Here is a 72,089-nt window from a genome sequence, read left to right on the forward strand (position 1 = left end):
CTGTTCCTACTAGAAAATCATCTAGAAATATAGTTCCTCCAAAGCATCTTGAGGATTATGTTGTGGATCCTACTGGTTTGCCTAAACCTAGCTCTACTTCTCAGACACCTGTGTCTGACTTTGCTATTGCAAGCTACTGCTTCTTTTCTTGTTTTTTTTCACTAATTGAGCCCAAAGATGTATATGAAGCATTGGCTGACAATGTTTGGGTTGAGGCTATGACTGAAGAGTTGACAGAATTTGAAAAGAATGATGTATGGGAGTTGGTTCCAAAACCTGATGGTAAAACTGCAATTGGCACTAAATGGGTTTACAGAAATAAGGTTGATAAAGATGGTATTGTGATTAGAAATAAAGCAAGGTTAGTAGCTCAAGGGTATAGACAAGAAGAAAGAATAGATTATGATGAGACTTTTGCTCCTGTTGCTAGAATTGAAGCTATTAGACTGTTTCTGGCATATGTTGCACACAAAGATTTCAAGGTGTTTGAAATGGATGTGAAGAGTGCTTTTCTGAATGGTAAATTGCAAGAAGAGGTGTATGTGAAACAACCTCATGGTTTTGTAAGTAAGAAATTTCCTAAGCATGTTTACAGATTGAAGAAAGCATTGTATGGTCTGAAGCAAGCTCCCAGAGCCTGGTATGATACCTTCTCAACATTTCTTCTAGAAAAGAATTTTTCCAGATGAGCCATTGACAAGACTTTATTTATCAAAAAGGACAAAGGTGATGTGTTACTTGTTCAAATTTATGTTGATGACATTATTTTTGGGTCTACTAATCCACACTTAAGAAGATGGTCTTCTGACATTATGTCTGAAGAGTATAGAATGAGCAATTTATGTACTTTAAACTATTTTCTTGGGTTGCAAATTAAACAGAGTTCTGAAGGCATTTTTATTAACCAAAGTAACTACATTTCTGACATGTTAACTAAATTTGGTTTTAAAAATTGTTCTACTTTGAGAACTCCAATGAGTGTTTCTGAAAAGCTTGATAAAGATGAATCTGGAAAACTCACTTGTCAATCAACCTATAGAGGTATGATTGGATCTTTGCTATACTTAACTACTAGTAGACCTGATATAATGTTTGCTACATGTCTTTGTGCACGTTACCAATCAGATCCTAGGGAGTCTCATTATAATGCTGTGAAAAGAATTTTTAGGTACTTAAAAGGTACCCCTAACCTGGGTCTTTGGTACTCCAAAGACTCAGGGTTTGATCTAATTGATCACACAGATGCAGACTATGCAGGTTGCAAATTAGACAGAAAAAGCACTTCTGGTGGATGTCAATTGCTAGGTGGAAAATTGGTCAGCTGGACTAGCAAAAAGCAGAATTCTGTGGCCACTTCCACAGCAGAAGCTGAATATGTTGCTGCAGGAAGTTGTTGTGCTCAGTTACTCTGGATGCAACATCAACTTTTAGATTTTAGGTTATCATTGACCAAAACTCCAATAATGTGTGATAATGAAAGTGCAATTGCTATTACTGAGAATCCAGTGTTTCACTCCAGAACCAAGCATATTGAAATCAGGCATCATTTTATAAGGGATTGTGTTGAGAAGGGCAAAGTGTTTTTAAAGCATATTGGTACTAAAGATCAATTGACAGATATTTTCACTAAAGCACTTCCTGAAGAAAGGCATTTTTATCTTCTTGGACAACTTGGAATGTTAAATCCATCAACTGAAATGTTGTCCAGTGATGATATTTCTTGAGTCTGAATTATTTTCTTAGAGTCTGGGTGACGTAATATTGTTCAGAGTCTGGGAAAGTTTACTCAAGTGTATTTTTGTGTATAAATTTGTTTCCTTCTTTCGTCAAATAAAGTTTTTTTTTTAAATTTTGTTTTTAGGTTAAATTTTTTTTTTTCTTTTCTTTATTCTATTTCCTAAAATAAAAGGGTCAAATTTGGTATTAATGAAGGGAGTTAATGGTAACTTTTTGAAAATTTTTGTCAGGAGTATTAATTTGATAATGATTGTGTAAATCTTTTTGATAACTTTTTGCTATAATGCATTGGATCAATCTTGGCCGTGCAGACCAACCTGCAGATTCTGAGCAATCGAAGTCTGAGTTGTTACTCCAGAATTGAATTGAATTGATTGTACAAATTGCCATTCTCGAGTATCTTTTCCTCCCTACACCGACACCGGGTTTAGATTGCTCGGTAATTTTACTCGACATGTGGTTGTTTCGAAATAGGGAACAACTTTGAATACACAAGCTTGTAACCCACGGATGAACCGCACACTAGAGCCTTATTGGGGCTAAAACCAATAACGAGAGCCTTTTTGGTATCATTGGAATTAACAGTATACTCCACCCCATGATGTTACACATACAGAGCAGGCTGAGGACATGAATCAGGAAATCCCACCTCATTCTAACCCATCTTCTCCCGCTGCTACTGAACAAAATCTCCATTTGACCAACCTTATGAACTCACCAGTTCATATTGAGAATACCACCATACTTAAAACCCTAGATTCTACAGCACTTGTGAATTCACCTCAAAAATTCAGTAGGAAAAGTGCTGCACGTACTATTCCAACACCTCTGCTAGAGGTTGGTGAGAAGAGTGCTTTAACCCAGCCTGAACCTGATAGGATAGTAAACTTGGATACCCTCATTACAGTCACTGAAGAAACCCACTCAGTTGACTTATTTGAAGAAGTTCCAATCCTGGACTCAAATAAATAAATCCAATAACCTACTGCAATGACCAAGCCAACTGCTACCCCAGACTTAAGTCTGCCACTACTCACTCCAAATATTCCATCCTTACACTTACTTGCACAGGCTGCCAATATCACACTCATGCCACAGGGTGAGATACAGACCTCAAAATCTTCTATATCTAAGGATCAGCTTTCTTTACAACAGGAAGGCTGTGAGGACATACCAACCCTACCCTTATCTTCTGGCACTACTTCTCAGACTGAGGCACCAGTCACCATGGTTGGCCTACATCAGGCTTTGACCAAGTTGACTAAGGAGTTTTGATGACAAGCTCTCTGGTGTGCACTCTAAGATTAATAATTGTAACAACCCCAATCCGTTTAACCAAAAACGGAGCACATTTTTTTTCCTATAAGTTAGGTCCCATTAATACAATACATTTTCAACTCTGCTTTAATCAAAACATAACATCGTAATGATACGTTTAACAATTTATCATGACCCTTGGTACACAAATTACACTTTACAAAATCATTTGTAATAATGACCCGAACACAAGAAATACTGGTTAGTACACAATAACCCAACCCGATACCAAGAGCATAATCCCGGGGACTACCAAATCTCCAATCCGAGTCCAAAACTCCAAAAGCTACCCCCATCGAGCCCAAGCGCTCCTACGTATCTAGTCTAACGACTAGCTAGCATCATAACACGATACCTGTAAAAAGGTAAACAACGAGAGGGGTAAGCATAAAGCTTAGTGAATGCAATAATTATACATATACATATATAATGTACCTACTTGCATACACTTACTCACATACCGCATACATGCTAGCAACATAATTAGCAAACCATCTCAAGTATCAAGCTAAAAACCTCCAATATCGCAAGCAAGCATAACCAATAGCATATACTCAAACAATATAATATGCTACACTACAACACATACACAATACCATATGGTTAACCATAAACGCTATGGTGCTACCGGCTCGTGGTTCACACCATACGTAATGCTATGACGCTACCGGCTCCTTGGTTCACGCCACTACGCATTTGAGTCATACTCTTTTATAGTGCTACCGGCTCGTGGTTCACACTTTGATGCTACCGGCTTGTGGTTCACATCTTAGTTTATAGTGCTACCGGCTCGTGGTTCACACTCGATGCTACCGGCTCGTGGTTCACATCATGACACTCGTCACACACATGTTATGGCACTACCGGCTCGATGGTTCATACCATAACATTCACAAATAAATACGCCATATACACATACGTATAATTACTCCACTCACCTCGAGATGTCCGCACAAGTCATGTATGTAACTCGCCTCAAAACGCAACCGAGCAAACCCTTACCTATAATACACATATAGGTACAATACACATAAATAACAATTCTCTAAAAGAGAACTCAACACTCACATCCCTTAGTCGAGGGATCTCACCTTGCTCGTTTGACCCGCCCATTTATCTCCTAATGAGCTCAATCCGATTACCACTTCGGGTGATAATTCAAACCCACACTAATATGTACAAGTTAACCCAAATTGCACTTTACACTAATTAGACCAACCTAGGTCCCGAAACTAGATTAATACTTAAGTAGTGATCATTTCAAATACCATATACACCAACACCCCAACACGAGCAATACTGACCCATATTGCATTTGACTACCTTTGACTTATGTTAAAATATCACTTCAACCCAAAATTACTTCTCGCGAGTAATTACCTTCAAAAACATCATTTAATACTTAACAAAAGTGTTTAACGTCCATTTAATCCAAAATTAGTGTCATTACCAAATTCGACCTAATCAAAGTCAATCCATTTTGACCAAAGTCTCAAAAATGCCCAAAATCACTAACGACTAGTGATTATACTTCCAAAACACCAATTAATACTTAAATCAAGTATTTACATACTTGATTCACCAAAACTTGACTCAAATCTTAGTTTGACACTAAATCAAAGTCAACAACCATTTTTGACCAACTAACATGTTCTTATGAACATCTATACACTAACACATTTATAAACTAGTGATTTACATCCAAAACCATGACCAAAATCGTCATCAAACCCTAACCCACCAATAACGGGTCAAAACCCAACTACTAACCACAACAAACCCATTTCACAACCATTAAAGGGTTTCTAACAAAATCAAGCTCAAACCCTAATTTGAATATCAAAATTGAATAATGAATTTTGGAGTTAGAACTTACCACTACTACCAAAATGTAGCCGTGAACGAGGTGAACAACATTAACTCTCGCGACTTGACCCGATTCACCATTCTTCTTCCTCAATCAAAGCTTTCTCCCTCTAAAACTCTCCTCTCTTTCTAAGATGTTTGGTGGGAGAGAAATGAGTGATAAATGAGTTGAGGATAAGCTTGATTCAGTTTTGAGGCTAAAAACCCGTCCACAAAGTGAAAAGACCAAAACACCCCAAAAGATACCCTTAAAAAGGGGTCAATTTAGTCAGTTCAGCGACTTTGTAGCGTATCGCGACGACCTGTCTCGTTTCGCGACAACCAGGATGCGACAACACCAACCCAAACGCGATAAAGTGGTCAGGTGGGGGATTTCCAAGCCATCGCGTTTCAACCTATTCTGTCGCGTTTCGCGATGAGCCAAAACGCGATACACGTGCTTCAAACGCGACACTTTCAGCTCTTCAACCGAATTTCAGTTTTCAGCTTCAATTTAAAAGTTCAGGGACTGAGGTTGACAGATTCTGATTCTGATGTAAATTCTGAAAATGCATAAGTGTGAGGTTCACCTTTAGTGGCACTTTCTGATGCACACATTTACTGGCACTTTCAGGGACATTTTCTGATGCACAAAAAATTCAGGATCTTACAACTCTCCCCCACTTAAACTGGATCACGTCCTCGTGATCTCCGTCACTTAACCAATCAGACCCACACTCTATGGTCCTCCGACACACATCCACATTCGACGTTCATAACAATTTTCCATTAACCCGAATATCTCACCACACGCTAATAATCAATGGCGTGCATTACCGCAACAAACGGTATCTTATACGCTCGACGCCCAAAATACACACTTAGAAAATACGAAAAACACCATATATTCCTTCAAATTCTCTCGGCTATAACTCATAAAAAGCTACATCCATAATTATATCATCCAACGTGATCTACTAGGTCCACTACGCCGTGAACCAAGTCTTGCATTAATCCAAATCGAGAAGGATTCATGCCTCATTAAAACTTCGTACTTCATCGGTTCATAAACACATCACTCAACCGGTCAATCACGAATGTTCTCCGAATCAAGAACCAACTTCCTTGTCTCCACCACCGGGTCATTCCTTCAACAAGGAAAATTCAGTATCACTAAATAATCACACTAAGGACACAAATTTTCCGATCAATCAATCTGCACATGACCATCAGTCTCTGGATTAATCCAGGATGGACAATAATAAACCACGAACTAGGCAAAGCATCAACACTCGGCACAGGGTTTCTCCTCCAAACCCTACAATACAATCACACAAGACGGCCCCCTAGTACTATCATGGAAACTATTCGTGTACTAGAATTTCGTCAACAGCGAATTATCATCACAAAAAATTCGCAATTTGTCACACGACCCACAAAATATTCACCAACGCCGGACGAATCCTCCTACCTAGACCGTCCATTAAGGATGGCCTCGACATTTCATGCAACCAAAGGGTCGCATCACTAGGGAACACACTCTCGCAAACAAACAACAACTGCGCGTCTCTATGTGAGGCATTCAGAACCGACACTCACCGCCTCACAATCATTCATAAAGTGGAATAATCCACTGACAATTTCCATGAACACGTTTCCCGATAAGGAAAAATACAACAACCACCACGATAGCGAACTCGTACTCACTCAACAGTACTACCCGAGTTCCACACCAACTTAAATTACATCACGAGAGCACTCGCATTGACAGTTACATATGCTCACTTCCGTGATCTTAGACTTCACACTCGGTCTTATACCGCACTTTGGTGCTACACGACCACCTTACATATGAAGACTTACACTTCCTTCGTTCCCATCATCACAATCTTCCACCATAACATTCTGGAATCGTAACTCATAATCGTAATGAACGATCTCGAGTCGACATCAACAACCCATCACTCTTCCTCGTTAGGGACTCTGAATACCTATTGAGGCTAGCACGGTATACTCCGACATTTCACTATACATAACACCACTGGAGTTTTCCTCGGGCGGCAGTAAAACTCCCCCACTTAGGATTCATCTCCCCATTCTCACCGCCAAGATGATAACATCCCGCGGAACTGCCATTCCATAACACACATGATCATTCTTAACACTGATTATAAACACCGAATCACCGCAAACTCACCATAGGCTCTCAGAGCCGACATGCACAATCACTCGAGGCGTCTACACGCAACGACATCGCACCTTCAAACCACAAGTCATAATCGACTGCCTTAATTGTTCGCAAAGAGAACTCCACCAAAGTCCCACATACGTCTCTATGCCTAAGCATATATCACCTCGATAATTCAGTCGTGCATCTCGGTCGAGATCACCCGACCTTCCACTCAACGAACCTTTACCAACAATCGCTCACTCTCATGGAGAAGAGTGACCAATCTGACACAATAATTGCATCGATCGTAATATCAACACTTCATCATAACCCTCGACCTAATCGACCATTAAGTCCATCACCGGCTCACCGGCCATCCTTACTCGTCTATCACATAAGAGCAACAAGATTCGCTCATCCCTTACTTCATAAGAAGTATTTCTGCAATACTCTTAAACTTTGACTTTCGCAACTGTCGAATTACTATCACACGTCGATCACTATTGAAATCTCCGTTGCTTCCAAGGGCATCTCACGGTCACCCTAAGCATAAAGTGATCACACCACCACCGGAGTTGAACATCACACTTTGCAGGTATAAAGGGGCACCTGACGCAGTGTCATGCAGACTCCCACTACAATCTACCGAAATTTAGAAACTCGATCTTTGGGTTCCATACACCCGATGTCGCCCATCACTCCACAATAATGATCCGCAGTCATACCTACCCGACAAACCTTACGGTTTATTGTCTTCTCGAAAGTTCCTAGCGATCACATTCTACACACACCACAAGGCCAAAACAACATAGCCTAACGAAACCTTTCATCCAATCACTAAGGAGATGCTTGGAAACACCAAGTCTTACATCCTTTCTACACCTCGATAAAACCACTACTACAAGGGGTATTCCATTAGGAATGTTGCCCTATAATCAACAACACACTAACGCAGTCAACATTATACGGGTCTCACTCCCATGAGTTTAACAACCCGAAGACTCCTTGATTTCCCCAATTCCAAGGCGACTCACAATAAGAATCCTAACACGATTCTCTAACCACACACTCTACCGAGTGTAACTCAAAACTATAATCATTAGACTTATTGCATTCCATTACGGAATTCAAGTCTTCGCCGCACACGCGCACACGTAAATCGGTCATCCTAGTTACGATGGGTAACTAAAACCAATAACAATCTCAACAGTGCACCCACTACTTAGGGTGACTAAGCACGCGCCAAACTCGTGAGTTGGCCCGCTCACTGAACTAACCGAATCCATTGTACACTTCCCGACTCACAAGGAACCTGATGTGACAACAAGCACATCACTCGAGACTACTATACCCTAAGAACCAATAAAATATTCCTAATTCGTCCCGTTCTACCCCAACCATGCCACGTTTCCTCCGTTCGGTACTTGTCATGTCATGTTTAGTGTCAAGATACACTTTCGTAATAATGGTGATCGGTCATTATTACAAATGCGTACCTTACCATTTCCACATGGTCACGCAAAGTACTTTACTCGGACTGACGCAACATTCACACAAGATAACACGCGATAACTCCCAGTGCCCGAATGACCAAAGTCCTTACCGCGAACTTGATCACTCAAAACTGCCAAACATCTGAATCTCTCCAATAGATTCGTCTCTAGGACACCACACCAATAGATACCTGTATATATACACCTATATACAATATAATAATAAATACACAAGTACACCGCAACAACAAGTCAACCTACAACCTAGGTGACTATCACTAAAACAACGTCCAGGTTCGCCTACTTACATTAGGCACTAGCAATTTAAGGCACTAATTTACACACGAAACAAGGCCCCACATAATCACGCTTTGGACAATCACAAGTCCTAGTTAGTCACCTACTCTAAGGCACTAACAAATCGCAAACCGACCCGTATTCCTACAAGTCCCGCAAATAACGCACAACCGTCAATAAGTCTAAGACTAGGCACCTATTCCAAGGTCACCTAATTCCCTTAGACTACGCTCTGATACCACTTGTAACAACCCCAATCCGTTTAACCAAAAACGGAGCACATTTTTCTTTTTTATAAGTTAGGTCCCATTAATACAATACATTTTCAACTCTGTTTTAATCAAAACATAACATCGTAATGATACGTTTAACAATTTATCATGACCCTTGGTACACAAATTACACTTTACAAAATCATTTGTAATAATGACCCGAACACAAGAAATACGGGTTAGTACACAATAACCCAACCCGATACCAAGAGCATAATCCCGGAGACTACCAAATCCCCAATCCGCGTCCAAAACTCCAAAAGCTACCCCATCGAGCCCAAGCGCTCCTACGCATCTAGTCTAACGACTAGCTAGCATCATAACACGATACCTGTAAAAAGGTAAATAACGAGAGGGGTAAGCATAAAGCTTAGTGAATGCAATAATTATACATATACATATATAATGTACCTACTTGCATACACTTACTCACATACCGCATACATGCTAGCAACATAATTAGCAAACCATCTCAAGTATCAAGCTAAAAACCTCCAATATCGCAAGCCAGCATAACCAATAGCATATACTCAAACAATATAATATGCTACACTACAACACATACACAATACCATATGGTTAACCATAAACGCTATGGTGCTACCGGCTCGTGGTTCACACCATACATAATGCTATGACGCTACCGGCTCCTTGGTTCACGCCACTACGCATTTGAGTCATACTCTTTTATAGTGCTACCGGCTCGTGGTTCACACTTTGATGCTACCGGCTTGTGGTTCACATCTTAGTTTATAGTGCTACCGGCTCGTGGTTCACACTCGATGCTACCGGCTCGTGGTTCACATCATGACACTCGTCACACACATGTTATGGCACTACCGGCTCGATGGTTCATACCATAACATTCACAAATAAATACGCCATATACACATACGTATAATTACTCCACTCACCTCGAGATGTCCGCACAAGTCATGTATGTAACTCGCCTCCAAACGCAACCGAGCAAACCCTTACCTATAATACACATATAGGTACAATACACATAAATAACAATTCTCTAAAAGAGAACTCAACACTCACATCCCTTAGTCGAGGGATCTCACCTTGCTCGTTTGACCCGCCCATTTATCTCCTAATGAGCTCAATCCGATTACCACTTCGGGTGATAATTCAAACCCACACTAATATGTACAAGTTAACCCAAATTGCACTTTACACTAATTAGACCAACCTAGGTCCCGAAACTAGATTAATACTTAAGTAGTGATCATTTCAAATACCATATACACCAACACCCCAACACGAGCAATATTGACCCATATTGCATTTGACTACCTTTGACTTATGTTAAAATATCACTTCAACCCAAAATTACTTCTCGCGAGTAATTACCTTCAAAAACATCATTTAATACTTAACAAAAGTGTTTAACGTCCATTTAATCCAAAATTAGTGTCATTACCAAATTCGACCTAATCAAAGTCAATCCATTTTGACCAAAGTCTCAAAAATGCCCAAAATCACTAACGACTAGTGATTATACTTCCAAAACACCAATTAATACTTAAATCAAGTATTTACATACTTGATTCACCAAAACTTGACTCAAATCTTAGTTTGACACTAAATCAAAGTCAACAACCATTTTTGACCAACTAACATGTTCTTATGAACATCTATACACTAACACATTTATAAACTAGTGATTTACATCCAAAACCATGACCAAAATCGTCATCAAACCCTAACCCACCAATAACGGGTCAAAACCCAACTACTAACCACAACAAACCCATTTCACAACCATTAAAGGGTTTCTAACAAAATCAAGCTCAAACCCTAATTTGAATATCAAAATTGAATAATGAATTTTGGAGTTAGAACTTACCACTACTACCAAAATGTAGCCGTGAACGAGGTGAACAACATTAACTCTCGCGACTTGACCCGATTCACCATTCTTCTTCCTCAATCAAAGCTTTCTCCCTCTAAAACTCTCCTCTCTTTCTAAGATGTTTGGTGGGAGAGAAATGAGTGATAAATGAGTTGAGGATAAGCTTGATTCAGTTTTGAGGCTAAAAACCCGTCCACAAAGTGAAAAGACCAAAACACCCCAAAAGATACCCTTAAAAAGGGGTCAATTTAGTCAGTTCAGCGACTTTGTAGCGTATCGCGACGATCTGTCTCGTTTCGCGACAACCAGGATGCGACAACACCAACCCAAACGCGATAAAGTGGTCAGGTGGGGGATTTCCAAGCCATCGCGTTTCAACCTATTCTGTCGCGTTTCGCGATGAGCCAAAACGCGATACACGTGCTTCAAACGCGACACTTTCAGCTCTTCAACCGAATTTCAGTTTTCAGCTTCAATTTAAAAGTTCAGGGACTGAGGTTGACAGATTCTGATTCTGATGTAAATTCTGAAAATGCATAAGTGTGAGGTTCACCTTTAGTGGCACTTTCTGATGCACACATTTACTGGCACTTTCAGGGACATTTTCTGATGCACAAAAAATTCAGGATCTTACAACTCTCCCCCACTTAAACTGGATCACGTCCTCGTGATCTCCGTTACTTAACCAATCAGACCCACACTCTATGGTCCTTCGACACACATCCACATTCGACGTTCATAACAATTTTCCATTAACCCGAATATCTCACCACACGCTAATAATCAATGGCGTGCATTACCGCAACAAACGGTATCTTATACGCTCGACGCCCGAAATACACACTTAGAAAATACGAAAAACACCATATATTCCTTCAAATTCTCTCGGCTATAACTCATAAAAAGCTACATCCATAATTATATCACCCAACGTGATATACTAGGTCCACTACGCCGTGAACCAAGTCTTGCATTAATCCAAATCGAGAAGGATTCATGCCTCATTAAAACTTCGTACTTCATCGGTTCATAAACACATCACTCAACCGGTCAATCACGAATGTTCTCCGAATCAAGAACCAACTTCCTCGTCTCCATCACCGGGTCATTCCTTTAACAAGGAAAATTCAGTATCACTAAATAATCACACTAAGGACACAAATTTTCCGATCAATCAATCTGCACATGACCATCAGTCTCTGGATTAATCCAGGATGGACAATAATAAACCACGAACTAGGCAAAGCATCAACACTCGGCACATGGTTTCTCCTCCAAACCCTACAACACAATCACACAAGACGGCCCCCTAGTACTATCATGGAAATTATTCGTGTACTAGAATTTCGTCAACAGCGAATTATCATCACAACAAATTCGCAATTCGTCACACGACCCACAAAATATTCACCAACGCCGGACGAATCCTCCTTCCTAGACCGTCCATTAAGGATGGCCTCGACATTTCATTCAACCAAAGGGTCGCATCACTAGGGAACACACTCTCGCAAACAAACAACAACTGCGCGTCTCTATGTGAGGCATTTAGAACCGACACTCACCGCCTCACAATCATTCATAAAGTGGAATAATCCACTGACAATTTCCATGAACACGTTTCCCGATAAGGAAAAATACAACAACCACCACGATATCGAACTCGTACTCACTCAACAGTACTACCCGAGTTCCACACCAACTTAAATTACATCACGAGAGCACTCGCATTGACAGTTACATTTGCTCACTTCCGTGATCTTAGACTTCACACTCGGTCTTATACCGCACTTTGGTGCTACACGACCACCTTACATATGAAGACTTACACTTCCTTCGTTCCCATCATCACAATCTTCCACCATAACATTCTGGAATCGTAACTCATAATCGTAATGAACGATCTCGAGTCGACATCAACAACCCATCACTCTTCCTCGTTAGGGACTCCGAATACCTATTGAGGCTAGCACGGTATACTCCGACATTTCACTATACATAACACCACTGGAGTTTTCCTCGGGCGGCAGTAAAACTCCCCCACTTAGGATTCATCTCCCCATTCTCACCGCCAAGATGATAACATCCCGCGGAACTGCCATTCCATAACACACATGATCATTCTTAACACTGATTATAAACACCGAATCACTGCAAACTCACCATAGGCTCTCAGAGCCGACATGCACAATCACTCGAGGCGTCTACACGCAACGACATCGCACCTTCAAACCACAAGTCACAATCGACTGCCTTAATTGTTCGCAAAGAGAACTCCACCAAAGTCCCACATACGTCTCTATGCCTAAGCATATGTCACCTCGATAATTCAGTCGTGCATCTCGGTCGAGATCACCCGACCTTCCACTCAACGAACCTTTACCAACAATCGCTCACTCTCATGGTGAAGAGTGACCAATCTGACACAATAATTGCATCGATCGTAATATCAACACTTCATCATAACCCTCGACCTAATCGACCATTAAGTCCATCACCGGCTCACCGGTCATCCTTACTCGTCTATCACATAAGAGCAACAAGATTCGCTCATCCCTTACTTCATAAGAAGTATTTCTGCAATACTCTTAAACTTTGACTTTCGCAACTGTCGAATTACTATCACACGTCGATCACTATTGAAATCTCCGTTGCTTCCAAGGGCATCTCACGGTCACCCTAAGCATAAAGTGATCACACCACCACCGGAGTTGAACATCACACTTTGCATGTATAAAGGGGCACCTGACGCAGTGTCATGCAGACTCCCACTACAATCTACCGAAATTTAGAAACTCGATCTTTGGGTTCCATACACCCGATGTCGCCCATCACTCCACAATAATGATCCGCAGTCATACCTACCCGACAAAACTTACGGTTTATTGTCTTCTCGAAAGTTCCTAGCGATCACATTCTACACACACCACAAGGCCAAAACAACATAGCCTAACGAAACCTTTCATCCAATCACTAAGGAGATGCTTGTAAACACCAAGTCTTACATCCTTTCTACACCTCGATAAAACCACTACTACAAGGGGTATTCCATTAGGAATGTTGCCCTATAATCAACAACACACTAACGCAGTCAACATTATACGGGTCTCACTCCCATGAGTTTAACAACCCGAAGACTCCTCGATTTCCCCAATTCCAAGGCGACTCACAACAAGAATCCTAACACGATTCTCTAACCACACACTCTACCGAGTGTAACTCAAAACTATAATCATTAGACTTATTGCATTCCATTACGGAATTCAAGTCTTCGCCGCACACGCGCACACGTAAATCGGTCATCCTAGTTACGATGGGTAACTAAAACCAATAACAATCTCAACAGTGCACCCACTACTTAGGGTGACTAAGCACGCGCCAAACTCGTGAGTTGGCCCGCTCACTGAACTAACCGAATCCATCGTACACTTCCCGACTCACAAGGAACCTGATGTGACAACAAGCACATCACTCGAGACTACTATACCCTAAGAACCAATAAAATATTCCTAATTCGTCCCGTTCTACCCCAACCATGCTACGTTTCCTCCGTTCGGTACTTGTCATGTCATGTTTAGTGTCAAGATACACTTTCGTAATAATGGTGATCGGTCATTATTACAAATGCGTACCTTACCATTTCCACATGGTCACGCAAAGTACTTTACTCGGACTGACGCAACATTCACACAAGATAACACGCGATAACTCCCAGTGCCCGAATGACCAAAGTCCTTACCGCGAACTTGATCACTCAAAACTGCCAAACATCTGAATCTCTCCAATAGATTCGTCTCTAGGACACCACACCAATAGATACCTGTATATATACACCTATATACAATATAATAATAAATACACAAGTACACCGCAACAACAAGTCAACCTACAACCTAGGTGACTATCACTAAAACAACGTCCAGGTTCGCCTACTTACATTAGGCACTAGCAATTTAAGGCACTAATTTAAACACGAAACAAGGCCCCACATAATCACGCTTTGGACAATCACAAGTCCTAGTTAGTCACCTACTCTAAGGCACTAACAAATCGCAAACCGACCCGTATTCCTACAAGTCCCGCAAATAACGCACAACCGTCAATAAGTCTAAGACTAGGCACCTATTCCAAGGTCACCTAATTCCCTTAGACTACGCTCTGATACCACTTGTAACAACCCCAATCCGTTTAACCAAAAACGGAGCACATTTTTCTTTTTTATAAGTTAGGTCCCATTAATACAATACATTTTCAACTCTGTTTTAATCAAAACATAATATCGTAATGATACGTTTAACAATTTATCATGACCCTTGGTACACAAATTACACTTTACAAAATCATTTGTAATAATGACCCGAACACAAGAAATACGGGTTAGTACACAATAACCCAACCCGATACCAAGAGCATAATCCCGGGGACTACCAAATCCCCAATCCGCGTCCAAAACTCCAAAAGCTACCCCATCGAGCCCAAGCGCTCCTACGCATCTAGTCTAACGACTAGCTAGCATCATAACACGATACATGTAAAAAGGTAAACAACGAGAGGGGTAAGCATAAAGCTTAGTGAATGCAATAATTATACATATAAATATATAATGTACCTACTTGCATACACTTACTCACATACCGCATACATGCTAGCAACATAATTAGCAAACCATCTCGAGTATCAAGCTAAAAACCTCCAATATCGCAAGCTAGCATAACCAATAGCATATACTCAAACAATATAATATGCTACACTACAACACATACACAATACCATATGGTTAACCATAAACGCTATGGTGCTACCGGCTCGTGGTTCACACCATACGTAATGCTATGACGCTACCGGCTCCTTGGTTCACGCCACTACGCATTTGAATCATACTCTTTTATAGTGCTACCGGCTCGTGGTTCACACTTTGATGCTACCGGCTCGTGGTTCACATCTTAGTTTATAGTGCTACCGGCTCGTGGTTCACACTCGATGCTACCGGCTCGTGGTTCACATCATGACACTCGTCACACACATGTTATGGCACTACCGGCTCGATGGTTCATACCATAACATTCACAAATAAATACGCCATATACACATACGTATAATTACTCCACTCACCTCGAGATGTCCGCACAAGTCATGTATGTAACTCGCCTCCAAACGCAACCGAGCAAACCCTTACCTATAATACACATATAGGTACAATACACATAAATAACAATTCTCTAAAAGAGAACTCAACACTCACATCCCTTAGTCGAGGGATCTCACCTTGCTCGTTTGACCCGCCCATTTATCTCCTAATGAGCTCAATCCGATTACCACTTCGGGTGATAATTCAAACCCACACTAATATGTACAAGTTAACCCAAATTGCACTTTACACTAATTAGACCAACCTAGGTCCCGAAACTAGATTAATACTTAAGTAGTGATCATTTCAAATACCATATACACCAACACCCCAACACGAGCAATATTGACCCATATTGCATTTGACTACCTTTGACTTATGTTAAAATATCACTTCAACCCAAAATTACTTCTCGCGAGTAATTACCTTCAAAAACATCATTTAATACTTAACAAAAGTGTTTAACGTCCATTTAATCCAAAATTAGTGTCATTACCAAATTCGACCCAATCAAAGTCAATCCATTTTGACCAAAGTCTCAAAAACGCCCAAAATCACTAACGACTAGTGATTATACTTCCAAAACACCAATTAACACTTAAATCAAGTATTTACATACTTGATTCACCAAAACTTGACTCAAATCTTAGTTTGACACTAAATCAAAGTCAACAACCATTTTAACCAACTAACATGTTCTTATGAACATCTATACACTAACACATTTATAAACTAGTGATTTACATCCAAAACCATGACCAAAATCGTCATCAAACCCTAACCCACCAATAACGGGTCAAAACCCAACTACTAACCACAACAAACCCATTTCACAACCATTAAAGGGTTTCTAACAAAATCAAGCTCAAACCCTAATTTGAATATCAAAATTGAATAATGAATTTCGGAGTTAGAACTTACCACTACTACCAAAATGTTGCCGTGAACGAGGTGAACAACATTAACTCTCGCGACTTGACCCGATTCACCCTTCTTCTTCCTCAATCAAAGCTTTCTCCCTCTAAAACTCTCCTCTCTCTCTCTAAGATGTTTGGTGGGAGAGAAATGAGTGATAAATGAGTTGAGGATAAGCTTGGATCAGTTTTGAGGCTAAAAACCCGTCCACAAAGTGAAAAGACCAAAACACCCCAAAAGATACCCTTAAAAAGGGGTCAATTTAGTCAGTTCAGCGACTTTGTAGCGTATCGCGACGACCTGTCGCGTTTCGCGACTACCAGGATGCGACAACACCAACCCAAACGCGATAAAGTGGTCAGGTGGGGGATTTCCAAGCCATCACGTTTCAACCTATTCTGTCGCGTTTCGCGATGAACCAAAACGCGATACGAGTGCTCCAAACGCGACACCTTCAGCTCTTCAACCGAATTTCAGTTTTCAGCTTCAATTTAAAAGTTCAGGGACTGAGGTTGACAGATTCTGATTCTGATGTAAATTCTGAAAATGCATAAGTGTGAGGTTCACCTTTAGTGGCACTTTCTGATGCACACATTTACTGGCACTTTCAGGGACATTTTCTGATGCACAAAAAATTCAGGATCTTACAATAATCTTAACTTTAATAATAATTTTGTTTCAAAAGATGAGCTGTTGGAGGTAAGGAGGTTGGTTGGGGATATGCAGGGGTTGACTAGTACAGGTGGTTCAGGGTCTGTAACAGAAATTAATCACAGGTTGGCTGAGCTGGAGAAAAGGATGATTGGTGTTGATGAACTGAGACAATGTTTTACTGGGTTTGCTTCTGATATTTGTTCCCTCAAAAATCAACAAACTGAAATTTGGAAGGTCATATCTTCTCTGCCTTTAGATGATGTCAAAAAGGGGGAGAAAAGAAAGAGGTCAGATGATGCAGGTACAGGTACTGCAGATGCAGGTTTTGCAAGTGTTGAGGGGGAGCAATCAAAGAGAGCTCAAATTGAGGGGGAGCATCAGGCTGAGGGGGAGAATATTGCTGATAGAGGTGTTAGTGATACTCAAATGGTGGTTGGTGTTGATACTCAGGTGGTTGTTGCTGGTGATACTCAAATAGGTGGTGTTGGTGATGTTCAGGAGAATACTGTTGTGGTTGCTGCTAGGCAAGGTGATCTAAGGGTCCAGATGAACAAAAGATTTAGGTTCAGAAGGTATGAAGGTGAAGTTGTCAAGGTTGAGGTTGATAAATCTGAATTTGAAGGTGTCACTCTATTGTTTACCATGACTCATTTGCTAGATAGGAGGTTAAGAGTTAAGTTGAATCAAATTGTGCGTTTGGATTTTTGTGAATGGAAGGGCATAGCTGTGTATATCAGAGAATATGCATGGGATCAAGCTGTTGTTGATGAAGTGTTGAAGAGAGTTTATATGCTGGTACATTTTAGTGTTTGAAGAAGGGTTTATAAGAAGGGTTTATATATAGGGAGGCCACCCAAGTTTCTTGTTTTGTGCTTTTAGGCCACACATATTTAAAAATGATTTTGTAGGTCACCCAAATTTATCTTTTCGTGTTTACAGGTCACCTATATTCGAATATGATTTTATAGGTAATCCAAGTTCGTGTATTTTTCCATCGGTACCAAATGTAGCTAAAATCTCATTAGAAAAATGTAAAAAATAACACAGATAACCAAGTTTTTCTTAATTAACCTTATTTTTATGACGATTAGTTCATACCAAATACACGAGTATTTGCTTCTTCTTTTTTTTTAATAAAGAGTTTTAGTCGGATTTGATATATATGTAACAACCTACGAATTTGAATGGCTTGTGAAGCATTTTAAAATATGTGTGGCCTACAAACATGAATAGTTAAACTTGGAAGGCCCACAAAATCATTTTCAAATATCGGTGACCTACAAACACAAAACAATAAACTTTGGTGGCCTCCCGATATATAATCTCTAAAAATAAAAGGGTTTTTTGTTTTTGGCCGTATAAAAAACAAAAGGAGAGTCGAAATAACCATCGGAAGGTTTTTTTTTTTTTTTTTTCACACAAGTTCTACCTTCTTGAATATTTAATGTTATGAATATTCTTGATGTGTTATTTTCCTTGGTTGTGTGACATGTTCTTCAAGTATGTCACATACATCATCCTGGCCATCATTAAAATAAAAGGGAAGGGGTGTTGGTGTTTTTGTTTCCTTTTGTTAATAGTTAGCGAAAGAGAAACATAAATAATTAATTGTTTTTGTTGAAAACAATTTAGACAACATTCAATTAAAGACGAGTATTTGGGTAATATTGGTGATTCAAGATCTAGCAGTCTCCGGTGTTTGCTTGACGTGCTCTGTGGACTATCTGTAGAGGTGTTCTATTTTGGACACTTGTTTCAATCTACTCATGACTATTGCTCGCTAAAGGTATATCTAAACTCCACTTTGTAAATTATTTATTTGATAATTATTAGTGGTGTAACTGGATCTTGCTGGGAACCGTTAATCGTGTGAATGTTTGATTGAAAGTTTTATATTAAAATAAAAATACGTTTATTTTTATCGTTCCGTTGCGTTTATAAAATTTAAAAGTACACACGATTTTCGATCACAAGAGTGCAACATAGTATTAATATAACAACACTTCCTTTTGATTTTTCACCGCTCACTTTAAATCTAAGTTTTCATTACAACTGCACGAACACTCAAAAACATCCCTGATTTCGCAACTGAAATACCGTGTTTACATGATGAACGAAATAATAAGTCGTCATGTGTTAATATTGAAAGTTCGGATACAGAGAATATTAATTGGACTGATTACTCATGTGAGGATCACGTGGTAACGAGTGTGTTCCGTGATCAGATGAACGGTCCTTTAGGTCTCTTAGGGGAATACGGTAGAGCGTTGAACAGAGGATTCGAGCTAGGGTGGTGGAGAACGGAGAGTAAAGATTGCGATAAGTGCGAAGAGAACAATGGGATGTGTGGTCATCATAATGTGACCGGGTTGGTGTGTTTTTGCCTTGACGGTACGACTAGCAAGGATCATTGCAAAGGTATCATCCTACCTTTTTATTCAGTGCAACTCTTAATTAGTTATTCTGAATATATGATGTTAACGACTCATAAGTTATCAATAAAGAAATACGTTAAAGTTGTTTGGATTATTACTCCAAAACTCACAATCACAATCACATTCCTTTTTCTTTTTGTTTTTTCATTTTTTTTTGTTGGACATCAGTTTGGGATTACCCATATGACTTAATCACCTACGCGTTCATCTCCCGTAGTTGCATAACTTGCCTCCAACTACTGCCCTGAAGAAAATCCGGACCAATTCGAGGTCATGGCTGGTAAAACCTCCCCTCCCCGCTGCCCCCACACTAAGAGAAAGGCGACCTCGGTGGATACTTCAGGTCAGAGATAACATTGAATGCAATATTGCAGCCCTGCGAAGTCGAACAACTCTAGAGAGGTCGACCACTACCAGCTGAGCAACAACCCAATGTCAAATTACTTTTTATTTACTTTTCATAGTAATTGGTTATGGGTTTTCAAAATTTTATAAGTGCAGATTTAGTTTTCTGCAGAGATGATTTTTCTTAGTTTTGATACTATTCTTCCAGCCTTGATTTTCCTTGCTATTCTTCCAGCTTTGACTATATCTCATAGAAATAGTCAAAGGCTTTAAACCTTTGAAATTTGGCTGACGTGGAAGATTTCTAGCGAGTAACTTCTTTGGTAGTCAAACACCTTTTAATGTGGATAGTGTGGATTTGTGGTGTGAGTTTTTTTTTTTTTGTGAAGTAATGGTGGCGTGAGTTTTTGATTTGAGTTAGGAGTATTGTGATGATTTGATAAAATATGATTGATAGAGTGAATAAAAATTGAATTAAAATAATATATTAAAAATATTAATAAAAAATTAACTAATCATGTTGCTTTGCTTCTCAACTCACGAGTGTTGCTCTGGCCGTAGCTTTCCAACCAACAGACGCCTCACAAAATTGATAAATCAACGCATTGTGAGGCATAATATGGGCGTAGCTGCCTTGCTACGTCCGATCCCACGGCGTTGCATAGCCACCGTTAAAAGTGGTCTAAATGTGCACCTCACTTACAAAGTGGAACAAGATGTGATTAGTTGTCAAGTTGTCATCCTTATTTAGGCTTATATATTTAGTTATTTGAATTAGGAAAATATGTATGGTTCTAATTGAATACGGATACTGTTTCCGTATGAAAACAAGGTTGCCCTGGATGATTTAACGATAAATTGAACATTGTCTAGGGGCCAGTTTTATAACTTTGTTGATGTTGTCGTTTGAAAAGGCTGGAGAGAATAAAACGACTTAAATTCACACCTCTTTTAGTGTATTCATAATGTAAATGGTTCAAAGTCACCATCGAAGCGTTGGCTTAAGTGGTATGGGGTGAGATTCAACTTGGGGTACTGCCAACCCATGTTCGATTCTCACTCCAAGCGAGAGTTTCCAATCTTTGATGGTAAGGTATTCCCAACCTTCGATGGTACTGTCAACATCGTCGCGAATTGAGTTTTCTCCTAGCGTGTGTGGGTGACATATGATCACGAATGTGGTTAACTCCTGGGTGATGCCGTTATCGTCGTTCGGAAAAAATGGTTGGAAGTCTATAAATAAACTTGGTTCTAAATGAAAATATGTTGTTTGATACTGTAATTATTTTGAATGAACGATATAAATTTGGTAAAATTATCTTATTAACGTGTTACACTAATAAAAAAAATTCAATATACTTGTTTGTTAAGTGTTTTGGATATAACTTGATAAAGATATTACAGAAAATTTAGGTGCTTAATGGTTATGAGAGTGTTTTAACTCTGAATATTTTCGCATTGAATGATGAATCATTTATCATCATATCTAATTCATAGGTTAGAAATAAACGCATTGAATATTAAATGTATAACATTCAGCACTAATCCATCCTATTAAGAGGTAAACAAACACACCCTAAAAGTTGTTTCTGAGTATTTACGTATTGGAGATATAGATCCAGTAAAATATAATTAAAAATATATTTAATGATCAAAAAATGAGACGTATTACATGGGCACCGCAAAACGGGAGCCACATGAAACTAGTGGATGTGTTCCTATGGAGTTTTAAAGGGGTTAAGGGTTGAAATGAGAAGTCAAAGTCTTGATTGTACAAGGAAAATTTTATAAAAGTAACATAATAGTACTTCATTTTGGATACATGTAAAATAAGTAAATAAAATACATTGAGAACACTGACGAATTCACGATGTTTAGATGGAAAAACCATTGGGCTCTCAAACTTTTTTCTTCAAAGCAAATTATGTTTGATTTTTAATTTAGTGGTTGTTTACATTTAAAATATCATAAAATTTTAAAAAATATGTAGAGTTTTATTGTTAAATTTTGATATTATCTTATTATACTATTTGAAGAGTACATTATATAAAAAAAATTCAAAGTAATGAAATCATAGGACCTCACACCACATAACATAGCATATGATCGCCCTTGATTGAGGAGGAAGATATATATGGGAATGATTATTATCATTCTTTTCACGTCACACGTGATCATATATCTACCTTCAAGGTGGTCCTGTCAATTTTAGGGCCCCTGTTCAATAAGTATAAATAGGCCTTTTATATACGCAAATTTTTCATGATACAAGAATAAGTTCAATAATTCTAAGAAAAAAATATCATAATTACTAGCGTCATTGAAAAGAACGGTTGCAGAAAACACAATATCAAGTAATTATATGTAGGTACACATATATTATTAATAATTTATTTTAACCGATAATATATACAGGAGGAACGAAAGATGATCCGACGTTAACTAATACGAAGTATAAACGATAAATGATAGATTAACAAATAGTACATACGTTTGATAATATAATAATATAACTTGATTAATATCAAGGAACCGAGTTGCCCAATGAAGCACACCACCCGGGTTCAATTCCTGGCTATGCCAAATTGTTCAAAAAGGGAGTGTGACTAGAGGGTGCGCATAATGCGCAATTCACCCGGTACCAGGTCTCGCGCTCAGGGGGCTTGATTATCCGAGGTTTTACCTTCTATGGGGGAGCCAATATGCTCGTTCATAGGAGGGTTTCCTCGCTTACAAAAAAAAAAAAAAAAAAAAAAAAAAAAAAAAAAAAAAATCATACTCCATATAACAAGTACTTGGTAAACAAAAGATATCAAGTAATACGCAAGAGTCAACACATCGAATGCGGAAGTAGTCAAAACACTAATAAATAGGGAGTAATAACTGGACTATTGGCCCACCAATATAATGGATGAACTATTGGATTAATACAATTGGGTAATAATTTATTGGCCCCCTAAATTTGATGGGCCTTGTGCAAATGAACCGGTAGCACATCCCATTAGCCGGGCCTGTCTACCTTTACCTTTCCGCCACTCTTTTATGCGTGCCTGTGGTGAAAATTTTACTGATGACGCAAAGCCCCGCACCTGATTAAGATCATATTGGCATACTCTCCTGGAAAAGAAAGAGCATACCCCATTGTCATGTTGGCAATCGAGGTCCACTGTACGGAGAAAATGAGCCATATACCATTTAGAGAGGAGCCATACGTGATTTGACTCGAAATAAATTCTACATCTTCCTTCAGTGCGCTTGACAAGATCTCGTTCTCTAACCTTTTGAGAAACTTTGACCACAATGAAAGTTGTGATGTAGTTAGAGTTATTTCACTTCTCCCATCAAAATTTTGTTTTCCATGTCCATAAATCCTTCGTTACTAACTTCAAATGAATTAAATTTTAGTTGAGCACATAAATACAAGCCCGACAAACCTTGTTACCATATCTACAATTGACGAAAGAGTTTCTACTATAATGATCGTTTCAATAAATTAATTGCTTAAACAATCACACACTTCATTGTCAAGTAATCACATTGCTACTCAAAGAACAATGACAACGCCAAGATTTAGAAATTAATGATAACAACTTAAACGAACCTTAAAGCGGACTCAGAGATGAGCAGTGGACTAACCAGATATCTTCAAATTTCAACTAGAAGTCATTTTAGAAGATATTAGTTAGACACAACATTAAGCTTATAAGGACTCAATATTTCTTTGAAAATCCAATGTGGGATGGGTTAATAACAACTCTCCGGCTTAAACTCCTGATGTCCTCGTCAGGTCGAGACATTGTCAATACCTAAGATCCATTCCTCAGAAGACGTTGAGCAGAGTGTCCATCACACCTTGAGTGAATACCGCAATAGATGAATGAGACGAGTGCTTATCACACCTCGAGAGGCTATGGCTATGATACCAACTGAAAGGACCCTCAAAGCAGACCCAAGAGATGCACAAGTTACGTTCCCATCACACCCCGAAAGTTTATCGCCCCTCAAAGTTAAAATAGTGGAGTAACCGGATATCTTTAAGTTTCAACTAGAAATCATGATATTGGTTGACAACAACTTTAAGTTTATAAGGACCCAAAATCCCTTTATCAATCCAATGTGGGACGTTTGGTTACAAACTCCCCCATGAATTCCCGACGTCCTTGTCGGGCAGAATAATACTCCCAAGATCACTCATGTCCACGGCGGGTGTGGAGTTCTCCTAAACTCATCGTCCCCGATAAGGTTTTCCCCACTACCCCGAACGACACGACACATGAATGGATCGTAATGACCCTCACAGGGGAACCAAAAGATGCGTGATCCGTGTGATAAAATGTATGAATTTGATCTTGTATTGAATAAATTGATTGTTTGATACAATTGAATTAAGTTTGATTACATTTGCTAAGTGTTTATTTTATACATACTTTTTCTAACAGCTATATCTATATGAAGTTAGGCTCCAATTTAACTTTTGGAACCACTTCACCATTTAAGGAACGATGAGGCTGCACATGGACTTATAACCGTTGAATGCTTGAGACATATGTTGTCTTGTGATCTTCTAAACTGGGAAAGGATGAAGGGCACTTTCTTCTGATCCCAAGTCAATTACCTCAATTGGTAATCTGCATTTCTCATGTATTCTGACACTCCCCCTCAAGTTGAATAGTGGGGTTTACAATATTCAACTTGCTAAGAACTTCACTGAAGAGTCTTCCGTTGACTGATTTGGTGAGGATGTCGGCCAGTTGATCTTCGGATCTGATTGATGGAAGGGAAATGATTTCATCATCTAATTTTTGTCTAATAAAATGTCGATCAACTTCCACATGTTTGGTTCGGTCATGTTGAACTGGATTTTCTGATATGACAATGGCTGCTTCGTTATCACATAATATTTGAATGCTATCTTCTGGTGGAAATCCGATCTCTGTTAGTAGTTTTCGGGTCCACAATGCTTCTACAACTCCTTTGGCTATCCCTCTAAATTCTGATTCTGCACTTGATAGAGAAACAACCTTTTGTTTCTTGCTTTTCCAAGCAATTAAGTTACCTCCGACTATTGTAAAGAAGCCGGACATTGATCTTCTATCTCTTTTTTCACCAGCCCAGCTTGCATCTGTATAAATCTTTGTTTCGAGGTGCCCATTTTAAAGGACCCGTCCATATTACTATAAACGCAGTACGTTTTCATTGGTCCCATAGCGAGGTATTTGACCTCTATATGATACGTTTTAGAAAATATTGCATTCGTTTCATAAAAAGCACATCATTATTATACATAATGCATGTTTTAAACAAGTGGCCGATTATTTAAGAAATAATCCCCAAAATACATCGGTTTCCAAATACTACACACGTGACGTAACAGTCGAATATAATACATGACAAAGGTTTTATTGAATGCAACACTTTATTTAAATAAAAGTATGAGACTCCATGCACAGCTTGCTCAGATAATGCAATAGCGGAAGACTTTCTTAAGGACCTGAGAATAAACATGCGTAAACAGTCAACACAAAGGTTGGTGAGATATATAGGTTTATCATCGATATAAATATAGACCACAAGATTTCATAGTTATAAATATATGTACACTCGCAAGTGTATAAAAGTATTCTACAAGTTGTTGAGCGCTTCGGTAACCATACTTAACCATTAATGTGGCATATTCCCTTTATTATGAAATCTCTCTACACTGTACCAAGTGTAGTAAAAACGAAGTATTATGCAACCGTTTACGATACTAGAGCGACTAGCCCGGTTGGGGTTGTCAAACCCGATAGATCTATCAATAGGATTCGCGTATACATGTTCTTACAACATGTAAATATTAGTTACCAAGCTATTAGGGAAGATATGCAAAGTGGTACAACTCAACGTAGAATATATTTTAAGTACTTGTGTCTATGGCGTAAAACATAAAATGCATGTATTCTCATCCCAAAATATTTGTAGAGTTTAAAAATGAGACTATATACTCACAGTAGTAAAAGTATATTAATAATAAGTTTTCAACTTATTAAAAATATGACCGTCGTCCTTGGATTCACGAACCTATAACAATAATAACGATTCAGATAATAATACGACATATGAATAAAATAAAGCAAGTTCATAGAATATGTATATAATAATTTTTAACATTTTATGTTAGTAGTCCATTGTTAGTAGTCCTTTGTTAGTAGTCCAAAATAGTCCTAAAAGTTCAACAGTCCATATATATATATATATATATATATATATATATATATATATATATATATATATATATATATATATATATATATATATATATATATATATAAAATCTTAGAATTACCCCACGACGTATTGTATACGTATTGTCTTTGTATCAACCCAGAGACGTATTGTATACGTATTGTCTTAGAATTAACTAAGACGTATTGTCTTAGTATTTATCAAAACGTATTGTATACTTATTGTGTTAGGACGTACCAAGAATATTATTATACATATATACAATCACAGAATTAATCAAAATTATAATATTTTGTTATACTACTGATAACATGTCCAAATATATATAGGATATAGGAAAAGTTAACAAGGATATGGTTAATATAGTTTTTATAATATAAATTTCGTCCATACAACGTTAATTTTAGCAGATTTTGTTTTGCTCGCCAAATATTCATTACAACTCCGTTTAAAGTGAATCAAATTGCTATGGATTCATTAAGAAGTAAATTTTACAAAACCAATTCGAAAAGTTCATCCCAAGTAGTAATTTTTAGAGCTTTACCCTCTTTTTGTGTCGGTGGACAGATTTGAAAAAATCCCGGCATCCACCCAATATATGATTTTTGATAAAATACTTCCACTTTGTTTAAAATCATGAAACAAATGCTGGAAGTCTTATTTACATATATTAGCATATTTCCAAAGTCTTAGCCTCGAACTCAAATTCTAAGATAGGTTTTTAATTCCCAACCCAAAACAGCCCACTTTTTACCGAATGGAGATTAAAGGATATATGTTAAGTTTCAAGGTGTTCTTCATATGTACAAGTTATAAGTTCTTATATTAACTTAATATCACATCATAATACATATAAATAAGTGTTATTAGAGTTAACTTAGATAGATTAGATTAGTTTTTCAAACAAGCTTGGTGTTCACCAAAACAAGTTCTAGTTTTTACAAGTTTTATAAGTATAATAAGATAGCAACTATACAAGGAATTGAACAAGGATTTTGAGAAGTATTTTACCTTGATTATGAAGAGGAAAGTTGTTGAGATTATAGTATGATATGAGAGCATTCAAGTGTGTATTTTTAGTTTAAGAAAATGTGGAGTAAAAATGATTTAAAATGGTTCTTATTTATAAGCTTATAATTTTGGCTTTTAGTGAAAATATCTAAGATAAGTTAAATTGTATTAAGTCATGTATGACATATTAAATTGATTAGGTCATGGATGACATATTACACAAATAATTGCAGAATTCTATTGGTATATACCAATAGTAAATACTTCTAGAAGTTGTGTATAATACGGGTAAAAATACCGTATGAATGCGAGTAGAATTCTTTGAGGAAATTGAACGAAAATACGAGTATAGCTATCCTTTATATGTATTGATATATTATAAAGTGTATTCAATACTTGTAAGGATGTATTTACACTCGTAATACATTATATGTAAATACATTTTAACATAAGTTAATTACGTCGTTTAAATAGTAATATATATATTGTTTGAAAACTCTTTAAATTAGTAGTATGAAAATATATATATAATAATTTGTTAATATACTTAATGAGATATTTAATTATCATATTTTCAAGTTGTATATATATAAATCCATATATATATATATACAATAATTAAACAATTTAATCAAGTTATGACGTTTGTGAATCTTCGGAATAAAAGGGTGACCAAAAGCTTGTGTAAAACTCTTTTCGGAGGTTCAAAATTTATTAAAATTCATTGCTTATCAAGTCGGAATTATATAAAGATTAAGTTTAAATTTGGTCGGAAATTTCCGAGTCGTCACAGTACCTACCCGTTGAAGAAATTTCATCCCGAAATTTGATCGAGGTCGTCATGGCTAACAATAAGAATGTTATTATGACGAATATAAGTTGATTCATAGGTTTTTTTATCATGATTGAGAAATATGGATAAAATAATTCGATTACTCGAAACGTATGAGTGAAGCTATCGTAAAAGAGTGAAATGAGAAAATAGGGATTCGTCTTATCTTTTGACGTCATCACGGTTGATCTCCGGATTAAAGAAAATCTTTGTAATCTATATAAGATTTGATTCTTCGGCGATTAAGGAAATTATGATCCTCTTCGATTTAATGCAATAATCTGTCTCGATTTCTCTGTCGGATATTTTACTATAAATCAACCTCCTACGTTTCCTTATTTCCACATCTCCCATCTTTTATACTTTCTTCCTTTCTTCGTACTTCCAAAACATTTGTCAATATGCTCCATCCAATTTTAATTCTTGATATATTCTTGACTATCACATCTGTCATTCTTCCTTTTCATCTTCCACCGGAGGAATCCGTTAATTTTTACTCTGCTCTTGGGTTTATAGTGTTCTTAGTTTTCTCGTGTCTTTATATTGCTATACGCATCGATATACACGGTTTGTAATTTCTGCGTTGTCTTCGTGCTTATATTTTTCCTTATATTTTGGAGTTTCATGCTTCCGTCTTCTTTTCCCGACTTCAAGTCAAGCGAATAATGGTCTAGAATTCATAGATATGAAATTCGGAATGAACATAGCTAATGCTCTAAGAGAGAAATTGTAATAGCACAATTTAACTTGTGAAATTACCAGAATCTAAAGGAAAAGATAGAACTATCAATAGAATATGTTCTTGATATGTTTAGAGATTAGATTGAATGTAAGAGTCATGTAACATGGCACATGATGACGTTATGGTCTGTGAATCATTACGTTCCATTTAGAAACTCAGCATGACTTACTGTAATATAATCACGTTGATCAAGTGTCATTATATTATACTAACTCATGCTTCAGTTCCCAACATTACTTCAAAAATATTCATACTTTACACTCAGAGGTTTCAGATATTTAGAAACTAAAACAGTTTTCTTTATGATGTGATACAGATAACGCGAAGGAATAAATGATTTCAGATAAGAATGGTTATGAAAATATCTTCAGAAATATGAAGGATATTTATAATGAAAGATACGATGATATCTTAGAATATTTAAGATAAGAGGATGATGAAGAATATTGTCCGCGAGGGTTTTAGAGTAAGGAGCAAGGTTTTGCTAAGGATTTTAGCAGACACCGAATCATTTGGATTCTTTGAAGGTAGATTTCGTCCTTGTGATTTATCCACAGCCTCCTTCAGGGTTTGCTCAATCCGTTTTCCAGTTCCAAACCTTCTCTTTTTCTGTGCTTTGCTAACACAATATTCTTTATCATCAACTTTTGACTGTTACGGTTGTCTACAGTTTATGCTGCTTCATTCAACTTTTTCAAAACTTCATAGTACTGATTCGTAGGCTGAAGTGCTAATCCGGATTTTAGAATTATAATTCCAGGAAATAACGTTATATGTATATGCAGAAATGATGTGAGATTCAAGAATAATTATTGATGCTTCCTGGGGTTTGGTATGACAATTATTGTTACAAGATGTAGATGGGTACATGACAAGGTTTTATAGTGGTCTTTCAGAGAGATTTAAGTCAAAGAGCAATAAGGTTGCTGGTAAGCTTACTACTAATGTGGTGGAATATAAAAGGTTCTCCAGTAACGATGGCGAAAAGACAATATATATATCAAGGTTATAATAAGGCTACTCCGGATGAAAAGTCAAAGTTGTCTTTTTGGAGCTGTGATAAAATTCGCTATTTTGAAAAGGAATTGTAAAGTTATTTTGGGTAATAATAATGCTAAAGGATCTGACACGGATACGTGTTGAACCTTTGCTTAGGTTCAAGTGTCCTCCGAATGCATATCTATATGCATATATTCTTCGTATGTATCGTGTGATTGGTTCATTCTCTTGATTATTCCTTAGTTGAGATGTTTTCAAGAATTTTGAAGGGTTTAGACGCAGGTTGTCATCGTCAATATCCGTATAATGAATTCGTCGTGAATCTTGAATGATACGAATATCTTTATGAGTTCTGTGAATGAAAGTGATGTTCTAGTATAGTTTGAATTTAAAGTATGATTTTGAAGGATGTAGGAATTTAAGATTGATGGCACTTCTTAAATCTTGACTTAGATTTTGATCTGTCAAAATCAGAATATGTAATTGAATTGGTATGGAAAATGGTTGTCTTGAATTTTGTGAAATGATGTATATTGCTATGAAAGGAGAGAGTATAATTAATGATTGTCAAAACATCATTGAAAATGTACAGTGTAACATATTAATGTGAACTTAAGTATTTCTCGGGTATTACTTACCCGTCAAAATAAAATTTTACAAGTAATATTTTGTACAAAAGAATTTTTATTACAGTCTTTATGAAAATATATGTATGTGTATTTTCTTCAGATGTAATATGGATTTAATGAGTTAATATTATATTAATCTCATTTGGTTTACGGTTGGAACTAGAAATGAATAATCCCTAAAACTTTAGAGATTACATAATCGCCGCGGAATATTTCTTCAACGTAAATGAAATAATGAATTAATACTTCATCACTCATTATTGTTGGTATCCCTCAGTGCCTGCGGTGCGTATGACATTGATGCGCGTAATGCGGCTTGCGATGTTGAGGCTTGTGATGTTGTTGGTAATGCTGCTGCTGGTGCTGGTAGTGGTTTGATGTGAATATAGATAATGAGAATTTATTTTGTTTTGTATTGTGAAAGAAGATGTTTAAAGTTTCTTGAATAAAAAGAGAGGTCAAGAGCTTTATCAAGGGAATGAAATGATGTAGGATGCACTTGCTAATGAAGTTTTGCTTTTCATGACAGTAATATTTTTTTTTTTTACTAAATAATTCACCATGCAAGATACGGAGTAAAGGTCAGATAACCTCAATAATATTAGTATTATTATACTCGTTGCGGAATATCCTAGAAAGGAGAGAGAAAATGGTGTTACGAACGGGTTCGCCAGTAAGTGCCTCATGTTCTTCACCAAGAGGGCAATGTGGTGGATGGAAGGGATCACCTTCTTCTTGTCTCCAATGATTAAGTAGACTACGAACCCATCCCCAATTCATCCAAAATAGATGATGGCTAATTGGTTGATCCATTTCGGTCACACTGCTTTCGGAGCTCGAGTGACATTCCATATCGGAATTTGAGGGACTTGAACTAGTGGAGACTTCCATTTCGTACGATTGAAAAAAGGATTTTTCGATATGAAATGATTTCCGGCTATCGGATGGTATTCTAATTACATAGAATATCTATATATATAGAGCAAAAGATTTCATAGATTACGGAGAAATTTACGGAATATGTTAGGCAAAGTTTACAGTAACAGATACTCTAAGATATGAATTAGCATATACGCTAAAATATGAACTTTGTCTATACACTATTTATGCAATCAATTCAGTAAGATGTGTCTAAACTAAGAATGATAAGCATGTAATTTACTAAGGGTGATAAGCAGATGATTTCCGACTAGAAATGATAAGCAAAACTTTTGACATGCAGTTAAGGTCGAAGTCCAGACTCACTAATGCATCTTAATAACTATCCGTTAGACACACTAATGCAAGACATGGTTCGCTAAGACCACCGCTCTGATACCAACTGAAAGGACCCGTCCATATTACTATAAACACAGTACGTTCTCATTGGTCCCATAGCGAGGTATTTGACCTCTATATGATACGTTTTAGAAAATATTGCATTCGTTTCATAAAAAGCACATCATTATTATACATAATGCATGTTTTAAACAAGTGGGCGATTATTTAAGAAATAATTCCCAAAATACATCGGTTTCTAAATACTACACACGTGACGTAACAGTCGAATATAATACATGACAAAGGTTTTATTGAATGCAACACTTTATTTAAATAAAAGTATGAGACTCCATGCACAGCTTGCTCAGATAATGCAACAGCGGAAGACTTTCTTAAGGACCTGAGAATAAACATGCGTAAACAGTCAACACAAAGGTTGGTGAGATATATAGGTTTATCATCGATATAAATATAGACCACAAGATTTCATAGTTATAAATATATGTACACTCGCAAGTGTATAAAAGTATTCTATAAGTTGTTGAGCGCTTCGGTAACCATACTTAACCATTAATGTGGCATATTCCCTTTATTATGAAATCTCTCTACAGTGTACCAAGTGTAGTAAAAATGAAGTACTATGCAATCGTTTACGATACTAGAGCGACTAGCCCGGTTGGGGTTGTCAAACCCGATAGATCTATCAATAGGATTCGCGTATACATGTTCTTACAGCATGTAAATATTAGTTACCAAGCTATTAGGGAAGATATGCAAAGTGGTACAACTCAACGTAGAATATATTTTAAGTACTTGTGTCTATGGCGTAAAACATAAAATGCATGTATTCTCATCCCAAAATATTTGTAGATTTAAAAATGGGACTATATACTCACAGTAGTAAAAGTATATTAATAATAAGTTTTAAACTTATTAAAAATATGACCGTCGTCCTTGGATTCACGAACCTATAACAATAATAACGATTCAGATAATAATACGACATATGAATAAAATAAAGCAAGTTCATAGAATACTTATATAATAATTTTTAACATTTTATGTTAGTAGTCCATTGTCCATTGTTAGTAGTCCTTTGTTAGTAGTCCAAAATAGTCCGAAAAGTCCAACAGTCCAATAATCGGTATATATATATATATATATATATATATATATATATATATATATATATATATATATATATAATCTTAGAATTACCCCACGACGTATTGTATACGTATTGTCTTTGCATCAACCCAGAGACATATTGTATACGTATACGTATTGTCTTAGAATTTTATATATATATATATATATATATATATATATATATATATATATATATATATATATATATATATATATATATATATATATATATATATATATATATATATATATATATATATATATATATATGTATATAAACGTATTGTGTACGTATTCTCTTAGGATTTATCAAAACGTATTGTATACTTATTGTGTTAGGACGTACCAAGAATATTATTATACATATATACAATCACAGAATTAACCAAGATTATAATATTTTGTTATACTACTGATAACATGTCCAAATATATATAGGATATAGGAAAAGTTAACAAGGATATGGTTAATATAGTTTTTATAATATAAATTTCGTCCATACAACGTTAATTTTAGCAGATTTTGTTTTGCTCGCCAAATATTCATTACAACTCCGTTTAAAGTGAATCAAATTGTTATGGATTCATTAAGAAGTAAATTTTACAAAACCAGTTCGAAAAGTCCATCCCAAGTAGTAATGTTTAGAGCTTTACCCTCTTTTTGTGTCGGTGGACAGATTTGGAAAAATCCCGGCATCCACCCAATATATGATTTTTGATAAAATACTTCCACTTTGTCTAAAATCATGAAAAAAATACTTGATGTCTTATTTACATATATTAACATATTTCCAAAGTCTTAGCCTTGAACTCAAAGTCTAAGATAGGTTTTTAATTCCCAACCCAAAACAGCCCGCTTTTTACCGAATGGAGATTAAAGGATATATGTTAAGTTTCAAGGTGTTCTTCATATGTACAAGTTATAAGTTCTTATATTAACTTAATATAACATCATAATACATATAAATAATTGTTATTAGAGTTAAGTTAGAAAGATTAGATTAGTTTTTCAAACAAGCTTGGTGTTCACCAAAACAAGTTCTAGTTTTTACAAGTTTTATAAGTATAATAAGATAGCAACTATACAAGGAATTGAACAAGGATTTTGAGAAGTATTTTATCTTGATTATGAAGAGAAAAGTTGTTGATATTAAAGTATGATATGAGAGCATTCAAGTGTGTATTTTTAGTTTAAGAAAATGTAGAGTAAAAATGAGTTAAAATAGTCCTTATTTATAAGCTTATAATTTTGGCTTTTAGTGAAAATATCTAAGATAAGTTAAATTGTATTAAGTCATGTATGACATATTAAATTGATTAGGTCATGGATGACATATTACACAAATAATTGCAGAATTCTATTGGTATATACCAATAGTAAATACTTCTAGAAGCTGTGTATAATACGGGTAAAAATATCGTATGAATGCGAGTAGAATTATTTGAGGAAATTGAACGGAAATACGAGTATAGCTATCCTTTATATGTATTGGTATATTATAAAGTGTATTCATTACTTGTAAGGATGTATTTACACTCGTAATACATTATATGTAAATACATTTTAACATAAGTTAATTACGTCGTTTAAATAGTAATATATATATTGTCTGAAAACTCTTTAAATTAGTAGTATGAAAGTATATATATAATACTTTGTTAATATACTTAATGAGATATTTAATTATCATATTTTCAAGTTGAATATATATAAATCCATATATATACACAATAATTAAACAATTAAATCAAGTTATGACGTTTGTGAATCGTCGGAATAAAAGGGTGACCAAAAGCTTGTGTAAAACTCTTTTCGGAGGTTCAAAATTTATTAAAATTCATTACTTATCAAGTCGGAATTATATAAAGATTAAGTTTAAATTTGGTCGGAAATTTCCGGGTCGTCACACCATTCTTCTTGAAAATAACTCCATGATCCGCTGTTTTCTTCAAATATCTGATGATTCTCATTATAGCTTCCATATGGTGAACATGTGGTTGATGCATGAATTGACTTACAACTCTAACTGCATGTGCTATATCAGGTCGAGTGTGAGCAAGATAGATGAGTTTTCCCACGATCCTTTGGTATTGCCCTTTATCAGCAAGATCAGCTTCGTCTTCCATATATAGCTTCTGGTTTGGAATCATTGGAGTATCAGCTGGTTTGCAATCAATCATACCTGTTTCTGCAAGAAAATCAAGAACATATTTCCTGTTGGGATCGTAATACCTCAATCCCCAAAAAATATTTAAGTCTACCCAAGTCTTTCATTTCGAATTCTTTAAATAAGTTCATTTTTAAGTTAGAAATTTATTCTTTATCATTTCCTGTTATTATCATATCATCAACATAAATGATTAAGCATGTAATTAAATTTCCTTTTCGTTTAAAAAAGAGGGTATGATCCGAGTTACTTTGTTTGAAATCATATTTTTTCATAAATAAAGTAAATCTCCCAAACCAAGCCCGTGGGGATTGTTTTAACCCATATAAAGATTTCTTAAGTTGACAAGCTTCCCCATTTTTGAAGTTTTCGGAGAATCCTGGTGGAGCATCCATATAGACTTCTTCTTTTAATTCACCATGGAGAAAAGCATTCTTCACATCAAATTGGTGAAGTGGCCAGTCTTCATTTGCAGCGATAGAGAAGAGAACCCTGATGGTATCAATCTTTGCAACAGGTGAGAAAGTCTCGGAATAATCTATTCCATATGTTTGAGTATATCCCTTGGCAACTAGCCGGGCTTTGTATCTTTCAATGGAACCATCTGGTTTATATTTTATCGTAAACACCCATCGATTTCCTACTGGTTTTTTCCCTTGAGGAATGACACATTTTTCCCATGTGTCACTTTTCTTGAGTGCTTCCATTTCTTCTTCCATGGCCTTTCTCCATTTGTCAGATTTCATTGCTTGATCAACTGTAGCTGGAATTTCTTCAGAATATGAAGCAGAATTGAATTTCTGTGCTTCACTTGATAGGTTCCCTTGTGCAATATTGGCAATTGGATATCTTGATCTTTGAGCTTTTTTTTTTGGAAAGTATCTCTTTGGTGGTACTCCTCTGTTGGCTCTTTGTGGTAGAACATATCTTTGTGTGGTTTCAGCAGAACTTGGATGGTTTTGTTCTCCTTGTTCATTACTTGAGGAGATTTCATTTGGTTCAATGTTTGGTGATTCGAGACCAGGATTTGGTGATTCGGGATCATGATTTGATGATTCTGGATCAGAATTTTTTAATTCGGAATCAGGATTTAGTAATTCGGAATCAGGATTTGGTGATTCGGGATCAGGATTTTGTGTCAATATTTGGATATTGTCGGGATTGGGTGTTGGTGGTTGAATGTTACTAGGTTTAGGTATCCAGGTTATCTAACTAAGAGTGTCATTATCCTCTTTCTCCCCCTCACTCGTGAGTTGGGTATCATAAAAATATTCGGTTTCGACAAAGTCACGGTTCATTGTAGTAAAAACATGACGTCTTTTGGGACTATAACATCTATAACCTTTTTGGTGAATTCCACAGCCCACCATGACACATTTTTCCGCACATAGATATAGTTTGGTGCGTTCATTTTTCGGAATGTGGACAAACACCGAGCACCCAAATATTTGAGGTTCAATGCTAAATGAATTCGGAAGGGTATGAAATTGAGAAAGAGTATCTTTCGGAGTTTTTGTGCCCAAAACTTTAGTAGGTAGTCGGTTAATAAGGTAGGTAGCGGAAGCAAGAGCTTCGGGCCAAAAACTTTTCGGAACTTTTGATTCAATTAATAAAGCTCTTGTCATTTCTAAGAGTAATCGATTTTTCCGCTCGGCTACTCCGTTTTGTTCGGGAGTATGAGCACAAGATGTTTGGTGAATAATCCCTTTATCTTCACAAAATTGTTTCATCGAAGTATTGACAAACTCACCCCCATTATCGGATCTTAAAATTTGTATATTTTTGTTAAATTGAGTTTGTACCATTTTATAAAAGTGGGAAAATTTTTCAAACACTTCTGATTTGTGAGTTAAAAAGTAAATCCAGGCCATGCATGAATGGTCATCAATGAATAAGACAAAGTACCAGAAATTTCTCCCCCCAACAACCGGTGCAGGACCCCATACATCAGAATGGACTAGAGCAAAAGGTACATCTTTTCTAGTATTACTAGGTTTAAATGTACTTCGGTGACTTTTAGCCAAAATACAAGTTTCACAATTTAAAGAAACATTGGATGGAAAAAATCTAGGAAATAAGGCATGTAAGTATCCGGCAGAAGGGTGACCCAACCTCCTATGCCATAACCAAGCTTCTCTCGTAGGTGTTCCGTGAGCAAGCATCACGGTACCTTGTTGGGTTACTTCGTCCACATAGTACAACCCACCTCGTTCGGTACCACGTCCAATAATTGCCCCACTCCTAATGTCTTGAAGGATACAAAAAGTGGGGTGTAATAGAACAGAACAATTTAGTTCTTTTGTAACGTAGCTAATGGATAATAGTTTATGAGACAGATCCGGGATATATAAACAGTTAGATAATTTTAAAGTTGGAGTAATTTCAATTCTTCCACCCCCTTCACTTGTACAACCCCTCCATTAGCAGTTTGTATTTTATTTACCCGAGGATTAGATTCAGAACAAAAATCAACCTTTTCAAAAGTCATGGTGTGCGTTGTACCACAGTCAAAAATCCATTCACTTCTTTTTATATTATTTGAAACTAAATTTGCTTTACCTTTTAAAATGCTAGTAACAGAAATATGAGTTTTATTAAAATTAGTGTCAAATTTTGAATCTTTAAAAAATTTGTAACACTTTTTTTGGTCAAATTCGTGGGATTTAGTTTTAGAGGGAATACTTTGTATATTAATGGAATTATATAAATCCACCAAAAAATTTATCTTTTTGTTTTTGTTTTGGTGACAGCCGTGAGTCACTTTTGACTCTTCTTTTATTGAAAGGGCATTTGGCTCATGGTTATTAAAAGAGTGTGTTTACTCTTTATTTTGGGAAGAGTGTTTTATTTTCCAGTTCATCCCATCCCCTTTTTTACTATAAGCCATCTGCGAAGATCCATGAATAGAGTCTATATTTCCTTTATCGATTTTCTCTTGAAGGCAATGGAAGCGATTAGGGTTTACCCATGTTGCTTCATCATCTATCGATTTTAAGGTGAAATTAGGGTTCGCCTGTTTCTTTTTTCTCTTGGCCGTTTGGAGCAAATTTGAGGTAAAATAGGGATTAAACCCTCTTTCTCTGATCGTTCCTTGAGATGAGCAATTAGGGATTAACCCTACATCATCATCATCAATCGATATCTGAGAAGAGGAATTTGGGTTTAACCCTAATTTTGCTACAGCCGATTTGGCTCTATAAACATGGTTTGCGGGTGTTTTTCTCACCCTTTCAGTCATTTTATCTATTTGATATGAGAGATTAGAGTTCGACTTACCTCTCGTTGATCTCTGAGCTATAAATTTGTGATTCTTTCGGTTGATTACTGAAGTGACGATGCCGGTTGCCACACGGTTGTCTCCGGCCGTTGTTCTAGTCGCCACCGTTGCCGTCATCACCGCCGTCTTCAGCCCTTTACCTTCTTGATTGGCACTAATTCGTCGGTTTTGATGGTGACCGGTGGTGAATGACAGAGAACATTAAGGTAACTGTTTTTAATTACCCTTGATTGCTCAGATTTCATACTTTGTATGCTGAAATCGTTATGAATTGAGCTACCGTCATCTTTTGACATGGCAGCTTGAAATTTTTTTCGGGTAAATGATTGAAGCTAAAAACAAGATGTATTGATCCCTCGATCTACACCGTCAGCTCTGATACCATGATAAAATGTATGAATTTGATCTTGTATTGAATAAATTGATTGTTTGATACAATTGAATTAAGTTTGATTACATTTGCTAAGTGTTTATTTTATACACACTTTTTCTAACAGCTATATCTATATGAAGTTAGGCTCCAATTTAACTTTTGGAACCACTTCACCATTGAAGGAAAGATGAGGCTGCACATGGACTTATAACCGTTGAATGCTTGAGACATATGTTGTCTTGTGATCTTCTAAACTGGGAAAGGATGAAGGGCACTTTCTTCTGATCCCAAGTCAATTACCTCAATTGGTAATCTGCATTTCTCATGTATTCTGACACCTATCAATTGGTAATCTGCATTTCTCATGTATTCTGACACCTACCCGTCCCAAGATCACTCATGACCAAGATTAATGTGCGAATTCGCAAACTCATCATCCTTAATGAGGTTTGTCCCTCCATCCCCAAAGGCACATGAGTGGCTTTGATACAAACTGAAATGACCCTCAAAATGGACCAAAGCGATGCTCGATCTGTGTGCCATCGCACTCGACCAGTCTACCGCCCCTCACAAGTAATGTGTTTGACTAAATGGGTATCACAAGTTTCAACTAAAAACCGTCACAATATGATATATACGGAAAAACTCCTTAGCGAGAAGCTAGATGAGGGATTACAAATACCCGAAACGCCAAAGCACCCAAAAGAAAGTTGAGAAGATAGCATACGCCTGAAACTTGCAAATTGGAATAGCAGTTCACAAATCAAACCAACATTTTGTTTCTTTTATAGCACACAACTTTTAATTTATAAAGGACTCGAAATTTATTTATCAATCTGATGTGGCACGAATTGTTACACCAACATTTTCGCTCTTTTAAATCTTCTTTCTTCTTTATTTCCCGTTTCATTCTCATTTTCAATTTCATGAGACAAGTATCACAAACATTTATACAGCTGACAATATGCATTTTCGAAGCCAATTATACTACTAGTATTTATGATTTGTATTCTCCTCGTCTTTTTCTTCCTTTCCTCACTAATCTGGGTATACTACATTATACTTATAACTGCATAAATGATTAATCAACATGTACTTGAAACATGTTCTATATATCCGAGGGCGTATGACCAATGAACTTTTTTTAGTGTATTCACTTGTTAAAGTTAGACGTTTAATGTATTTATGTGTTGAAATTCGACGTTTTATCCACTTTTTTTTTTTTTTTTTTTTTTTTTTTAACATTTTGCACCCGTTGAAAAAAATTCTAGATTTGCACTTAACATATCCCACATGTCTTTATCTATTGATATGGCTATATATTAAATACATGTATATCGACAGTTGTATTCGCATAGACTCATGTAGATACTCCCTGCCCAAGCAACTAAACCGAACTTGTTATAACAGTTTATGTGCAATGAACCTTCAAAATCTTGTTTTTTTGTAGATGGGGGAATAAATTCAAGATTGATGATTTTGGTCTCAGGTAAACTTGTCAATAAACATAGTATATTGTCGCACTAAGTCGCTAACCCACTATGTGACTATGAATATTGAACTACATTATTGAATCTTGCAGTCCTGGGAGTACTAGGAGTTTTCTCAGTTACAATATTAGTTATTATAAAGTTCTGCTTAAAACGAGATTTTGGATGGCTGAAAATAAATAAGTACAATGTCAATGCAGAAATGTTTCTAAAAAATCATGATTTTTTAGCTCCAAAAAGGTACACTTATTCACAAGCAAGAAAAATGACGAATTCCTTCGAAGTAAAATTAGGCCAAGGTGGCTTCGGTTCTGTTTATATTGGAAAACTAAGCAATCATGACCTAATAGCAGCGAAGGTTTTGAGTAAAGTAAAAGGAAACGGCGAAGATTTCATTAATGAAGTTGCAAGTGTTGGCAGGACTTCTCATGTTAATATTGTCAGTCTTGTGGGATTTTGTTTAGGTCATCATAGAGTTTTGATCTATGAATTCATGCCTAATGGCTCCCTAGAGAGATTCATATATGGTCGTAGTTCTTCAAATTGTAGCCAACTAGGGTGGGAAAAGTTGCTTCAAATTGCAATAGGGATTGCGCGAGGCTTAGAATACTTGCATAGAGGTTGTAATACACGGATCTTACATTTTGACATAAAACCCCATAATATTTTGTTAGATCAAGATTTTATTCCGAAGATATCTGACTTTGGGCTGGCTAAGTTGTTCCCTGAGAAAGCGAGTATGATATCCATGTCTAATATGAGAGGAACGCCTGGTTATATCGCTCCTGAACTATTTTCTAGAAGTTTTGGAGGGGTCTCACACAAATCAGATGTTTATAGCTATGGAATAATGATTTTAGAAATGGTTGGAGGGAGGAGAAATGTCGAGGTTGAAGTCGATCATACAAGTGAAATATATTTTCCTCATTGGATTTATAAAAAGGTTGAATTACATGAAGAAGAACTTGGGCTGCACGGAATTGTAAATGAGTCGGAAAATGATATGGCAAGAAAAATGATTATTGTGGGATTGTGGTGTATACAAACTAATTCCGTCAACCGTCCAACAATCACGAGGGTGTTAGAAATGTTAGAAGGCGGATTAGAGTTGGAGATCCCTCCGAAACCTTATTTATTGTCTCCATCCAGATCCCTTAAATTATTAGCTACAGATGACTTTCATCCTTGCTCTTCAGCCACTGAAAACCTTTAATGTTTTCATCATTTATGTTATGACATCCTAATGATTTTTGAAAATAAGAATATGTGCATCAATCTTGAACACAGCATGTACGTATTATTGTAGTCTATTTATATGAACTCCAATATCAATAAGTATATTATAAACTCATCAGCAATTCACTTACAAGGGGGTTCACGTTATAGTTAGAACTTAACAACGTCAACTTCTATTCAAATGCGAAAGGTAGATTCGACTAATTAGCAGTCAAAAAGAACGTCTAACGGTTGCAGTTCAAGTGAATCGCTGACTTTCAAAACATTTGAAACATAGATTTGAATCAGAGTCGGTGAGCATGAGAATACGTGAATAAAAAATTTGTTTTGCCTGTAGGTGTTAAAGTTACAACTGTTAACTTTAACGCTTATACAAAATCACAGTGAACCCTCAAGAATGTTAGGACGGCTCAATTTAAGTTATATACATGGCCTCGGTCCTTGACTGTGTTCTTTATTATGACATCATCACATCACATTTCACATTTCACATTTCACATCGCATTTCAAATTTCACATTATCACATTACATAAAACTAATATCTTTTGCTGATTTGCGACTTGTGAGTCATGGTTATTTGTGTACAGGACACAGGTGTCAAATTCATGGTTCTTACGATACAATTGTCAACTGTTTTCGACACGTCCAAAATTAATTACCTATATCAAAAAACTTACTCCTTTTTTTTCATCGCTAATCACATATTTCCTCACACTTAATTCGACAAAACCCTAATAACTGCCATGATTTAATTTGTAACACATACCTCGATTAACTCAGTGTAAACCACCACTCCAGTAGTCCCCTGCTCCAACCAATTAAAACTAATTCCGATCATATACACATGTAATTGGATTCTGAGAATAGCCGGATTATGATCCTCAAGAGAAGGGATCAAACCATATATGTCACTGCGCATCCGACATATGCCGTCCTTTTCAGGTCCTTTTCAGATCCTTTTCAGGTTTATGATATCTTTCATTAATTTTTTAATTGTAATCAAAATTATTTCATCTTGTTACAGCAATGTATGTATTTTGAAATTATGTTTGTACATTATATGGTATTGTAGTGAGTAAAATTGGTTATCGGTCAAGGAGTAGTTTGATTAATCAAGATAAATAAGGGGTATAAATTAGTACAACACCTTTAAGTGTTAATATGTTGTGTGATTTTTGCACAAATTGTATCTACAAGCATTTTGGTGATATGATCTTCAGGCGCGGATTTGAGCATATTCTAAGTGTGTTATGGAATATGGCCCATAATTCATAGGGGCCCAATTTTTTTTAATATATATTAGATATAGTGATCAGCCCTTTAAATGATCCAGAAAATTTATAATTAAAAAAAATCTACTAGGGAAAAACCTAGGAGTTTATTAGTATTATTGAATTTATTATTCACTATATATGAAAATTTTTATTATGCAAAAGGCCTAGTTTATATATGCTGAAAAGGGCCCATAATTTTATCGAGACGACCCTGTGATTCTTGTATCTGCTCATGCTCCTGGGTTGCCTCATTGTAGGCTTTTTCCCTTTTTCGTAATACTTAAAAACTTAGTTGTAGGTATTGATGCTTACATCTTTCAAGTTGTAATTGTAATATGTTGAGCCTTTGATTATATTTTGTATATTTGAATTTTTTATGCATTTACAAACCAATAATTCCAAAATTATGGATGAATAAATGTTTTTTAGTTTTAAACTTTATACTAATACAATAATACATACATTCATCATATAGACATCACATAAAAAGAAACTAAATTGGATTGGAATTCTCTAAAGTAATAAAATTACTTGTATGATAATACGAAAATTGGATTGGAATTCCCTAAAGTAATAAAATTACTGATGGATTATGCTTTTGTGTGGAACGAGGATAAAAAAACTCGCGCTTCACTGTCGAGTGATTTTGATCGGGTAACGTCGGTTAATTCAACGTTAAAAAAGGTTAACGGTTGATAATTGAACGTTTAAAAAATAAACAAATGAAAAATGAATGTGAAAAAAATTGTAAAAAAAATAATGGAAAAAGAGTTTATCAAAATTTTGGTCAGCTAACGGTCAGTTGATTGAACGCTTTAAAAAAAGGGTTAACGGTTGGTTAATTTGAACGTTTAAAAAATAATGAAATGAAAAAAGAAGCTCAAAAAAAGTTATAAAAGAAATAATGAAAATTATAATTAACATAAAATAATGGAGCAAAATGGGGATTATGGTAGTGATTCTCACACACCACTTTTTGATTCATGTACACTTTTGTCTCATAAATTGATAGTTATATCCCTCGATAGTTGAACTTATATTATTATTCTAAGTATAATTAAGGATATAATAGGTAATTAAATTGTACATGGATCAAAAAGTGGTGTGTGAGGATCACCACTCTAAAAAATAGTATACATAATATGTGAAAGGACAATGTTACCCTTGTGAATATAGTCGCATCTCATGAGAATTGAGTTCCAGAAATAGTATACATAAAAGTGTTACCCTTATCAATATCAATATCAATATATATATATATATATATATATATATATATATATATATATATATATATATATATATATATATATATATATATATATATATATATATATATATATATAGATATATAAGAATTGAGTTTCAGAAAATTAAGTATAGTCTATAAATACATTTTCACCTCTTTTTGAATTAATTATTAGTAAAAAAAGTTAGAAAAGTTACTACAAAATATATATTGAACAATGGTAAAAAGTAAATTAGAATCTCTATATTAATTATTAATAAAATATTAAATAACAATTAATACATTTAATAAATAGGAAATTCAAGAACCTTTTATTATAATTACTAGCTTTTTATTTTCTTGCAATGATTAATGACAGTTACATAAAATGATTAAAGGAGATTGTTTTATATAAATTGGTCCATAGTTATTTTACCGTTAAAGTTGTCTGTTATACTAATTTGATATTGAAATGCTTCCATTAGAGTGTATTTGGAGGCGAAGCTTTTAGAGTAAGATCACTAACATTTAACCATTTTTTCCTTTTTCATCATTCATCCATGTTTTATTCATAAAACCTTAGTATAAAGAGGAGACGTGTAATTAGTCTTGTGTATAATTGTGTTCTAGATTTGTATTCATCATCATCACCATCATATGCAAAACGTAAGTTCTTCAAATTTTATTTGTTCAGTTTCGATATACATATTATCATCGTGTATATATTTGTATTCATCGTCATCGTCATCACATAACAAACGTAAGCTCTTTAGTATTCATACTTTCACTCAATTATATTCGTTCTTAATATACATATTATTATTGTGTTTTAGATTTTATTAATCATCATCGTCATCACATAGAAAACGTAAGCTCTTTAGTCCTCATACTTTCGCTCAATTTTATTGTTCATTTCGATATCAATATTATTAATGTCTTTACGTACCTTATTTTTAAATTTTATTTATTCATTATTGTGTTTTCACTTTTGATATACATATTATTATTGTGTTTTAGATTTGTATTCATCGTCATCATATGCAAAATGTAAGGTCTTCAATTCTCATAATTTTATTTGACTTTTGATATACATATTATCGTGTCTTATATTTGTATTCATCATCATTCAAATAATTTTAATTACCTTACAATGATATAATTAATATAGTAAAAATGAGAAGACAAAAAGGTTCATTCATATTTTGATTGGTTTGCAATATTTAACCTTTTACACATAAATATATTATTAAACAAAAAATGATTGAAATAATTGTAACGAAAGCAATGTATATATGTATAATCTTTGAAAACTTATCTATAGTTTTTACTTTTTAACGAAGAGGTAATTATACATTACCTAATGTTGTTTTGCAATGAATTTTATTTAATGTATATCATAAAAAAAGAAACAAATATACAAGTTTAAGAAAATTAAAATATGAAGATAAAAAACCGTTGATTGATTAATCAAGATAAAATAATCTTGAACTAAAAAAATTAAAACTTACATGTTGTGTATATAGTGTTTTATTTTGATATTAACATTAAGTTCTTATCATAAATTGATCATAAATATTCTTAATAACTAATATTAATGCATGTCATACATAATAACAGTAGTTTTGTACTTTTTATTTTCTCTAAACATTCATAAAAACTTTATGTTATGTCATAAATAATAACAATAGTTTTAACCTTTTCACTTTCCTTATATTAACTACCTAATTAATTGATAGTCATTGTTGTCTACAAATACTACTTTCTCATTAGTCACATCACTTACACTTTTCAAATGAAATAAAATACTCTTTTTATCATTACTTTTAAGATGTTTGATCTTTTAATGTCGAGTATCACATATCACATGAAAGATGAAGATATATTACGTTCTCACTACTTTAAAATATTATTTGTATGCATTTTAGTTTATAATGTTCCTCTATTTTCTTTTGTTACATTGGTTATGGATATTGCATTTGGATATTTGTAGTAATTGCCTTTTTAAATTGAACATCAATTGTATTTTGTGTCAATAATATATATCGTTGCATGTTTAAAGATAAACATTTTATCTTATAATTGTGATATTTGTGCCATCGATTTGACTTATAAGATTGGCATATATTGCTACAATGCTAAACTAATATTGAAATATGATTGCTTATATATAGTATTTGGTTGTATTGAAATTTTTATTTGTTATTTAATTGGTTTTGTAGGACAAGACGTGCAACGCACGAAAATTACCGTCTAGTTATAGTAATTTTTATGATTCAATTTATTAATATCATTTCTCATATATATATATATATATATATATATATATATATATATATATATATATATATATATATATATATATATATATATATATATAATACTAAAAAACAACTTAATCAATCAAGTTGTTGGAGAGGATCTCATCCCATGCATATTACCAGTTTTGACTATTAAGCATATAAAAACTTTTAAAAGTTCTCACTTTGTATTCTCTTAGAAATTTACGTTATTATTAGATTTGGAGTTCATTCGTCTTGCTCCTTTGTAAAGGAGGTAATAATCTCCCTGTTTTTATTCATTGATATGTATAAGCACCTATATATACAACGATGCACTCCTGTATTTCAGGAAACTATAACAAACATATCGCTATTCTAGGTACATATATGATTTACAATATAATTGATATACATGCGATATATGCTAAAGATAACATAATCTTCGACTTTGTCTATTACTCTCCGAAGTCGAAGGTATCGGTTCCCGAATGCAAAGACTGGAACGAAATTCTTCAAATAAAACTAGTGGGAGACCCTTCGTGAATATGTTAGCGATTTGAAAACATGTCGGGACATGTAGAATACAGACCTCTCCTCGTGAAACTTTCTCTCGAGCGAAGTGAATATCAAGTTCAATGTGTTTTGTCTCGTAGGTTGTACGAGATTACCATATAGATGTATCGCACTTACGTTGTCACAAAATACTAAAGTTGCTTTTGAAACTGGACATGATAGTTCAAGTAATAAATTACGCAACCAACACGACTCAGCCACAATATTTACAATACCCATGTACTCAGCCTCGGCACTGGATCGAGAAACAGTTGGTTGACGTTTAGATGACCATGAAATTAAAGTATCACCTAAGTAGATGCAATACCCTGAAGTAGATCGTCGAGAGTCGGGACAACCTGCCTAGTCAGCATCGGTATAAGCTACCAGTGAATGCGAAGATGATTTAGACAGAAATAAACCGTGCGAAATCGTGCCTTTAACATATCTAATAATATGTTTGAGAGCCAGCATATGCGCATCATGTGGATCATGCATATGCAAGCAAATTTGCTGAACGACATACGATATATCAGGGCGAGTAAATGTTAAATATTGCTGTGTTCCGGCAAGGCTACGGTAATATGTCGGATCAGAGTATGGAGAACCAAGACACTTTATTTACCATTAGTATCAACTGGAGTAGCTGTCGAGTTAAAAAATGATAAAATCGCACGATTAATGATATCACGAGCATATGCGATTTGATTAAGAAATAACCCATTATTCCTCCTAGTAACCGATATGCCAAAGAATGAGCTTAAGGGTCCCAAATCTTTCGTAACAAATTCACCCGCTAGTTTAGACATTAGATGGTCACGCAATTCATTTGATGAGGTAGCTAGATTTATATTATCAACATATAGAAGTAAGTATGCCATATGCATACCATGATTATAAACAAATAATGAATGAATGCATTTACTATGTATAAAACCTATAGAAGATGCAAAGTCCTCAAAGCGTTGATACCAAGCCGTGGTGCCTGTTTTAGACCGTAAAGGGAACGTTTCAACAAACACACATGATTTGGGCGAGAGAGGTCTTTGAAACCGGATGGTTGATACATATAGACGGTTTCATTTAAATTTCCACGAAGAAAAGCATTTTTTACATGTACTTGGTGTATGGGCCAAGACTTTGATATTGCAATGCTAAGCACGGTCTGTATAGTTGCCTGTTTGACAACCGGACTAAAGGTCTCATGACAATCGATACCTATTTGTTGAGTCCGGCTTCACCTACAAGGCGAGCTTTGTAACGCTCAAATGTACCATCATATTTCGTCTTATGACAAAAAATCCACATAGAGCGGATAACATGCATGTGAGATTGACGTGGAACAAGTTCCCAAGTCTTATTATCAATCAAAGCTCAGTATTCGTCAGTCATGGCACGGCGCCAATTGGGGTCAGCGAGAGCTATTTTGGGATTTATAGGAAGATGAGAGATAGATTCGGTAGCAGATAGATTAAAGAAAGTTTGAGGCTTATATATACCGGACATTGATCTAGTGGTCATGGTGCAAGTAGGGAGATGATTTTGAGCTGGCGAACTTGTTGAGTTTTGAGGTGATGAACTTGATTGAGAATTAGAAAGTGACTGAGTTGGTGAAGTTGGAGTAGGAGGCGTGATATTTGAAGAATTATTTGTCCCTGAATTGTTAGGTGATACGTAAGTGGGAGATTGCTGAATCATGAGGTAATATACTTGCTTGAGCTTCCATAATGTTATCGATTGTTGAATCATGGTAAGTTTGTTAAAGTTTTTTTTTTTTTTTTTTTTTTTTTTTTTTTTCTCTTTTAAAGGCAATATATTGAATAAGAAAAAATAGAACAATGAAGGGAGGGGGAACTGCAGGAAAGCAGCCTCAAAACCTACAACAACTATACAATGCAACACGACTTATAACTCGAAAAGGCTATACAATTGATGGTACTGGGAAATAACCAAAACTATGAATAGCCTTTTAAACCTATAACAAGTGATTGTGGATTGTGAAGCTAATTATTCCAATCGATATTCCTTGCTTTGCATCTCTTCGCGATCCAATCATAAGGTGTAACTTGGATTTCGTTTAGTGCTACGGCAGGATTCCAACATTTGTTTTGGAAGACCTTTTGATTACGATTCTTCCAAATGAGGTAACCACATGACCACGACCGCTTGTCAAATCTTTAGACCCATGTCCGTCAAAACACACGATGCATTACCATTGAAAAGCTCACTAATACTTAAGCTAGCCGAAATATTAAAACCCCACCAATCAAACACTCCAGACCATATTTCTAAGGCATATTTACAAAATAAGAGAGAATGATCAACCGTCTCGACATCATCATCACAATTAGGACATCTAACCGAGTTGAGGTCCATGCTCCTTTTGTCAAGTTCTGTAACATCCCGTTTTTCCCTTACGTATCGAAAGGTACATACTTAATCATTTGTACGTATGTAACTCGTTGTTTATGCGTAATTGTGTATATATATATATATATATATATATATATATATATATATATATATATATATACTTGTTAATGTGTGCGTAAATAAGTCTTAAAGGAGTTTCGGTTAGTGTTAAGTCATGTGAGACTTAGATATGAGAGTTAGACGTGTATTGGAAGCTTGAACGAATTTAATGTTGCATAAAACGATTTTTGTTTTTAAGATGGTCGAGCTGACCAGATCGTGCCTTAGGCCGCGCCGCGACAAATGGGTTCGCGCCGCGGCAAAGCAAGCAAACCAGGATCAGAAGTTGAGTTAAGAAGGGTCAATTTTTATGTTATATGTCGCGCCGCGACGAACTGGCCGTGCCGCGGCAATTCTGCTGGACAGATTCCGAACTTAGATCTTTTTGAGGGGTTTTAAGGGGCAAAATAGTAAATTGACATGTGGATCTGATGGGAGCATTAACTCTCCACCACATATTCATTTAATTCATTTCTTTTTCTCTTTTCTCTCCATTTTCTCTCCCAAAACACAAAACCCACTTAGTTTAATCTTGAGATTTGAAGTTAGAGATTTGTGAATCAAACCTAGGAGCGAGATTTAAAGTTGTTCTCCTTGTTACTAGCTACGAGAAGATAGTCTTGGTAAGTTCTAACTTTATGTTTTAAGTTTTAATTGGTTAAAGGCTAGGGTTTGGGTTACTAGAGATTTGTATGACCCATTTGAGGGTAAAATGGGTGAGTTTGGGTTATGTTGTTGTAATGAAACCCTAATAGCCACAATCTAGGGTTTTGGCCTTGTGATTTGGAGTTGTAATTGCCAATTGGTGTTGTTAGTCACTAATGCACTTTAAGATTTATGAAAGAAGTGTAAATGTTTAAGTTTGACTTGATTGTGGGTCTAAGTATTATAAAATGGGTCAAAATGTACTAGCTGACCTAATTAGATGAAATGAGTATGGAATACCCTAAGTTTTGTGTTAATTGATGTTAATAGACTTTAATTCACCAGTCTTAGTGATTAAAGTCGAGTCTTGGCCATTTATGGGCGGTTGTGTGGAGTTGAGTCGTTTAATGCAAATTGGGTCATTAAATGCTCAAGTGGGAGTATTGTGGTTAATCCCACTAGTTGTGAAATTGAATGTGCACTTAATGATTTAGGTACATTGCGTTGAAGCTCGGAAGCGCTAAATCATCATCCTTGTGACAAGGTGAGTGGAATAATTATACGTTCATGTATATGGCGTGTTTATTTGTGAATGTTATGGTATGAACCATGTGCCGGTAGTGCCATAACATGTATGTGATGGATATAGGATGTGAACCACGAGCCGGTAGCATCGAGTGTGAACCACGAGCCGGTAGCACTATAAACTAAGATGTGAACCACGAGCCGGTAGCATCGAGTGTGAACCATGAGCCGGTAGCACTATAAACTAAGATGTGAACCACGAGCCGGTAGCATCGAGTGTGAACCACGAGCCGGTAGCACTATAAAAGAGTATGACTCAAAAAGCGTATGGTGTGAACCACGAGCCGGTAGCACCATAGCGTTATTGGTTAACCATATTGAGATTGTTGATTTGTTTAGCATATTATATATACATGTTGAGTTGAGTATATGCTAACGAAGTGGCGTGATAATGTACGACTTGTTGGTGTTATGTTTATGTTGACATGCTATTTGAGTTACAAGTTCGTATGAGGTATTTGGCATTGTGAATGCAAATGGATAGGTTATATATTTGTATGTATAATTGTTGCACTCACTAAGCATTGCTTACCCTCTCGTTGTTTACCATTTTATAGGTTCCGGATTGGACAAGGGTAAGGGCATACGGTTGGATTAGTTGTCTCCCGTTTGTGTTGACAGGGGTGCTTTTGGTGTTAGCTTTTGAAGTTGGCCTAACGTTTTGGGTAGTTTAGCCCCAAACCATGCTCGAGGTCGTTTGGATTATAAACTATCCTTGTAGTGGGTCAAACTTGTATTAAACTTAATTAATGGCTTTCGTGCCTTTTGTAAACATTTAAATTGATGTACGTTTAAATGGAACTTGTGGAATGGTTTACATATTTAATTGGCGCATAAATGTGTATTAAAAAAAAAATTTATCGTATGGAATACGGGTTGGGTTGTTTCAAGTAGTATCAGAGCATGGTCTAAGGGATTTAGGCGACTTGAGATAGGTGCCTAGACTTGGGCTTTATTGTGTGAGCGCTTTATGTGGGACTTGTAGGACTTTGGGTCTAATCGGGATGTGTTAGTGCTTTGGTTTATGTGAACTAACCTGGTGCTAATTGTTTTGTATAGTGTTTAGCAATCATCAAGCGAGACGGACATTGTACTAGCGAGTTAATGCGACGTGCTCGCGTAACAATGATTAGCTACCATTGTTACGGGTGCAAATCGTGTCAAACAAGTAATGTATGACGATTGTCGAGCAAGATGGAGTAGTGTGGTGTACATGTATATACTTACATGTTATGTCTTTTCGTTCTTTGTTTAATCTTTTCCGTTTTATAGAATGAAGACGAGAAACGGACACGATAATGATAACGGTGGTACGAGTGAGGATGTTGAACTCACGGCCAAGGTTGAGGCCATCTTTAAAAAGTTAAAGAAGGATTTTCTTGACGATGTCCGGAAGGTCTTCCAAGAGTCGGTCGATGGACAAGTGACCGAAATGATCAACGATCGAATGAAAGCCGCAATAGAGGAGGCTTTAGAGGCTAGAAACATTTATCCTCGAGGCGAAGGGGGTAAAGGTAATGGTGGGGGTGGAAGGCGGGACTTCCACTACAAGAATTTCAAGGATACTCAACCTCCGATGTTTAATGGAGTGAGGGATCCATTGAAAAGCACTTGTTGGATTTCTGATATCGAGGGAGCTTTCCGTACCGCGGAATGTCCTCCTGAGAAGAAGACGAGATATGGGTCTAGCATGCTACGTGAAGAAGGCAAGTTGTGGTGGGACGACAAAATCAATTTATATGGTGAAGAGCAATGCATGAGCTTGACATGGGAGGAGTTTAAGAAAAAATTCTTCCAAGAATACCGAACTTCTTCCGACCTTGATAAAATCCGGGACGAGTTGCATCATTTGCAACAAGGTTCGATGGACTTGGTTACTCTCAAGTTTACCTTTTTGGCAAAGACTCGCTTTTGCCCGGAATATGTTGGTGACGATCACAAGCTAATGAAAGATTTCTACCGTACCTTGAACGATGAGTTAAAGGGTAAGATTAGTTGGGGAATGTCTAAGACTTTTGAAGAGCTATTCGAGTTGGCTCGGGGTTTTGAACCGGAGGTTCCGAGGAAGAGTGATTTCACTTTTTCAAAAAGAAAGTTTGAAGGTTCGAGTTATTCGAATTTTTCAAATAAAAAGAACAAGAACAAAAAGGGTTCCAAAAGTGTCAATAGTGTGAAGAAGGGCGCTACCGGTGGTTTTGGGAACTTTGTCCCTACTTGCTACAATTGTGGGGTACGTGGACATATGGCTCGAGATTGTCCGAAGCCAAATACAACAAACAAGCTCACTTGTTTTAATTGCAACAAAGAAGGACACCGAAAGTCAGAGTGTCCCGATTTGAACAACGATAATGTTAAAAGGCTAGAGAAGGCGGCGGGTACGGCTCGAGGTCGAAACTATTTGATAACTAACGACGAAGCCAAGCAATCCAACGAAGTTGTCTCAGGTACCTTCTTGGTTAATTCTAATCCGGCAAGGATTCTTTTTGATAGCGGTGCAAATTTGTCGTTTGTGTCTCCAAAATTTGTGCCTAAACTTAATAGACCGTTAGCTAAGTTAAGTCGTCTGGTAGAAGTCGAAATAGCAGACGGCAAGACGGTGCTAGTGGTTGATGTGTGTAAGAATTGTGATGTCTTTTTTGGTGCCGAAAACTTTAAAATTGATCTCATCCCTATGACTTTGGGCGATTTTGATATCGTTGTTGGTATGGATTGGCTCGATCGAAATAGAGCCGATATTGCATGCCATGAAAAGTTTATACGTGTGAAGACCCCTAGTGGGGGAGAGTTGATTATTCATGGCGATAGACGAAGAAGACTTGTGCCGATATGTTCTTTTGCACGGGCACGTCGTTTTCTTGTTAGTGGTGGCATGGCTTTTCTTGCCCATGTTGTTGATACTCGTGATGAGCCGCCACCTATTCGTGAAATTCCGGTGGTTAGGGAATTCGAAGACGTTTTTCCGGACGAGTTACCAGGTGTTCCGGCGGAAAGACAAGTTGAATTTCGCATTGAGTTGGTTCCGGGAGCTACTCCCATTGCTAAAACTCCTTATCGTTTAGCACCAACGGAAATGCAAGAGTTGTTAAATCAAACCCAAGAGTTGCTCGAGAAGGGTTTTATTCGACCGAGTGCTTCGCCATGGGGCGCTCCAGTTTTATTCGTGAAAAAGAAGGATGGTAGTATGCGGATGTGCATCGATTACCGGGAGTTGAATAAAGTGACGATCAAGAATCGTTATCCATTGCCTCGGATTGACGATTTGTTTGACCAACTCCAAGGTGCGACGTACTTCTCAAAGATTGACCTACGGTCCGGCTATCACCAAATGCGGGTCCGTGAGGAAGATATTGAGAAAATGGTTTTTTGAACGCGTTATGGGCATTTTGAGTTCGTAGTTATGCCTTTTGGTCTTACGAATGCACCAGAGGCATTCATGGATCTTATGAACTGAGTGTGCCAACCTATGTTGGACAAGTCGGTAATTGTGTTCATTGACGACATACTTTTTTATTCAAAGAGTATGAACGAACATGAACGTTATTTGCGTGAAGTATTGAAGACATTACGAAAGGAGAAGTTGTATGCTGAATTCTCCAAATGTGAATTTTGGCTAAGGGAAGTTCAATTCCTTGGTCATATTGTGAACAAGGAGGGTATTCAAGTGGATCCGGGGAAGATAGAGACGGTGAAGAATTGGAGACAACCGACTACGCCTACGGAGGTCCGAAGTTTTCTCGGATTGGCCAGTTATTATCGTCAGTTTATCCAAGACTTTTCTAAGATCGCTTCTTCATTGACGAAATTGACGAGGAAGAACGCGAGGTTTTTTTGGGAGAACGAGCAAGAAGTTGCCTTTCAATTGTTAAAGGAGAAGTTATGTCAAGCTCCGGTGTTAGTGTTGCCGGAAGAAGTGGAAGACATGACGGTTTATTGTGATGCTTCGTTAAATGGACTCGGGTGTGTTCTAATGCAAAGAGGTAAAGTCATCGCTTATGCCTCTCGACAATTAAAGGAACACGAGACGAGATATCCGACTCATGATCTTGAGTTGGCGGCGGTTGTGCATGCGTTGAAAATTTGGCGCCATTACTTGTATGGTGTCAAGTGTACGATTTATTCGGATCATAAGAGTTTGAAACACCTCTTTAATCAACGAGATTTGAATTATCGTCAACGTAGGTGGATGGATGTGGTGAAAGATTATGATTGCGAAATACTTTATCATCCGGGCAAGGCGAATGTGGTCGCGGATGCGTTAAGTTGAAAGAGTCATCACCCGGCATTACGATTGGGATTGTTACGTATGATTATTACTAACGACTTTCTTGAAAAACTCGGTGTGATTCAAATAGAGGCTTACGTTCACAACAAGCATGCGGAACGAATTGTGGGACAATCGGAGTTCATTACTATGGGCTCGCGTGGTTTGTTGTCTTTTCAAGGAAGAGTGTGGGTGCCTAAGATGGGTGATTACCGACAAGTGCTACTCGATGAAGCACATAAGTCAAAATATTCCATTCATCCGGGCGCGACGAAAATGTATCTTGATTTAAGGAAAGATTATTGGTGGCCGGGCATGAAACGTGATGTTGTGAAGTATGTTGAGCAATGCGTCACGTGTTTGCAAGTTAAAGCCGAGCACCAAAAGCCGTATGGTAAGTTACAACCGTTAGAAATCCCGAAATGGAAATGGGAGCACATTACCATGGACTTCATCACAAAGTTACCTAAAACGGCGAGAACCCAATTTGATTCGATTTGGGTTATAGTAGATCGACTGACGAAAAGCGCTTTGTTTCTTCCCATTAAGGAAGCGATATCATCGGAGACCTTGGCTAAGTTATTTATCAAGGAAGTCATCTCTCGACACGGCATTCCTATATCGATTGTTTCAGATCGAGATACTCATTTTACATCGCGATTTTGGGAAAAGTTTCATGAGGATATGGGTACACAATTGAAATTGAGCACGGCGTACCATCCTCAAACGGACGGTCAAACGAACTTACGAATCAAACTTTGAAAGATATGTTACGTGCGTGCATTATCGATTTTGGTGGTAGTTGGGACGGGCACTTACCTTTGGTGGAATTCTCGTACAATAATAGTTATCATACTAGTATTGGGATGCCACCTTATGAGATGCTTTATGGGCGTAGGTGTCGAACCCCGATTTGTTGGGGTGAAGAGGGACAAAAGGAAATCAGGAGTACCGATTTGGTTTTAGAGACGAATAGCAAGATTGATTTGATTCGAGAGCATTTGAAAAAGGCTCAAGATAGGCAAAAATCTTATGCCGATAAACGTAGATGAACGATCGAATTTCAAGAAGGTGACATGGTGATGCTCAAAGTTTCACCATGGAAGGGTATTATTCGGTTTCAGAAACGAGGAAAGTTAGCTCCTCGGTTTATTGGGCCGTTTAAGGTTTTAGCTCGTGTTGGTGAGGTCGCGTATCGTTTGGAATTACCCGAAGAGCTTGCGGGGATCCATAACACATTTCATGTTTCCCATCTCCGTAAGTGTCTTGCGGATGATTCATCTTGGGTGCCATTAGACGAGATTGAGTTAAATAATAAGTTAGAGTATATCGAGGAACCGATTGCAATACTCGATGAGAAGGTCAAAAGATTGAGACATAAAGAGGTAAGGACTTTTAAAGTTCAATGGCGTTAGTAAGGGTTCCGAGTTCACTTGGGAGCCCGAAGAGTTTGTGTTGGTTTATCTTTCTTCTTGTCATGCGGCTTGGATCGCGAGGACGCGCTCCGATTCAAGTGGAGGAGAGTTGTAACATCCCGTTTTTCCCGTACGTATCGAAAGGTACATACTTAATCATTTGTACGTATGTAACTCGTTGTTTATGCATAATTGTGTAGATATATATATATATATATATATATATATATATATATATATATATATATATACTTGTTAATGTGTGCGTAAATAAGTCTTAAAGGAGTTTTGGTTAGTGTTAAGTCTTGTGAGACTTAGATATGAGAGTTAGACGTGTATTGGAAGCTTGAACGAATTTAATGTTGCGTAAAACGATTTTTGTGTTTAAGATGGTCTAGCTGACCAGATCGTGCCTTAGGCCGCGCCGCGACAAATGGGTCCGCGCCTCGGCAAAGCAAGCAAACCAGGATCAGAAGTTGAGTTAAGAAGGGTCAATTTTTATGTTATATGTCGCGCCGCGATGAACTGGCCGCGCCGCGGCAATTCTGCTGGACAGATTCCGAACTTAGATCTTTTTGAGGGGTTTTAAGGTGCAAAATAGTAAATTGACATGTGGATCTGATGGGAGCATTAACTCTCCACCACATATTCATTTAATTCATTTCTTTTTCTCTTTTCTCTCCATTTTCTCTCCCAAAACACAAAACCCACTTAGTTTAATCTTGAGATTTGGAGTTGGAGATTTATGAATCAAACCTAGGAGCGAGATTTAAAGTTGTTCTCCTTGTTACTAGCTACGAGAAGATAGTCTTGGTAAGTTCTAACTTTATGTTTTAATTTTTAATTGGTTAAAGGCTAGGGTTTGGGTTACTAGAGATTTGTATGACCCATTTGTGGGTAAAATGGGTGAGTTTGGGTTATGTTGTTGTAATGAAACCCTAATAGCCAGAATCTAGGGTTTTGGCCTTGTGATTTGGAGTTGTAAGTGCCAATTGGTGTTGTTAGTCACTAATGCACTTTAAGATTTATGAAAGAAGTGTAAATGGGTAAGTTTGACTTGATTGTGGGTCTAAGTATTATAAAATGGGTCAAAATGTACTAGTTGACCTAATTAGATGAAATGAGTATGGAATACCCTAAGTTTTGTGTTAATTGATGTTAATAGACTTTAATTCACCAGTCTTAGTGATTAAAGTCGAGTCTTGGCCATTTATGGGCGGTTGTGTGGAGTTGAGTCATTTAATGCAAATTGGGTCATTAAATGCTCAAGTGGGAGTATTGTGGTTAATCCCACTAGTTGTGAAATTGAATGTGCACTTAATGATTTAGGTACATTGCGTTGAAGCTCGGAAGCGCTAAATCATCATCCTTGTGACAAGGTGAGTGGAATAATTATATGTTCATGTATATGGCGTGTTTATTTGTGAATGTTATGGTATGAACCATGTGCCGGTAGTGCCATAACATGTATGTGACGGATATAGGATGTGAACCACGAGCCGGTAGCATCGAGTGTGAACCACGAGCCGGTAGCACTATAAACTAAGATGTGAACCACGAGCCGGTAGCATCGAGTGTGAACCACGAGCCGGTAGCACTATAAACTAAGATGTGAACCACGAGCCGGTAGCATCGAGTGTGAACCACGAGCCGGTAGCACTATAAAAGAGTATGACTCAAAAAGCGTATGGTGTGAACCACGAGCCGGTAGCGCCATAGCGTTATTGGTTAACCATATTGAGATTGTTGATTTGTTTAGCATATTATATATACATGTTGAGTTGAGTATATGCTAACGAAGTAGCGTGATAATGTACGACTTGTTGGTGTTATGTTTATGTTGACAAGCTATTTGAGTTACAAGTTCGTATGAGGTATTTGGCATTGTGAATGCAAATGGATAGGTTATATATTTGTATGTATAATTGTTGCACTCACTAAGCATTGCTTACCCTCTCGTTGTTTACCATTTTATAGGTTCCGGCTTGGACAAGGGTAAGGGCATACGGTTGGATTAGTTGTCTCCTGTTTGTGTTGACAGGGGTGCTTTTGGTGTTAGCTTTTGAAGTTGGCCTAACATTTTGGGTAGTTTAGCCCCAAACCATGCTCGAGGTCGTTTGGATTATAAACTATCCTTGTAGTGGGTCAAACTTGTATTAAACTTAATTAATGGCTTTCGTGCCTTTTGTAAACATTTAAATTGATGTACGTTTAAATGGAACTTGTGGAATGGTTTACATATTTAATTGGCGCATAAATGTGTATTCAAAAAAAAAAAAAATTTATCGTATGCAATACGGGTTGGGTTGTTTCAAGTTCTGTCAAAACGGGTTGTCTTTTTTCCTTGCTCTTTTTGTCAAGTTCTGTCAAAACGGGTATTCTTTTTTCCTTGCTCTCCATATAAACACCTCAACTTTTTTAGGTACTAAATTGTTTCTTAGAGTTTCATCACGATAAGGACCTTTCGAGATAATCTTGGAATTAATAGCATCGGACGTAATATAAGTTTTATAAATACCGTCACTAATATCATTCCATTTCCATACGTCCTCTTTCTTCGGATCAATAGAAACAGCTTTAAGTCATCTGCTTAGGTCCTCTAATTCACTCATAGTTCTGCCCATAGGCACTCTTAACCATTCCCACGAACCTAGACAAATCAAACCATTCCAACAAACTCTATCACCCAGCGAAGCAACTGGATTAGTTTCTAGCCAATATAGTATGAAAAATACATCTTTTAACATACCATCAGGATGCCAATTATCACTCCAAAAAAGTGTATTGTTACAACTGCCAATAAGTTTATTGAAGGAGCTTCAAAAAGGAACCCCTAAGTCATCGATTTTGATACCTGCTTTTTTAACATTAGACCAACAACTGCTATCAAACAAACGATGAGAAAGACCCCCCCAATTCAAAACCGCCTAATGTTGTGCACCAAATACTCTTAAATTTATAACAAGATTCAAACACTACAAATAAGCACACACAACTAACGAGCAACTAGGTCACGGTCATTATAGCACTTTTCATGTAATCATTCAATTCAAGTTCGTCCAAAAGAGTAGGTCAATCGAATATTGAAACTAATAATTGTCCTAGTTTGATTGGGGGGTTTTGGTTGATTTTGACCAACAACTAAGACTTGCAACAATAAGCAAATAACTAAATATCAAAATATAAATCAAGTAACAAGTAGTGTCTACTTATCTAATCCACCCTTATGCTTGGATTGCCCCCTTTTATCCCAATTGCTATCACATTCGTTGTTAAACTATTGGATGTTTAATATCACTACTAAACTTTAATCAAGTCACCCTATGCAAACTCACATAAGCATTGAATTACAAGATCAAGTTGAACCATAAGTAGTCATTGAAATTATGCTTGAATTAAAATCACTCAAAATCCCTTAGTAATCAAAATCACTTAAGAAAACTAAGCACCACTAGTTTTGACTAAGATCACTTTGAAAACCAATACAATATAATCATTTCCTTGATTGTCTAGATCATGCAAACATGTTGAAGTATAAGATGCATCTCATTAGAAATCACTTAGTAATGATCAACAACTCATATAATCGAAGTTAGGTTCAAAACAATAACTAGCAATGGATCAATAGCTAACTCAACAACAATTACTCAAGTATTTCATCTAATCAACAATTATTCATTTGATTTGAGTCAAATTCTTACGTTAGGGTTGCATAGATAAGCAAACACAATCAAATTAGCCAAGCATGGCTAAACTAACACTAATCAAAGACAAAATATCACAAATAAGCTTTATATTCAACAAATACAAGTATTCAAATGAAAACAATGAAGATAAAGGTGTAGATCACAACCCAATTGAAACTAGATGTAAAATTAAATTTGCTTGAGCTTGAGCTTGATCCTTCAAATTAGCCTTAATGTCATGACCCGGAAATTTCGGTCAAATTTAAACTCTGATAACTCCGACAAGATAAGCAAATTGATATGTTGCATTAAAATGTTTTCATACATTTAATTAACCTTTAGACTTTACCCAGTAATTCACGAACATACTGTAATTTAAAACTCGAACCCGTCATGATTTATATATGATTTTACCTTCTTAAACGAAGACGTTTTATGATATAATAATTTCTATTACTATAACCACTTAATAAAATGATTTTGAATATAACTAGTTCTAGAAAATTAAATTTTATAATATTTATATATGAAATGATAATTACTATTATCGACGCTATTTCAAATTAAAATTTTTTTACGTATTAAGTCGTTTTATTTTTATGATATAATTTTTGAATTTTTTTTTAAGAAACGAAGTTAAATTAAAAATGTACAATTTGTAAAGCACAACGTAAAACAATGTAACTTAAATAGTTGAACCGAAATTAATTTATTTACTATTCATATGAATAGTAAATGAAACGAAATTATGAAAACGACATGATAGAAATTATTAATTATAAGTTACATAATATACCTCTGAAGTATTTAATAAATACGACTTTTTAAAAATTTACGATTCAAATTTGATTCTAAATTTATTATTATATTATTATATTTTATTTCAATATTACTATATTATTATATTCATTATATTATTATATTAAAATTTATATTATATTATATATCTTTGTCCAGTCAAAAACTAGGAAAACACATATTACGCTTATAAACTTTATAAACGAGCCTTTTTACAACTAATTTTATAAAGCTTAAGATCAAAATAGATATATATATATATATATATATATATATATATATATATATATATATATATATATATATATATATATATACACATATATATATACATATATATATACATATATATATATATACATATATATATACACTCAAATATAAAAAGTGGAATTTTTACTCATACTTTACCCGTCAATTATTAGCAACAGAGTACGAAATACCGGTCCATGAAAACTGTCTGCAGAAATTGACAAAATGAATTTCACACGTTTTTTTTATTATTATTATATTATTACTTTATTATATTATATTATTATATTATATTTATATTATTTTATTATTATATTTTATTTCAAAATTATTATATAATTATTTTGTTTCTATATATATGAATGATCAATTTCTCATTATGGCTCATTCAATTTTTACTCCGCATATTATCATTAGTATTTATATTATTATTATTATTATTATTATTATTATTATTATTATTATTATTATTATTATTATTATTATTATTATTATTATTATTATTATTATTATTATTATTACACTTATTATCATTCTTATTATTATTATTAAGTAGTATTATTATTAGTATTATACATAAAATACTACGACGGGAGTATGCTCGGGTGATTTCAAAACAGGTTTTTTAAATGGTTTAAAGCTAAGGAATTCATGGGTATTAAAAAAGGAGTTTATGGGTATTGATTGGGGGTATTGTTCGTGAATCAAAGGCCAACCTTGCTTTTGTCATCTCCGTTGCGTCTGCATACTTTTCCTACAATATTGAATCACAATATTGATACGTGAGCATTCATATCTTATCTTATTAATAGTGTATCTCTGACTAGTGCGCGAGTATATATGATTATGCAAGCTTGTATGCTTAATTTCGTCGTTAAATAGTGTATGATAAATCACAAATTTGATACATATGCTACTAAGATAAGGTATATGATATGCATGTCATTGAAAAGCTGGCGAAAAATTAATAACTTTTCATTTAAAAATCGTGTGGTTTCGATGAACGGATTAAAACATATGGTCAATTGAATTATCATTAATTTTAATATTATTTTTAAAACGATTATTATAATTGTTATCAGTTGATGTTATTACTAAAAATTAATATTTTTATCAAAACTATCATTTTATTATTTTTTTATCATTATTATTATTATCAAAAGTATCATTTATATTAAAACTATCATTTTTATTAAAATTATCATTTTTAATAGAAAAATCATTGTTTTTATAAAATATCATTAATATTATCATTTTAGTATTATTACTATTAAAAATTATCAATTTGAATAGAATTATTATTATTACAGTTAATATTAAAAAGTATCGTTATTATTAAAATTATTAAGATTAGAATTATCATTTTATTATAATTAATATCATCATTAGTAAATATAAATATTGTTATTATTATTATTATTATTATTATTATTATTATTAGTAGAATAATAATAATAATTATTATTAATACAAAATAATACAACTTTTACTCATTATTATTATTATCAATATTATTTTATCAAATAAATATGCGATACAAAGATATTTTTACCACACGTAATATAATTACATTAATAATACATACCATTATATTTTTATGATATTAAGTGAATTTTATAAATTTTATTACTTGAGATATATAAAAGTATATTTTTATCATATATGAATTTTAATATAAATTTTTATTTTTTAATAAATGACTTGTATTATTTACTCTAATAAGATCTGATAAATATATATAAAACGACTATATATAAGTTATATAATAAACATGTATAGATTTTGGAAGTCATTTTGGGTCAAGTTGACTTTTATTGACTTTTGCATGTCGGTCTCGAGCATTAGGATTGTGTTACACTACAACTTGACCTAAATTGTTAGACAGATATTGACCAACATATAAATATATATACTTAATATAGGTTCGTGAATCCGAGGCCAACCCTGCACTTGTTCAGTGCCGTCATATACATAGTTGCTACGAAATACAGTATTGTGAGTTTCATTTGCTCCCTTTTTAATTGCATTTGCAATATATATTTTTGGGCTGAGAATATACATGCGCTGCTTTTATGTTTGACGATATAGACACAAATACTTAAAATATATTCTACGTTGAGTTGTACCACCTTGCATATCTTCTCTAATAGCTTGATAACTAATATTTACATGTTGTAAGAACATGTAAGCGCGAATCCTATTGATAGATCTATCGGGTTTGACAACCCCAACCGGGCTAGTCGCTCTAGTGTCGTAAATGGTTGCATAGTACTTCGTTTTTACTACACTTGGTACAGTGTAGGGAGATTTCATAATAAAGGGAATATGCCACATTAATTGTTAAGTATGGTTACCGAAGCGCTCAACAATTTATAGAATACTTTTATACACTTGCGAGTGTACGGATATTTATGGAAACTAAAATCTTGTGGTCTATTAAAATTATGGAAATAATTGATTATGATAAACTAATGAACTCACCAACCTTTTGGTTGACACTTTTAAGCATGTTTATTCTCAGGTTTGAAAGAAATCTTTTCAAAAGATCAAATGTTTTCATAAAGATCCAATTTCCTTAATGGATCTAAATTTTTATAGTCATGTGGGACTGTAAACCATATCGTTACTACCATTGTTCATACCGCCATATCAAAATCACTGATGTACAAAGTGTGAAGAATAAAGAAGTGATTCTAGTATTTCAAGACTATATTGCTTGAGGACAAGCAACGCTCAAGTGTGGGGATATTGATAAGGCTAAAAAGGAACATATATTTCATAGCATTATCCCCCAAGAAAGACAAGATTTTAGTTGCAATTGTTCCATTTTCAAGTGATATTCGTTTATATTAAATAAGTGCGAAGACAAAAGGCAGATTCGACAAATTGAAGACAAAAAGGTCCAAAAAGCTCAAAAGTACAAGATACAATTAAAAAGGTTCAAATTATTGATGAAGAACGTCTAAAAATGACAAGAGTACAAGTTACAAAACGCAAAGTACAAGATATTAAATTGTACGAAAGGACGTTCGAAAATCCGGAACCAGGACATGAACCAACTCTCAACGCTCGACGCAACGGTGTAAAAATTACGAGTCAACTATGCACAAGAATAAAATATAATATTTAAATAATTCATAATAAGAATAATATTAAATAATAAAAAGTTGTTAATTGAGCATAGTTCAGGGTTCGTAAATGAAAATTTCAATTCTAATTTCGCCTATAAGATCGATGATTTACGATCAAAGTAGGGAGACCCTTTTCGATATTTTTTCTATCTTTTTCTTATTTTTCTATCTATCAATATCAATATCTATAATTTATATCTATAATTCTCTATCATAATGTTAATGTAATCAGATATAACAATAATCTTAATTTTAATTTTAAATTATGATAATAATAAGATTTATGATAGAGATCGTTTGAGTGTGTAAGTCGAAATTCTGTCCGTGTAACGCTACGCTATTTTTAATCATTGTAAGTTATGTTCAACCTTTTTACATTAATGTCTCGTAGCTAAGTTATTATTATGCTTATTTAAAACGAAGTAATCATGATGTTGGGCTAATTACTAAAATTGGGTAATTGGGCTTTGTACCATAATTAAGGTTTGGGCAAAAGACCGACGCTTGTGGAAATTGAACTATTGACTATTAATAGATGGGGGGTATTGTCTAATTGAGTGACAACTCATTGGAGTCTGTCGAACCTATCTTCAAATTAATTAACCTAATAATTAATAATGATTATGGTTGTCCTATTTAGTGATGTTCATATGGAATCTGTTATAATCATTTAATTAATCAATTGGGTTGGGTAATTGATTATTCATTCTGATCAAGTGGATGAATTAATATTCATAAACTAATTAAAACAGGGGTGGATTACATACAGTGATAACTGGTGTAATTGTTGACAGAAGTGATAACTGCGTCACAGTTTAAATCCTTAATCAGTTGGAATATTTGACTTCGGGTATAAGGGTAATTTGACGAGGATACTCGCACTTTATATTTATGACCGATGGACTATTATGGACAAAAAACCAGATAGATGTATCAAATAAACCAGGACAAAGGACAATTAACCCATGGTAATAAATTAAAATCAACACGTCAAACATCATGATTACGGAAGTTTAAATAAGCATAATTCTTTTATTATATTTCTCATCGTATCTTTATTTACTGTCATTTTATTACTCGCAATTTTATTTACTGTCATTTTATTTATTGTCATTATTTTACGCACTTTAATTATCGTCATTTATCTTTACGCTTAAAATATAGAATCGACAAACCGGTCATTAAACGGTAAAACCCCCCTTTTATAATAATATTACTACTTATATAATTATATATATTTTGTATAAATATAGTTAAAAATATAGTAAGTATCACCAGCTCCCTGTGGAACGAACCGGACTTACTAAAAACTACACTACTCTACGATTAGGTACACTGCCTATAGTGTTGTAGCAAGGTTTAGGTATATCCCATCCGTAAATTAATAAAACTTGTGTCATATTTTGTAGTATTTTGTATTAAAAATAATACTATTTCGTACCCTCATGCTACATCATCAAGTTTTTGGCGCCGCTGCCGGGGAATCGGTGAAAAACGCTATATTTTATTAAAACTATATTATTGTAAAAATATATAATTTCTTATTCTGTAAAAATATTTTGTATTTATAATAAGTGAAAAAAAAAAAAAAAAAAAAAAAAAAAAAAAAAAAAACTCTTTAGTAACTTCATGGTTTAAAATTTTGGGCATTTTGAATTTAATATCGGTTTAGATTGAATGTTGAATTATTTAAATTTAAGTTTAAATTAAATACTTATTTTGAAAGGACCCAGATTCATTTAGATCATTAGGAAGTGTGTAGAGTTAAAGGAACGAATATGATAGCCACTAAGTAACCATAAGTGGATTATTTGATCTATGAAAAAAGTACTTTGTATTTATGAGTGGTATACATAATAAGACTATTATTGCGATTAATTAAACTAAACCTCAGTCCCAAATGTTTAATCATTACCACGTTTTTTTTCCTTCCGAAAAAAAAGAATAAATTGACAACAAGTTTTTTTTTTAATTAATTTATTTGAAGTTGCGTATTGTAATTTAAGTTTGAAAAAAAAAAAAAAAAAAAAAAAAAGAGCTGGAATTGAGACTTCGGCTACTCATTAGACACACTGGACCCATTCATTCATTATTAAAATAAACTACTACAATAATCTTAAAGTAAAATTAAAATAAAAAGAAAAAAAGAGACGTGTTAGTATATTTCACCACAAGTTGAATAAAGAAGGACATATTTAATTAACTATTTTATATTGGGGCCCATCCTTGTATGTCTTTCAAATTTTTCAGTAGGACTATTTCGAGTTTATTGCTTCAAAAGGACTGCAAGCACATGCTACTCCTTACGTGTCTTTTAATTATTGAAAAATGACGAGAAAATGACTATAGCGTTGAGCGTTGGCTGTGGTCTTAGACAACTTCCATTCATAGTACTATTAAGTTTAATTAATTTTATTTAAAAAAAAAAAAAAAAAAAAAAAAAAATTGATAAAAAAAAAAAAAAAAAAAGCACTCATCAACTAAACACTAATAATTTACTTGGTGTCATACTAGTAGTGGGTCTTGGTCAATCACATGAAGACTTGACATAGTCATTACACATCATTTAAGAAATAAGATATATAAAAAAAATCGCATCATCACAAATTACAAATAACCGGGCCGTCCCACCTTGGACCACACTCATGGTCGAAAATTACACTAGCCTTATTTTATTCATGTTGATGTTATTGAAAATTGATGGCCGACATTTTGCTAGTGGATGATTAATAAAACAAACCGACATTTTGCTGTTATAGTTAATAAAATAAACAAACCCCACTTGCTAGTAAGGGTGAATATTTTCACTTTTCTTTTTAAATCCCACAAATTATTTGAGTGTAATTTAGGTGAAGCCGTGAAGGTAGAGTTTTTCAATATAAAAAAATCCACCATTACCATTTAACTGTCCACATCCTCTGATTTTTTTTTAACATTCCCAAATCGAGAAAATCAGAGATTGTATCAACTCTTTGGCTTGCTAGTGGATGATTAAAGCACCTTAATATTTCAAACATCTCTCATTTACGCCGATATTGCTATTACTCGCGACACACATCAAGTTTGTGTAAAAAAAAAAAAAACGTTTTTTTTAAAAAAAAAATTAGTTTTTAAAAAAAAAAAAAAAAATTCTGTAAAAAAAAAACGTTTTTTAAAAAAAAAAAAAATATATTTTTAAGATTTTGTCTATAAAAAAAAAATTTTTTTAGTTTTATTACCTTTAGATTTTTAGACTATATTCGCAACTTTTAGTATTAAGTTTAGTTTTGCCATAGTTATTTTTACTTCTAGAATTTTTAGTATTGCCGTAAAATTCCTTAAGTACTTTTTCTTTAGATTAAAATTTAGGTGCCTTAAAATTTTGCGACGCCATTTTTCGTGCTATTTTCTTATTTTTTATTTTTATTTTTATTTTTTTTTTTCGACGCCTTTTACCTATGTATCAATTACAATTCCAATTAGTAATCTCTATTTGTAGTTTTAATTTTAAGATAGTGATAGTTATAAGGTTGGATTAATCGCGTGTTTTTAAAGTCTTATAAGCCACTCTTCGCCTTTTTCGTTTTTCGACACTTTTCGACGTGCACTCTTTTTCTCTCTTATTTCTCGTCATTCTAGTTTTTAGGACTTAGAATTTTTTCTACTTCTTCTCTAAATTTCTTAAAATTACGAAAATTTATTTTAAGTGGTTAAATTGATAGACATCAAAATTTTCTGGTTCGTAGTAATAGTTGGATTTGTACGTGGACCGGGTTATTGGAGCCAAACAGTCCTCAATTATATTGAGACCAAACGAATCCTGCCCCTCTGCTGCATCTTTTGGCTATTCGAAACGTGGGCAAAATCAGAAAAGTCTATTAATTGGATAACTTATTATAATTTTTCTTTCCTTTTTAAAAACTAATAGGATATTCAGTGAATGCACCGAGCAAAACGTTCACCACCTTTCATACGTTCACCACCTGTAACTCGATCAAGACATCTAGCAAATATTGTCGCCGTTGATTTTTCTTTAGAATCGTCATCTAGTCGAACAAGAACTCCAACTCAAATTTCCGATAATCCATCTTTTGAACCCGACTTCACAATTAAGAACCCGGAGCATATTCAAGGACAATTCCAAGATCCTGAACCACTAATTATTCCTCCTGAACCACAAACCGTTAAATCAGAATCCTCTAGTGATTCGTATTCAACAAATTCAATTATGGAAGTAACGGAACCTCTAAGTATGGAAGATCGAATGAGAGCCACACGCACGGGCCAAGGTCACGCCATTATTAAGCCAGAAGTTAATGCGTCAGATTATGAAATCAAAGGACAAATTCTACACATGGTAACTAACCAATGCCAATTCAGTGGTGCACCGAATGAAGATCCTAACGAACACCTTCGTACGTTTAAAAGAATTTGTACACTATTCAAAATCCGAGAAGTGGAAGATGAGCAGATCTATCTCATGTTGTTTCCCTGGACTTTAAAGGGAGAAGCCAAAGATTGGTTAGAATCGTTACCTGAAGGGGCGATTGACACATGGGATGTTTTAGTTGAAAAATTTCTTAAACAATTCTTTCCGGCATCTAAAGCCGTGAGACTTCAAGGAGAAATTGTTACGTTCGCGCAAAAGCCAAATGAAACATTATATGAGGCGTGGACAAGATTCGGAAGGATGTTGAGAGGATGTCCTCAACACGGATTAGATACTTTTCAAATAGTACAAATCTTCTATAAAGGCGTAGACATCGCCACACGAAAAGACATCGACATAACAGCTGGTGGTTCCATTATGAAGAAAACCGCAACTGAAGCTTACAAAATTATTGATAACACAGCCTCCCACTCACATGAGTGGCATCAAGAAAAAGATATCTTTCGATCATCTAAAGCGGCTAGAGCCGATTCTAGCCATGACTTTGATTCCGTTTCAGCAAAAATAGATGCTTTCGAAAGACGAATGGAAAAGATGAATAAAGATATTCACGCAATACGAATCAGTTGTGAGCAATGCGGTGGACCACATTTAACGAAAGATTGTCACATTGAACCAACGATGGAACAACGAGAGAATGTTTCCTATATGAACCAAAGGCCGGAAAATAATTATCAGAATAATTATCAACCGCCAAAGCTAAACTTTAATCGAAATCAAAACATTCTTTACAATCCAAATGGACCCAACAACAACTCGTACAACCAACAAGGTCCGAATAACCAACCAACTCAAAAGAACACTTTCAATCAACAAAGACCTGGCTTATATAAACCACAACAACAAACCGAAGAGAAAAAGTCAAATATGGAAGACGTGGTATTCAAGCTAGTTGAATCTCAAACACAATTTATTGAAACTCAAACCCAAACGAACGAGAGGTTTGATCAGTCATTAAGAACTCAACAAGCTTCCATTTTGAATCTAGAAAAACACGTAGGTACTCTTGCTAGCATGATGAGTGAGAGGGAACAAGGAAAGCTACCGAGTAATACTGAAGTAAATCCTCGGAATGAGAATGTTAATATGGTTTCAACGAATTCTGAAAAACCAGCACCAGAAGATGGGAAGGTTTTAGATGAGAGTAACAATGAAGAAGTTACACCACCACCACCCGAGTATGTAAAGCCAGTGGTGGCACCATACAAACCACCCATCCCGTTTCCAAGAAAAGGAGTTGAGTATGAGCAAGTGATAGGTAATAAAGATTGTGATACCTCTGGAAAGAAGAAGAAGAAAAAGAATAAGAAAGTGCAAGAAACAAAAGCCGTAAATATAAACCCGGTGAAGACAGTTCCACCAAAACCTCCACCTAGGGTAGGTGATCCGGGTGAATTTATTGTTCCTTGTCTACTTAGTGATTGTGTCATGTATGATGCACTAGCAGATTTAGGTGCAAGTGTAAGTGTTATGCCTCTTTCCTTATATAAGAGATTAGGTGTAGGTAAGTTAAGTCCAACGGATATGAGTGTTCGACTCTTTGATCAAACCATTAAGCACCCAGTTGGAATTGCTGACAACCTACCCGTTCAAGTAGGCAATTTAACCTTTCTAGTCGAATTCATTGTCATTGACATAGAAGAGGACCCAAACATTCCTCTAATTTTAGGTCGACCATTCTTTGCGTCCACCGGGGCGTTATTTGATGTAGGAAATGGAAGAATGACACTTAGTAGTGGTGACAAATCGATCACCTCTATGATTCGAAAGACTAAATCTCCACCAACCAAAACCGTTGAACCAGCAAAAACGATTGGTAAGAACCATGTTGTTTTACCAACTCCAACGGTAATACTTAGCAATAATGAAACGCCTAAGTGTGGGGAAAATGAAGTAACACCTAATGATGACATGATAACAAAGAACCCCGTTGTTGATACGAAATTAAATGATCCCGTAATTAATAGTTCAATGAAGAAACTTATTAAACGGATTCGCGATGCTAAAACCAAGGGGAACTTTAAGTTATGTAACCGGTTAGTATCCAATCTATCACCTAAAGAAAAGGAGAAACTAGTTGAAATTGTGGATATTACACAGGAATCCGACCAATGGCTTAAAGAAAAAGTCACGGATATGCAAGTTGATTATGGACCAAGAGAAATTGACGATGAAGTTAATCACAATTTCAACACCACAGCTACCTAAGTGTGGGGAGATTCGAATGTTCTAAAATGATAATGCTGTCTAAAGTTATTTGTTCTGTTCTCGTGTAGTTCCGAGAATGGAATTCGATTGGTCTTTTCCGCTAGCAGACACTAAAGAACTAGTTTTCTCCCCCCATTCTGTTTTTTTTTTTTTTAGGTTTTAAATGAAATTAATATGCTTTTTAAATTTAAGTTTTGTGTGAATTTAAAAACAAAATTTACTTTATTTCATTAAGTAAAAAAATGATTTCTAAAATTCGTCGTGAGTTGAAGATTAGGTAGTTGAACCGAAATTGCTTTACCCGAGGGCGGGACGAAAAATTTTGTTATCATTATTTTTAATTTTATTGATTTAAAGTATGCCAAAAAAAAATACTATGTTTTATAAATTTTTGAACGTGGGGTTATATACCCAACTTCAAAAATATGTATATATATGTTTGTATTTTATATTATGTACAAAACAGGGTAGAACAACACACTTTCAAAGACTAACATTAAGTTCAGCAATAGCTACTGATTTTGACGACAAGAAGCAAAATATCAAATGTGATGTAAAATAATATGCTTACAAACTGAGTATTTTTAATCACTTTTCTACACTAATCACCCTCATGAATTTATAATTATAGTCTGATTTCATGCAAATGAGGGCATTGCATGATCTCAAGTGTGGGGAAGGGTTATAAATTCTCTCGGGTTTGCACTTAGTCTATTTGCCAAATTTTGTGAAAATTTGAAAAAATTTTCAACTAAATGAATTTAAAATCATGTTTATATATATTTATGAACGGTGAAAACTAGGTGATAATACCGAAATTATCGTTACCTCGAAAAAAGACATAAATTGAGAAACAACCTAAAATGCTTGAATTCATTTAAAATGGAATAAAGGAGAATAAAAAGGCAAAGAAAGAAACTAAGTGTGGGGAGAATGTACCAAGTTATTCAATTAAAAACTATCTATCACATATTTTTGTACAAGATTATTGCAGGTACTTTTGTTTTGGATGATACTAAT

At 35.2% G+C, this 72,089-nt stretch overlaps 1 pseudogene; it reads left to right on the plus strand.

Moving 5' to 3' along the window:
* The first annotated feature begins 2,367 nt into the window (after nt 1-2,367).
* LOC139849715 (LEAF RUST 10 DISEASE-RESISTANCE LOCUS RECEPTOR-LIKE PROTEIN KINASE-like 2.1) lies at nt 2,368-41,955 on the plus strand (annotated as a pseudogene).
* Nucleotides 41,956-72,089: the final 30,134 nt, after the last annotated feature.

Source organism: Rutidosis leptorrhynchoides, chromosome 5 (genome assembly GCF_046630445.1).
Source record: "Rutidosis leptorrhynchoides isolate AG116_Rl617_1_P2 chromosome 5, CSIRO_AGI_Rlap_v1, whole genome shotgun sequence".
Taxonomy (NCBI): domain Eukaryota; kingdom Viridiplantae; phylum Streptophyta; class Magnoliopsida; order Asterales; family Asteraceae; genus Rutidosis; species Rutidosis leptorrhynchoides.